Source organism: Mercenaria mercenaria, chromosome 7 (assembly GCF_021730395.1).
Source record: "Mercenaria mercenaria strain notata chromosome 7, MADL_Memer_1, whole genome shotgun sequence".
Lineage (NCBI taxonomy): Eukaryota > Metazoa > Mollusca > Bivalvia > Venerida > Veneridae > Mercenaria > Mercenaria mercenaria.
This window is the reverse complement of record NC_069367.1, coordinates 30,832,305-30,904,393: the sequence shown is the minus strand read 5'-3', so window position 1 is coordinate 30,904,393 and position 72,089 is coordinate 30,832,305. Positions and strand designations below refer to the sequence as shown.

Genomic DNA, 72,089 nt, shown 5'->3' with positions numbered 1-72,089 from the left:
AAGGAACAGATATCACACGTGTTCACATTGCGCATTTTGTTTTAAAAATCTGGCACATGAGTGATACTTACTGATGATGAAAATGACACCAGAAGCGTCAGATAGTATCAGTTTCATTGGAACTGTGTTTAGATTTGGACTTGGTGATAGACGTTATGTGACCATTTCTAATCATCAACATACTATATAACCCTAGAAATAATTTAGTAGCAAGTACAGTATCTAATTCCCCTTACAATTTACTAAGTTGTAAAAGAAGATATAAACTAATAAAGTTCTTACTTCAAATTCTCAGCTTTGAAAAAGTTGACTCTAGCCCGTATTGTTTGCATTGATCAGAAAGTATATGATGTGTAGTACACTAGTACTCTTTTTCGTGGCACTTTACGCTGATTTTATTTTCCTTCCTAGACTACACGTTTATGTTGTGTAAATGTCAAAGTTTAGTTTCTCAGTCTTCACTGTTTGTTGCATATTCCATACTTTAAACATGTAAAATGTTCATTCTGTCCGCTAGGTGTTCATGAATTACGAGATTTTTAAAAACGTAATGAACATATTTCTTTAGTATGGTAGCAAATTTTTTTTCAACGTATATCAAAATAGAGGATTCAATCTAATTTTAGGAATTTATTTCAGCTTTTGCGTACACTCAAATGTTGCACGTGATGTATTTTATGTCATGTGAACCAACACTAAAATACACAAACTGGTTGGAAATTAATTACGGGTTTGTTCTTTAATGCATAAACCTGAAAATAAATTATGCCATCTAACACATGTAACTGAGATATTAAAGTGGGGCATTTGTGTTTAAAAATATATAATGAGTTTTTAAATGAAAATGTTGGGAAAATATTTTCCATTGTAATCTGAAAGAAAAACACACAGTTTCTCGTCAAATGCCTCAGTTTTTTCGAGCGTTTTTCTAAGATTATTTTGTTTGAACAAATAACGGGTACAAATAACACAAGAAAGACAACTTTAATCACGAATATCAAAAGCTATAAACTAAAGCCAACGGAGTTAAATGCCCTAGATAAGAGAACATTAAATAGTTTAAGCTACAGTGAATGTAAATATTAACCGAATGTGTTTACTATGCATTTTTTATTCATTTCATTTAAATCCTGACAATTTTTCATAGTAAAGAAAACCTATTATGTAAGCATTAATGGTATTAAACTCGCAGAGGTATTTTTTTTTTATTTCTGAACATTGCGTTAAACTTATAACAATACATACATTCAGATCTGGTCGACCCTCTGTGTATTTCCTAGTCATTCTGTATGTTTTCAATGAAAGAAGTATAAATATTTTCTGATTGATTTCGAACAGGCTTTCAAGCTTGTTTTAATCAATAACATATCTGCGTAACGTAGTATGATATAGAATTACACAATGTAATTCGAAATGCTGATCGCAATGTTGAATAAAGGTGAAGTATGGATTTTAAAGAGTCAAAAACTGCGGAGCTTTGATTGTGTTACTAAATTTAGTTTTGAAACTTAAGGGGGATTTTTAAAATGTTACGTAATCATTGTACTTATGGTAATTTATACCTGTTTATAAGTTTTTTTTATGATTTGCATGTAACACTTTATGCGCAATAACCTAGAGTGTAAAATCTTTAAGTGCTCTCATATCATATTTATTTATAACATATCTAAAAATTAATAGCATTGTATTAACAACTATGTATATATTTCAATTTGAAATATTTAACTGCTTAATACGGAGTTCCTAACGCTTAGATTTATTCTTTGAGATATTCATCTATAATAGTTGACCGACCACAAGATGACCATTCTACTTCACATTATTTTGCTAAGAATTCATACAGTTTTTGACAGAATGGTTAAAGTCAAGAGTGTAAATAAAACTGACAAATTATGAAAAATGAAAACGATGCTCACTTTTTAAGCAGAGTGCGTAATACACATTTTACCTGACATCTACCTCTCAGTCATATAAGGGTAAAAACTATGAATTAAACACACATTGCTATGTAGCGGACGTGTAACTAAAGGTTACAAATTAATGATTTAAATGTTCAAAATGTGAATCAATTCATTACTTTACATAGCAGATTTCCATTTTTGTTTAACGCAACGATTTAACAAAATTTTAGGTCATTATAGCTGCTCGCCAACATTTAAGGTGAATGGTTTCTTCATAGGGTTAATTTCCACCAAATTTGGCATAGAATGTACTTTTGGCGGGGAAAAAAAGTAAAGTGGGTGAAAATAAGTGTAGAATGCAGATTTTCAGCATTGTAAACGGTTTGCTTTGGAAACATGTACTTCCAACTTTTCCCTTTAAACTTTTTACACTTTTCACTTCCATTTTCTTGACTTCTTACTTCGTCAAAACTTGGAAGTACGGAAGTAAAGCGTCCCTCAAAGAGGTTCCATAATTTACAGCAGAATGTATGTGCCAATATAACAGTTTGAGACTTAAGAAAAAATAAGAAAACGCAGTATTGTAAATGTTTATGTTTAATATTAAAATTTCCTATGCACATCTTTACTAATATTTTATTATGTTTAAACTTTATGTTAACTTTAAATGTAGAAAATAGTTTTAATTTGATATCTGACTTGAATAAACAAAATGTGTTTTCGTTTTATTTGACTTGGTTGAAAATATTATTTTTTATGTTTGGTTAACGTCCCCATAACACAATTATAGGCCAAAAAAGATGACTTTCCATCTTTGATGGTGGAGAAAGACAAAAGTTACCCCGTCCAATTATTTCATCAGGAGTGGACACTGAGATGTCGGATTTCTTTAATCGAACCACCATATTAGGGAAAAAAAATGCCATGTTTAAAACTGAGAAAAAAGAGCATTTTATTACAACTTAGATCAAAAATAAAAGAAAAGAAACGACACTATTGGGTTGCTTTTGCCTGTCCCCAACTAGAAGTTTGTGTTGTGATAGAAAATTAAAAGGGTTTTAGAAACTCTTTACGCTATATTCAGATATTACTTTAATTGTATTAAATTTGTCGTTTATATGCAGATTATTTTAGAACTGGTAATTAATAATATTTTAATTAATTCCCATTCTTAAGTTTAATGCAACGCTTTCCAGCTCAGTCCTTTTATCTTTAGACAGTTCTAATATACATTTCATTCCTGGTATTTTTGATTTAAAAATATTATTTTCCAATGCCAACAAAGTTATTTAAGTGTTAAATAAAACCATAAAAATATTTCCTTTACGAACAAGAATTTAGAAAAAAATAAAAGCTGATTCAGAAAGGGAAATTTTGAAAACTGATCAATTTTCCGTTTCTGGCCTTAAAACATGCTATAAACTGTCAGATTTTCAGTACTGAAGAATGTAAAAATTATTTTATAAAATGGAATCCTGTCTAGTTTAAATACGTTCTTTTCATTTTGAACAAAAGGTGAAACATTCAATAGTAAATTCTTTTAAGTTTATAAAATGTAAGTACCAGTACAACCCTTTGTACAATTACAAGAGATCCTTTGAAAAATTAAAACACATAATGAATGTTATGAGAAACACGCTTAATCTATGAATTAAGTGCCATGTTCGAAACTAACATTTTTGTGCATGAAAAAGTTACCGTAATACGTTTCTGATTTTTTTTTTGTGTAAAATATAATTGCTCTACCATCTACTTAATTTACTTTAAAATTTAGAAAAATAAGCAACATAACCATTTTTATGTAAAGTATATATATTTTCGTAAATACTAAAATGTATACATTTTTTTGAATTTGCAATTATCTTGGAAAATACAGATCCTATGGTCATAAAAAGTTGCTCTGTGGGGCAAAAAATTACATTTGAATATCGTTTTTAAAACATGTACCATTTATGCAAGAAAAAACTATACCTACTTTTAATCTGGTTCAGAAAACAGCAAAACAGTGAAAACCGTTATTATGCAATCTTTAGTTTATTTTAGGATTATTAAACAGTATTATTTAAGATTGTATCTTCTTTTTTCTTTCACCATATATTGCTCAAATTGAAATGGTATGTGCTTAATGCGATTTGTAAAAAAAATCGTTGGTTTGCTGGAAGAATTTTTTTTTAATTTGTTTAATCCCTTACGAAGTGGAAGGACGTTCAGAAACATTATTTTAGATTAATCCTTTAAAAAGCAAATGGAAATATGCTAAATATTTAACAATTATCTATTTATCATTAACTAATAAATTTCGCAAGCCAAATTTCGTATGGGCACTACACAGTAAAAACCAGAAAACAATGGCTTTGTTAGCCTTTCCTGGAAACAAAAATTTGTGTTTTAATTTCATGAAAGATAAGTTAGTTTTGTTGTTTTTTTTTTAAAAATGTTGATTAATATCCCTACTTATATTCCCGAGCTGCGGAGGCCTAATGGATAAGGCACCTGCCCGAAATCGGGAGGCAGAACGTGCATGCCCTGCCCAGGGGCGGGTCTTGTTGGTTGTTGAGCCGCAAGCTAGTAAAATGATGGTTACCAGTGCCTACCAAATTGCCGGGGTGTCTGGCAAAAAGAAATAGGAATCGGGAAGTAATGCTTTTTTAATGTAGGTGTCTCATCAGCCAACTTGGCTGGCCCTTTCAGTAGTGGTGACACTATAATAAACAAACACTTTACTTTACTTTACTTTACTTTACTTCACTTTATATTAATTAGACTTTACTGCAATGTCTTCTCGTGTCAACTATCCTTTTATCCAAACGGAAAAGCTATATGAAACTTCGTTCTCATTTCCATTCATGCTCTCTTAAATGACGTTTTTAAATGCTTTTATAAATTAAAGTTAATCGTGTAGTGAAGATATGGATCGCGAAATCTTAAGTAATTGCTTAACGTTTTTTGGGTTAAAAAAATATGTGCTTAAATTGATATGTCAAGATCATAAAAGAAATCAATGATTATTCAGAAACATGTCACTGACCTTTTCTAAAACTCATAAGCAGAAATTTTTAAAAATGTATTGTGTGTTTTGAATAATAATATTTAATCAAAAATATATTTTCCCAATTAAAATGATTTATATATTTAATATAACCCCTCACAAAGCGATAATTTTAATATTCTTTATATTAAGTATTAGCTTGTTATATAAACCCGTCTTACCTTCTTAATGACAACACGAAACTCTAACTTCCTACTAGACTAGTACATTTTAGGTTAGATTTATTTATTGTTGTTTTTATACGTGTGTTTCATAACAATGCGTGTATTGCCATTAGAGTAAAGGTTTCCCAAAGATTACATCTTCCCAGTATTAATCGAGATCGGATAATTAAGAAAATAGATATTATATTAAACTAAGCCTTTATTTCAGAATGGAAAAAAAAAAAACACGTGAGAGGCGGGCATTAATTAGTACTGATGTGAAACAAAGAAGACAAATTTTATCCAGATATATATTGTCAAAAAAAGCTAAAACGGCTTTAAACTGCACCAATCTACGTGCTTTAATTAAAAGGGAAAACCTATCTTTATTTTGTATTGCCTCTATATGTTACTTTGGGTCTGCTGATGCGTAAAGTGTGGGTGTGCCGTGTTTTTGGGGGTTGCTTTTTCACCTTCCGCTTTTAGCCTCCCCCGCTAGCTAGCCTTCTGGTGAACAAGGAACCGAGTGCGTAAGTTTCCCTGCCATTTACATAGCCTCTCTGCAGACAAGCCGCCCTTTTGCAGTGCCTCCCAGTTGGGGCGCCACACGGTAAAGAGCACTTGCGGCCTCAGGCAGAACTGCAGGAGACTCGGGAAGGTCTACCCCCAGACATGTGGCATGCCAGGCCACCCGGTAGGGTGGACACGCCCGGCTGCCTTGAAACAGATCCCCAGCTATGGAAAAATTTAGCCCCTGTGTTTCCAGGGTAGGGTATGAACTCCGACAGAAACCATAGCACCATGCAATATCGCTATGACTACACGGCCATCCGGTATTCAACAATGTGGTCCCTCCAGGGGGATTCAGTGCCGGGCTCTGAGCCTCGACAGAGTCCACCCCACAGCTACTGGGGGGTCCCTCCTTCATCCAAAACATGCAAAGAGAAGAAGGGGGAAAACATACCAGGAGTAGAACCATTCTGCCTCAGCCTTTCAGGTTGATCCCATTGGAATGCGGAGGTGTCTTCAACAAGAAAGCTGACCTTGAGCAATCCTCCATGGGGAAAGACATCAATGTATGTTGCATTTAGGAAATTCCACTACACCCAGAGAAATCCTTCAAAGTCGAGGATACCATGATATCACTGTTTTCGCTGAGACAGAATTGGCAGACGAAAAGGGCTCAGACGTTGGTCGGGAAATTTAACATCAGTGCTGTCCAGGCCAACACGCATACGGAGGGCTCCGAGTTCCAAGTTCTGAGCCTAAGAAAAACTAGTTAAAACTTGAAACTTGTGAATATATACTCTCCAAGTGACAAAGCTCTGTCCCTTCACAAAGTTACAACTGATGAAATCAGGTTATCATTGTTGGAGACTTTAACAGTCACTCAAAAAAGCTGGGGATATACCACATGGATAAACGAGGGGAGGAAGTGGAGACCTGGCAAGATGATAAAAGTTGGACCTCATCAACAAGCCAGATGATCCCCAATTTTTTACTCCAGAAGCTGGCGAAACATCAACCCCTGATCTTGCTTTTTGTACTGATGACATACAGGGACATGTCAAACGGGAAGTCGATGAACAACTAGGTGGTAGCGACCATCGCCCAGTCCATCTTACTATGGACCGTATAGCCTCTACTTCACCTACCATCCCCAGATGGAACTACAAGAAGGTCAGATGGACCTTTTACAAAAGTCTGAGTGATGAGCTCTGTAAAGACACCAGAGTGGAAAGTAGAGACAGCAGCCGGGTTGACTTCAACGCCAGATACCTAAGGCTGCTTACAGTGCCATTCCAAGGGGAGCAAGAAAGGACTATAAGCCCTACTGGAGTGATGAGCTGGAGAATCTACAGTTTGTTTGTTTGTTTTGGGTTTAACGCCGTTTTTCAACAGTATTTCAGGCAGTTAACCTAACCAGTGTTCCTGGATTCTGTACCAGTACAAACATGTTCTCCGCAAGTAACTGCCAACTTCCCCACATGAATTATCAGAGGTGGAGGACGAATGATTTCAGACACAATGTCTTTTATCAAATCGTCTCGGAGATAATACGCCCCGCCCGGGGATCGAACTCGCGACCCCGTGATTTGTAGACCAACGCTCTCCCTACTGAGCTAAGCGGGCGGGTGGAGAATCTACAGGCAAGGTTATCTGAAGCCAGAAAGAAAGCAGAATCAATCCCTCACAAGAAAATAACCTCTCTCTACAGCGAGCCCAAGGGGCCAAATTCCTTAGGGACGAACAGGAACCACAGAGGAAGAGCTGGAGAAACAAAACCGCCTCGCTCAACCCAGAGAGAGATGGTCAAAAAGTTGTGAAGATTGACGAGAACAGCTGAACGATGAAAGACACAGGAAGAGACTCATAACTTTGGAAGAATGGTGAACTGTTGGCGGGTAAACAAGCCGCAAACACTTTTGCCTCTAACTGCAAAGATGTTTCAAACATCTCCATCAACAGGGAACGGCAAAGAGCCCGAAGAGAAAAAAGGGAAAGGCAGCAAGCCAAGTGACACTAGAATGCATGAAGCAGGTCTTAAACTGCATGAGTAAAGACAGCTCTTAGACAGTTGAAGACAAAGAAGTCTCCGGACAAGATGGAGTCAAAATGAAATGCTGACCCATCTAGACACTGCAGCAATTTGCACACTCCTGGAAACTTACAACTACAGCTGGACACAAGGTTTTTTCCACAGATATAGAAAGAAGCAGTCATGATCCCCATCCCCAAGAAAGAGAAGGATCAAAGAAGGCTGCAAGCTATCGCCCAATCCGCCTAACCCTGTGTTGGAAAGACCATGGAGAGGATTTGTGAATGCACGCCTGAAGTGGTACATGGAGACTAACGGGCCCATTCGCAAAGCAACAAGCTGGCTTCAGACAATTCCGCACCCCTGAGGACCAGACCCCTATGTATCGCAAGAGATGGAGGACGCCTTCCAAGAGCAGATAGCCGTGCTTACAGCGTGGATGGATCTGCAGAGAGCGTTTGACAAAGTCTGGACTGATGGACCCCTCGTCAAACTGATGAGGAGTGGAGTAGAAATTTCCATGCTGAGGTGGATTAAATCATACCTCTACAACAGGAGAGCAAGAGTCATTTTAGAACATGCCAGCAGTAGTTCCTGTTGCGTCATGGTGTCCCACAAGGCAAGAAGCCATCAACAAGCTTTCAGCTTGGTCTAAGGAGTGGTGTGTATCGATCAATAAAGAGAAATCGTCCACCACACTATTCTACATGTCGCCAAAGCAGAGGGCGGGTAAAATCAAGATGGGAAATACTTCGTGATTGAAGCAGACGAGGCACAATACCTTGGAGTGACCTTTGACAACGGCCCAACCTGGAAACTCCACATTAGTCAAGCAGAAGGGAAGGCCCGTAGGAAGCTTGCCATGGTGCGCAAACGTGCTTTGGGAAAAACGTTTGGGAGCAAATGAGCAAATACTCAAGACAGTATATCAAGGAACATTTAACCCCTTTAGATTTTAGCTCAAAATGCCCGGTCCACTACTGCCAAAATAACCAAAAGGCTCTAGACAAGGTTCAGAAACCAAGCATTGCGAATCATGAAGGTGCTACAAAGTCTACACCAATCTCCTTCAAGAGAAGCTAACAGGCACACAGCCGTTACAAGACAGGAAAATACAAAGTCCGCTTCAAGCAGAGAAGTTTAGGTCTTTTCAAGACCATCCTATGAAAACAAGCTCGACGGCTATAAAATGCCTCAAACGTAAGCAGCTTCGGTTTTGAGGCAAAAAAAACTCAACCGAGAGTTCAAATTTGAGCTGAACATACCAACGACTCCCCTAGGTAGTGAATACATTATAAACCACTAGCGAATGATCTGTCCTCAGTGACTGTGAGACTTGCTGTTCTCGTCTTGACCGTGGGAAACAAAAGGATGAAAGAGCCTCAACTTGCTAGATCAATGAAAACTATCCTCCGGAATCATGGCTCAAGTCTATACAGACGGGTCAGCCACATGCGCCGTCAAAGATGGAGGAGCATGAGTTTTCATTCAATACCCATCTGGAAAGAGAGAAACCTACATGCCCGCCACAGGAAAAACACTGCAGCAATTACAAGGCAGAGGACTGAAGCACCAAGAAGGCCGTCTCAATGGTTGAAGACTCGGCAGAAGAAAGCTTCTTGTCGTCTTTCTACAGATGCACTGTCTGTCAGGAAGCTTGATCAACATAAAGCTCCGCAGCTAGCCGGGAGAATGCAGAGCCTGAGCATAACCTGCAAAGTAGCACTTCAGTGGATTCCATGCCATTGTGGACTTGCAGGCAATGAAGAGGCAGACAAAATGGCTAAGCTAGGAGCTCAGTCAGAAGAAACCAAAGAACCTGTGAGTTACAAGGAGAAAGTCACCATCATCAAGGCACAACGAGACCCAAAGGGTGGAGGAATATGTTTTTTCATCTCCTGATCGGTCTGAAAATGATGATGGTCAGGCTCCGCTCAAGGCACAACAAGCTCAATGCTCACATGTACAAGAAATACAGAAACTTGACCATGTGGTGAGGAAGATCAGACTGCGGAGCATATACTTCAGAGATATAAAAGGCATGACCAGGAGCGAGCTGCGACTTGGTCGAAAGATACCTCAATCCACCAGAAACTGTATGGAGACATTGAGGATCTGCGGCAAACTACGAGTTTCATCGAGGCTACTGGTCTGACAGTGTAGTCGCGAACGAGAAGAAGAAGAATTATTGTCTCTTATCATTATTGTTGTGTCCGTGTAGTGTACCAAATAACTGGTCATCCTATCTTCAAAGTTAAACAATTATGATAAATGATGCTTACTGCATGGTAGAATAGCAACAAATCGCAGTTCAACTGATAGTATCAATTCGCACATTGTCAGAAAAAGAAAAAATGCATGCATGCATTCAGGGGAAACTGGGAAAATTCTTTGATATATGGGCGAAGGCTACATACTAAATCTTTATTTTGTCAGGGACTTAAATTTATTCCTTAGCGTCATCATTGAATATATCGTTGATATGAATTACACAATGGGCCGTAATATTTATAGATAAGATGTCGTGCGCATAAGATAAGCGCTCGAGATAAGATGTCGTGCACTCGAGATAAGATGTCATGCGCACGAGATAATATGTCCAGCGTTCCAGATAAGATTCCGTGCACACGAGATAAGATGTCGAACGCAGGAGATAATATGTTGTGCGCTCGAGCTAATTAATCTTATAAAAACGAGTGAATGAAGTATTGCCATGCAATAGGAATTCCCCTACTGGAAGGCACCTTATTTTCTCTACAGCAGAAAAACATTATGAACCGATTTCGTCAATGATGTATAAACAATATTGTTTTATATAAACAACATGTTATAACCCAAAAAACTTTGGATTAAAATTTGCCCTAATTATACAAAACCTCAAGGGTTTGTTGTTTTATAACATCTATAATATAAAACAAGCGTGCTAGAATGTCCCCAATATATGCCAGTTGTAGCAAATTTCTTTACACTAACACCTGTACTTTCATATGGATTGTTTTGCCAGTTATAAGTTGTAATATAAGTTATTTATAGGGGAAGTTTATCCTAAAAAAATGTTCTATATAATATAAGTCCACCAAAAATTCGTTGTCCGGTAGAGATAGTTAAAAATACACCTAAAATTTGATGTAACATGCATTTTGTGCCACAGAAAAATGGTCTCGATTTTTCCTTGCGGCCAGTAATATAAGCTATTATAGTAACAACAAAGGGAGCTAATTTTAAAAACAGTGGGTGGGGGGGGGCGGCTGGGGGCTAATGGTGGTGAACAGTTGTGGCAAGTTAAATTAAAATGCTCCGGACAAAGTCATTTTTTAATTTGACCTTTGGCCTCTACGTGTACCCTTGGCCTATCTGCTAAGGACCCGAATTTTTTGCATGGCACGTTGTCTCATGCAGGGAAATATTTATGACAAGTAATATTGTAATCCCTTGATGGATGACAGAGTTCTGGATCTGGAAAAACTGTTGACATTTGACCTCCAATTGTGACCTTGACCTTTGAACTAGGGGTCCGAGTTTTTCGCAATACACGTCGTCTCATCATGGGAAACATTTGTGTCAAGTAATATTAAATGCCTTGATGAATGACAGAGTTATGGACTGGACACGAAACAATCCCGTTTATGCGATGTTAACATTTGATTGTCAATTGTGACCTTGACCTTTCAGCTAGGGGTCGGAAAGTTGCGCTTGACATATTGCCTTGTTATGAGATACAGTTGGGCCAATACTAAAATCCCTTCATGAGTGGCAGAGTTATAGACCGGATAAAAAAGCCCTGTTGACATTTGAAAGACTTGACCTTTGCGCCAGGGGTGCCGAATTTGCGCATGACACCTCGTCTTATCATGGGGAAAATTTGTGCCAAGTTATATTAGATTCCCTGAAAAAAATGAAAGAGCTATGGGCCAGACACGAAATTATGGACGGACGGACGGACGCCCTTCATCTTCTTAAGGTTTGTTGGCTAAAGCCAAAGAGTCATTTTAAAGGGCCCAACAATGGCCTCAAATAATCTGCTGAACAGCCAAAAAGGCCCCTTAAGGCCCTCTCCATCCCCCCTCCCCAGTTTCGGACACATTGTGTAATGAGCCATTTCTTGGAAACAAAATTTTTACCTCCCCTGAGGCCATGTGATTCATTTACAGCAGTAAACAAGGAGCCATGGCCCCTTATTGTAGACTCGTCCTCTCGTCACATGTGGGGCACGAAAATGGCCCGCAAACCAAGTTTAGAGGCCCGAACGGACGGAATGACGGACGGACGGAAAAGCGCATTCTTTTAGTTCCTAAAACTGGTTTTCAACCAGTAGGGGACTAATAAATGCATGTTCTTAACATACCACCGTACAGGAAACAAATAACATTAAATTAAGCATAAAAACATGTTTTATTTTGTGTTGCCTCTAAATATTGCTGTTTACATCCAATGAACCAATTGTAATTGGATAAATAAGATAAAGCCCGAAGCAAGGTTGTTTTTATAAAAAAAAAGGAGCACTTGTGCATGACGCATAGAATTAAACAATACTAATATACCCTGCTGACTGCGACAAAATTTATAAACTGGGACCGTAACTATCAACGTTTAAATATTCAACTTGCAATAAGGAGTAGAAGGTCATTTGATATTCTGCGGGAGGTAGGGGATGGGGTGCTTTTTAAGAAATCCTGCCTTTGGTTTTGCTTAAGAAATATTCTGGCTTCAATATATTGAGGAAAAAACAATTCTGACACCAAAATCATTGAAAACCAATCAGGCTCCAAGTCAGAACCTTAAAAATAATATTTCCGTTATGCTGCGTTTACACTTATGCTGCGTTTACACTCAGCCACGATATCCACGATGTCCACGATTTAACAAAAGCACGGAGCTCCACGATTTATTGCATGAATATTGTATTACTACGCTTTCCTACGCTTTCTTACGCTCTCAGTACCTGTTACTACCTGTAGCGTTTTAATACGAAACCAACACGATTCTGGTCAAGTACTGCCACGATTTTCATCACGTTCTCTCAAGTTCTTTTACGATTACCACGATATACTATCACGTTTTGTCACGTTCTGTTTACATCCATCACGTTATCAAGTTCTGTTAACCTCTCCTACGATTTATGGCCACGATTTGATCAAGATTGTCACGTTTCGAGCACAATTGTGCAATAGGAGGCATATGTCATCCTCTCATTCTCTTCAGAGATTCCAAAGAGGAAAGAGCTATGCATCAAAGAGATAAACAAGATGCTGAATTGGCAATATTCGTGTATGCATATGTAGATACACGTCGGCAGCAGCAACAAGGGACGGAACAGGGCAGGATAGAAGAGAGAGGATGGAGAAGAAGAAATAGAAGGCATAGGACCTGCTGGGTGAGACCATCGTTAAGTTGGAACCGAAGGCACCGATGTGGGCAATATACTCAACTTTTCAACAGAGAGCTAGGCGTGAAGATGTTGGCTCCTACGTCAACTATGTAAGGATGCCTCCAGATCTAGTGGAACTTAGAATCGTGTTTCCAAGTTCACCAAGATCCCCCATACGATGGAGCATCAAGGGCTGATGCGTTACGTTAAGATCTGTTAATCTGCATTAGCTCTTCTACGATTTCCACGTTCTGTCACGCTCTCTCAAGAATTAACGATAAATCGGGATAATCATGGAAACATTGTGACAGTCAAAAATTTTGTCACGATCCGTACGATCATCACGATTCCACAAGTTCCCTCAAGATCACCATGATTCGATCCCACGACCCCCACGCTCATCACGCTTCTCTCAAATCATGGACATCGTGGACATCGTGGCTAAGTGTAAACGCAGCATAAATACTCTGAAAGCTCTATTCTTTGTTTCGAAACTGCTTTTAGATTTTAGAATTTTATAATTACATAATAAGATTTTTTTATATACCATAACATAGTATTATGGAAGAGCAGGATTTTTATCAACGTTTAGATATTTGACACTGCTGAAGAAGAGTGCCAGACTGATTTTGTGTAGTGTAATTTTGACTGCAATATGTTATACTGATAATGTCCGTACAGATTTACGAAAAGTAATCTATACTGTTTACATTTTGAGTTTAATTATCCTTCTTATTTATGAAACTATACTTAAGAAATAATTTATAGCACAAGTATTTTTAACACTCTTTATGCACGATGGGCGGTTATACGTCGGGCGTAATAATTTCACGTGGGCATAGCCGTACGACGTATTACCGCCCGAGTGTATAAAAGTGTTAAAACACGCTTTTGCTATAAATCATTTCGATTCAAATATGCTTTTAATCTAAAACAGTAGATAAAAATAGTATTTAGCGTTCTTTCTTGGTCGCAAAAAAAACACTGACGTCATCGCACGTTAACGTGAGGTCATTTTAGCGTAAGCGTGTTTTAACAGTAACAGAAACAAGCATATTAGAATGATAAGTACATCCTAAAATCTTATTTGGGTCATTTAAAACCGTCTGCAGTAATACTTCCTACATGGATCTAGCACCCTAATAAAGATTTCTACTTAGAATAGACATACACGTTTTTCAAGTTTTGTTGACAGTATGAAATGTAAACCAAAAGTAATCGACAACCATAATCGGTACTGAAATACCCTTAGAAATCAGAAATTAGCATGCAAAATTTTACGTGTGTGTGTGTGTGTGTGTGTGTGTGTGTGTGTTCGGGGCGGGGGGTTTGTAGGACCGTCGTACCCACTCATACAGAAATAATACAACCCTTTCTCAAAAAATAAACAATTTATTAAGAATAGTTCTTAAAAACACATTTTTATTTTATTTTGTTGGGTTTAACTTCGCACCGACACAGTTATAATTCATATGGCAACTTCCCAGTTTTGAAGGTGTAGTAAGTCCCCAGGTGCCCCTCCGTGCATTATTTCATCACGAGCAGGCACCTGGGTAGAACCACCGACCTTCTGTCAGCCACCTGCATGGCTTCTTCACATGGAGAATTCAACGCCCCGAGTGAGGCTCGAACCCATATCGATAAGGGCTGGTGATTTGACGTCAGCGACCTTAACCACTCGGACACGGAGGCCCCTATCTCAGAAACACAAAGACTAAAATTGTGAATAACAATATCTATAATGTTAACTCTTTATAATAAAAAAAAAATCATTTAAAATACAAACCTTTCTTCAGTGAAACAATAATCTTGTGAACTTCAGTTAATGACAGAAATGAACTGTTTCTTTAAAACACAGTAGTATGCAGGATGTTTAAAATACAAAAATATTGCAGGATTGGGTTCCCCCTCGAGAAGTCTCCCCCACCCTCCTACACCTAAGTATACTTACACACATATATATTATTGTGCATACACCATCTGAGTCAGGGGTGCACTTAATGTACCATTGTTCCTAAAATCACTATTAAAACTATAATATGATGTATGATCGTTACCAAATTAGCCGGAATTTTACGAAAGTTAGTGGACAAAGCATCTAAATTAGAGTTCTACGTTATTGTCTGAAGTATGTTATTTTTTAACAACCATCGTCTATGACAACTTTAAAAGCGTTAATATTTTCATCAATAAGAGAAATGAACGTATTCATTTTATCGGTACAATAGGTACAATACTAAGGCAATCTTGTACAAAGAAATATGAAATGCAATACATTTTCGTCAGTAATAAAAAGAAGTCCGCACCTATTCAACTAAAGCTACATGTAAGCGATAATGACGGCATGTTACTACTGTACATTATTGTAGGCTTTATATTATATCAGTCCTGGTTTCCGTGAATAATAACTTATGTTGATTTTAATTTTTCCTTTTACTAATAGGTTTTCTCTAGCAAAAGGAACACCTTCCACTTTCGATCCATGTTTTGGTTTAGAAATTGAGTTGCATGTCCGTTAGAATTCGTAAACTTCCGGCTAATTTGGTAACGATCATACACTGTATACAAAATTTAGCTGTATTTAAATATAGAGAAAGTAGTATGTCAGGAAGTAAAATTCATATTACCTTCCCATAGGGGTGTTTTCTTCATAAGCAAACTAGTATTATATAAAAGATCAATAACCTGGTGTTAAACCTGTACCAAATGTAATTCTTAATGACCAGAATCATGATTACATACTATTCTTATGTTCTTACATTATTCATTAATCCTTATTATGACAATTACACAACTCCTGAATAACCCATACCAGTGATCGCTTGAATAATTCAAATCTTTCAGCTATAAACGTTTGAGATAGCTAGGTTTAAAAACTAATTGGTTAGGAACTACTGGGGCTACACTTCGTGGAAACTCAGTATGACGGTATACATTTACTTTTTATTTTTAGTTTCGAAGTAAATTAACATCTTAAAAGAGAAAACTATAACTTCTTTATTACCATTGCGTTCTTTTGTGTTAGTGCATACATGTGCTCAGTGTACATGTATATAAAGTTTCACATACTCATATTACCATGTGGACTGCTGTTTGTGCGGCTGCGTTCTTTTAATGTGTGTGTGTGTGTTTTTTTTTGTTTTTTTTTTGTTGTTGTTTTTTTTTTTTTTTTTTTGTTTTGTTTTTTTCAAATGGACTTTTGTCCTTATTTTTATGTATTTAATAAGGCATGTGCCTATTAACTTAGGAAAACTATAAAGACGGACCAAAAACAAAGGTTTAATGATATGTCGTTTTACAATCATGTAAGGACATTTGATAATAATCATTATTCGAAATAGTATCAGAATTATTTGCGAAATTCTATACTTATTTTGAGGTTAAAATAAACATATCTGAACGAACCCGGTCTGTCTTTTGTTCAGATATCATCTTCTGCTGATGAAAAACTCAGAAAAGTTTGACGGGAGGTTACCTGCATCTTTTTTAAATAAGAAATTAATAATAAGACCCTTGTTGGCAAGGACACATGAGCTTAACTTAAAAGTATTTACCTGTTCAAAACCTGAAAATTTAAATTTTCTGATACACCAAGACGGGGAACCGAAAGGAGTAATTACTTAAATGCAAATAACATCCTCTCCAGAGTTTAACAGTTGGAATAATTATGTAAAAATGTATTCTCAGGCTCGTATATGGGTGTCTCGTGTTAGAAAAAATGCATATTAAATGAGTTCGTTTTCAGAATGAATGACACTCAGCTAAATATTTTCCCTACATCATATGAAATGTATTAGTTTTTAGCTCAACTATTCGAGGAATAGTTTAGCTATTCTACTCACCCTGGCTTCGACGTCGGCGTCACAACTTGGTTAAAGTTTTGCGTGCAAGTACATATGGCTTTCATTTAAAGGCATATAGCTTTGGAACTTGTTTTAATTTCTAGGTCAATTACCAACCTCAGTAGGTCAAGTTCCATAACTCTGGCATGATTTTGGGCAAATTATGTCCCCTTTTGGAATTAAAAGTTCTTGTTAAAGTATTGCGCGCAAGCTATTATCTGCAAAACAAATGCAGATATTAAATTAAAACTTCACATGTGCCTTCGCGGTTATAAAACTAGTTGATTGCATCAAACATAACTCTGACATGCATTTTTGACAAATTGTGTCCCCTTTTGAACTTAAAACTTCTGATTAAAGTTTTGCATGCAAGTTACTATCTCCAAAACTAATGCAGATACTGGACTGAAACTCTATAGATATCTTAACATTTAGGGTAATATTTTCCTGCTCCTGGGACAATATTTCGAAAAGTCGAGCATTGGCTGTCTTACGGACGGCTCTTGTTTAATCAGTAATTATCTGGAGGGATTCAAAACATTTTTCTTACATATTTTTTTTCTGGCAGCATTCCAAGGATGTATAGATTCAAAATTATTATCCAGTTACCGCTTTGAACTTTCTTGAGACAGGGATGTTTCGCTGGTCTGGATTTGCATAATGTTTTCCTTTTGGTTTGAATTAATCAGTGTGTTGCCAAATTTACCTCTAATACTATCCGATTGAACATAAATGAACCATGGGCGGGGGTATGTTCTCCGTGACGATTTGGTAAAAGACATTGTGTCTGACATTATTCGTCCTCCACCTCAGGTAATTCATGTGGAGAAGTTGGCAGTTACTAACAGAGAACAGGTTTGTACTGGTACAGAATTCAGGAACACTGGTTAAGTTAACTGCCCGGCGTTACATGACTGAAATATTGTTGAAAAACGGCGTTAAACCCAAAACAAAACAAAACAAAAATAATCTTTCCATTTAAGGAGGTTCCCTTAAACTACAAAGACGAAGTTGACAGCACTTGACTGAAAACATTGTCAGAAGATTGGACTTAAAACTAGTGTTCATGGACTTTTTTTACATTGTACAAGCTTACTGGTGTATAAAAATAGCGAGAAGCTCGCCATTAGGCTGTGGAGATATAATGAACCAATTAAAAATCAGGAATAAATTTGATGTACACATAAATTAAGGCCCATTTCAATGAATATTTTACGTTTCTTTTTAGTTACAGTTACATATTTACGTACTTCGCGTATTGATTTGTTTAACAACAATCAATATAACAATACTTCCGGCATTGGTCATGTACTGGCGTACACTCAGGGCAGTCAAAGTTGAACCGACCTTCTGTTACTCTGAAGATGATTTGAGCTCAGCTAACGGCAATCCTGATTTGCTGAAACAGCTAATTGTACTGAATGACAAGAATACAGATCGAAACAAACACTGCGGCAAACTTAGTGACGTACTTAACAAATTCGTAACACAGGTATACCTTACACAGATTAATACTATTTTGTATAAATTTGTTTGTTTAGTTGTTTTCATTCAAATACACGACAGAAGTAAATATTTGCATAATGATAAAGGGAAATTCTTTTGTTGGTCCAACCAATTCAGTTGAGTGGTTCAACTCATAAATCACTATGACTTCGTTTTATAAATAGTAGCAGTGGAATAATAAGAAAGTAAACTTACATTGTGAAATACAATGTACCTGAATTACTTTGTATGCTTGTATGAATCATGTTTTACATATCATATTCTTATAAATCGGTTGTTTCTATTAATTTCAGATAACTGCCAATAAATACAATAGTAATGCATTCCCAGGTATTTAGTATTTTGAATATCTTTGTTTATACCGTTAATATCAGACTTAATGTTTTATTTATATTCTAAAGATACAATAGTTCATATTCTTTACAATTAAATAACACAAAGATATCGTATTGCACCCGATCACAAATGTGATAATCGTTTGTGATGTTAGTTATATTAATATATGGATAAAGCAATATTTTGTTAATTGAAAAGAGATCATTTAGAAATTCAATTGTCTGTCCTTGAAATACTTAATTAAATAATAAATAAACGTATGGTTGTGAATCAAGTATCAAGCTAAACAAAACTTAAAATTGTATCTGTTTTGTACATTTAAATCTATATATTTATTGTAAAGATCAAAGTTAGAAATTTTACATTTCAGAATACATTCCTCTCAATCTTGAGAAGTGCAACTGTAGCAAAACTCGCAGAGAAGAAGACAAGATACATCTCAAACAAGTTGCATCTTATGCAAAGCCTGGTAAATTTATATCATTCATAAAAATATCACATATCAAATTACTAGATATAAGAGGTAAAAAAAGATGATATTTTGATTTTTCGGGAGAAAAAGCCAAAATGTGATTTAAAGAATATTACATTTGTGCCTTTCCACATTGAATCTATTAAACTCGTTGAATAAACTTTGTATGAAAAGCCACTCATGTAATATCCTCTATTAATAAAAAGTTTCAAGTGATGCATATTTGCTAAATGCAAGTTAACTTAAAAAGTACTTTCTGAATCGTTGATGATTTCATTGTTGAATCAGTCGCTCTCACATTTCCTGGCATGAACCATAAACGTCTTGAGCCATCCTACCTCATTTAGACCTGCTTCGAAATACGAATGCTGTATTACTCTTTGATAAGTCTGATTTCATATTTCGAAAGTAAGAGATTGATACTATGTCTAATTCAGATTCTTTCCTCTCGCAGTTCGAGGGCAGACAACAAAAGTATTCTGGGAGTTAAGTTCAAACTCAGGAAATATAGTTAGACATGTACAAGAAGACGGTTCAATTTATGTACAGAAAACGGGCAAGTATTACATATCATCCCAGCTGACAATAAAAGTCGAAAATAGCACCATGCCTTTTGACCAGAATGACCAAACAGTTAGGCATGTTGTACACATGATCTCGTTTAAAGAAGGCACCGAGAAAATTCTTCTTGAACATGTCAGATCTATGTGTGAAATGGCCGATGAACATGCAGAAATGACAAGTAATGTGGAAGCAATCTTTCACCTTGAGGAAAATGATCGAATTTATGTGACAACATCACATCCATACTACATTGTCTCTGGTTCGGGAAGTAGTCATTTCAGTGTCCACAAGGTATAGAATAAGAGAGTGCTCTTTATAGTGAGGCAATCGTGACTGCTCTCTGTAGTGAGGCAATCGTGACTGCTGTCTATAGTGAGGCAATTGTGACTAAATGTTAATTATAACGATTTTTTCTACCATAAATGAAGGGTTCCCCTGATGTCTATAAAACTAGAAATTATGACATTTTACGTGTAATTCCAAAACATCGTGCAACACAGTGTACAAGGTTAAATAATGTTTTATGTATGTGTACTGTAGACAGTATGTGTATTTAAATGAAAACATTGACGAAAAGGATTCCACACTACAAAGTCCATACAACTTATATACATATCAGCAGTCTTGTTGCGAATGTCTTCTATATATTGGGAGAGAAACTTTGTTTCGTGACATATTATAAAAGAACATAGTTGTAAGCGTTGAAAAGAAATGGGCCTGTCAACTAAAGTTTGTAAATTTGTGTAAGATGATGTTTCATTTAAACACAGTCTCAATCAAAACCTTTAAAGTACCAGTTTTAATTAATGTATGATGACGATTGAAAGAAGTTACTATTTCTAGAAGTTTATCTGAATAGTTTAAATCAAAACAAACGAAAAACAGACACTTTGATCATATTTGAATTACTCTATATGAATGTTTTAAGTTCTGGCAAAATGCACATAGAAGTACCACCATCGATCAATCGTTTTTTATCATCAGTTGGGATTTAAATATAGGGTGTTGTATTAATCTGTGAAATTCACGTTGTATTTCAGACCGAAATATCGTAAGTGTATAACGATTAATCTTTTATGTTTCTATTTTGGTGTGTTTCATTGTTTCATTGTTACAGATGTATTAACAGTTATTTTACTAATTCATTTTTTCTCAACGACAGTTTCGATCACAAAGTGTGTGTCTATGTTTGAAGGTTCCCTCTTTTTCAGTTCTAAACTTTTATTTGTATCTCCAGATAATATACCGATCAAAACAGCTGATCCGTCTTTTGATAAACGGGCAATATCGTAAGCATTACTAAAAGCATTATCTTGAACTTCCGCATACCCTCAGAACTATTGGTTGTAGATATAAAAAATCAACAAAATGAAACTCTGACAGTATATAAACTTACTCATTTCAAGACCTCGACTCATTATTAAAAACTCAAGTGATAATTAAAATATAATAACTTTGTTGAAGAAGATTGTTTGATATTTGTGTAATATCTAGCTTTTTCTAGTAAAAAAATCAAAATTTCTTCTTAAAAGTGGTAATCGTCCTTTTGTTCTAAACTACAATTTTTATATGTATTCTTGTGACTTTTGGAAATATAAAATGGGTCTAGTTACTTTGGCATGAGCAGCATGCTTGTTTTTAAACTAGTAGGCCAGTTTCCAATTACAACACCTTCATTCTCCCCAGTAAACACCTGACGTCGTAACGACGTTATATCTTGATGTGATTTTGGTCGCGACGTCGGCGATCTAAATCCTGCATTTAACCGACGTCATATCCACAACGTTTAACAGTTGACAGAATTAGACGCCAAGCGGACGTTCAAATTAGTTTGCATATGAATTCTGTTGAAAGCCTTTTTTGTTATAGAACTAACTGGTATAATTTAGAAAACTAGTATAGTCTAAAGATATTTACTTGTTTTTCTTAAAGTCACCTGAACTTGTGCTTATAAATAATATTTATTTCGACTATTAAAAGTATTAATAATAATATTAAAATGCATAAGATCTTCTGTGTTCAGACTCGGATATTATCTCATCAATGCTAAACTGTTCAGGGAAAAATAAATTCTGTGCATGTGAAAATACTCTTAAGATTCACTTAAATGCATTCTTCCACACTTCTTGTCTATTAGTCATACATTCGCAGATAGACAAGCATCGGTTAACACCGTCTTCCGGTGATTTGATTTAAGTTGGAGGTTAGATTGGGCAAGATTATAAGTACTTTACACAAAGGATTCCGCAATGTGAGTAACAGATTTTTAGAAATTACACTTACTTTAATGATGATACCAAAAACATGTTACACTTTCTTTGCTTAGTTTTATTTCACTAATTGACCCATGATGTTTGTAAATGTAAAAAAAGCAATTAATTGCGTTAAACAAAACTTCATTACGTTTGACAAAGTTATGGAATATTTTGTACAGAATTTAAAACGTTACATGTTTGTTTTGCACGCAGTTCTTATGTTCTTTAGCAATAGCACTAGCTTATATGTATAAGTTTTCGATTTCTGGAAAATGTTGACACGGAAGAAACTCTCGAATTTTATACATTTCATGTCAAAGTTTTAGCAGAGATGAAGAATCGTGCAAGAATGACCAGACTCGACAGTTTCATTTATTTGATCACTACAATATGAAATAAAGATGAGAAAAATTCATGTGTTATTACTGGGTTGGATTTACGTTGAAAAATCAGATCCCGACGTCAAGCCAACGTCTGGATCTGACGTCTTAACGTTATTCAAATTCCGGCGTTATTCCGACGTCTATAAAATATCTAGCCGTCGTTAAATGTTTACTAAGTATATAATAAATTAATTGATGTGAGAGTTATTTAGAAAATACCATATTTTCTAAATCCTAGAGGGAGATACTTTTGTTAAAATAAAGGGAAATGTGGGCTTTGATGTGGAAATTTAAAAATGAATTTAAGCTGTTTTGAAAAGTGTGGGTCCACTGATCTTTAAATACTGAAAGATGTGTAAAATTTGAAAGGTTGTCGAACCGGGTATGTCTTGTATTTCTAGTAACCTGTTTGTAAGTTCCAGCACAATGCATTCATCAATTCAGAGATATTTAAGGACATAGTCCAAAAAGTGAGTAATTGTCAAAATGAAAGTAGATTTAGAGAAAGTGAAATGCACACTTGCCTTACGGTCCTTGATGTGTCTGTGAAGTTTCGATCGATTGCATGAATAAGTTTCAGAAATATTGAAGGCATATTCAATTCTTAGACATTTTTCAGATGCAAAAATAGGGATCATATGTCATAGTTATGAGACCTAGCTGGTATGTGAACTTGTCTGATGATCCTAATATTGAAATATCATACCGTTACCATTATAAGTTTAAATTTTTTTTTTGGAAAACAGTGATTTTGCCATTTTTTCCCAAAGGAGTGATATAGGCATATTGAAGGCAGATTTAGAGAACTTGTTGAATAAACTTTTTCAAACGTTTCTGTCATGTCGTCTTAACGAAGCAAAAACACGACAACGTCAAAACACGAAAACTCAACAAACACCAAATGTGCCGACTTTTTATGACTTCATGTTTTCGTGTTTGCGGGGCAAAAACACGAAAACATGACACATTCTACATGAAAAGTCAATATTTTGAGGGCGCCGACATGACAAATTTACCTGTCGAGTTTTCCCGCCGACACGAAATCACGACCAATTTCGCACTGCCGACACGATAAATTACTTGTCCTGGTTTCGCCTTTTGTGATGGCGGTGCGAAAACACGAAAACTCAACAAATCCCTTTAGTGTTGATTTTTCACGTTTTTGCACAGCCGACACGATAAATTGTTTGTCGTGAATCGCGTTTTGTGGCGGCGAGGCGAAAACACAAAAACTCAACAAATGCCTTAATTTTTTGAGTCGGCTAAACGCTGAAAGCGTTTGACGAGTCCTTGCTATCGCCCGATTTCTCATTCTCATTAAATGGCCTCACAACACAGCGAATAGATGTAGTTCCATTAGATTGTCTCTAATTTCAAAGAGTTGAGTTTGGATGAAGTTCAGTTATGTCAATCCCATTTGCTATGACCAATATACGATGTAATCTGTCAAATTTATGAAGTGTAAAAGTGCAATACTTGAATAAAGCCACGTATTTTCTTCCGCGGTAACTCATTAAGCATAAACACGCATAACGATTCTGCGGGATTTGGTAATACATTTGCGGATATGATTATGGTGACTAATTTTATGCCCTTCTGTCACAAATAGCAATTATGATATTCACAAATTCAAATAAAAACTGCATATTAACTTATTAGCCAAATTATTCATTTGTTACCCTGTCCGTTTCAAAAAATAATCTTTAAAATCATTGCGCAAATAACAAATTTATTGCGCTGTGCATTTCATGAATTGCACAGGCTTACCAAGCTTGGGTAACATCCAGCGAAATACAAAATATAGTTCCAGAACATACTGCTAGTATTTTATTGAGTCGGGTACCTCTGAAAGCATTGGAATGTCCCTTATCAAAGAGTTTACCACATCGGTGAAATTGAATTATGACAGCTTCATTTTAAATGGCCCGAATAAGATATGTGCAGTACGTTAATTGTTCCTCAAGACTTCGCGGATGAATCCTAATTACATTCTGGGCACTTGTCGGCGAACACACGTGACCTGTTTATAACAACGCTTCTACGAATTTGCGCTTGAAAATACGGACTTCGGTTCACCGTAAAAATACTACGAAGATCGATCAGATCAAAATGATGCAAAATCGCGAGTGGCGAAAAATGCAAACGCCTACATACATTTTTTTGTACAACTTCGTTCTAAATCGTAACCTTTCTGGAATTTTGACTGGTTCGGATAATTTGCTTACGATTCAGGTCGCCAAAAAAATGAAACCATCACCCATTCTGCGTTTCATGATGACACATGGGTTGAATTTTGCAGTCAGTAAGCGGATAAATTATCAGGAAAAGACGCTCTTACTGGTTTGTTTAATTACTGCTGATTTTAAAAATGATTTTATTTCTTATTTTTCGAGAAATAAACAAATCGGAGAAACATTAAATTGTATTTTCTTGTAGTTTTTGAAATCGAAAGTAGAGCGTCTATGTTAGACTGCTTTGACGAAACGAAACAATTTTTTTTTATGAAATGATATAAATAAGAGGTAATATCACCGTAAACTTCAATGTCGGATACTGCCAATTGCTGCTAACTGTCTTCTCGTCATCACAATTTGTAAAACATTGTTGACACTGGAGATTTTGGCGGTATAAAGAGAAGTGTAATCGTATCCGGATATAATATTTTTGGTAAATATCGAGCTGTGTTATGAAATTTTAACATTCAAGTAACAGACATGATAGATATTATTGTAACAGAAATGATTCTAGAATTTATTTTTATAACACATACATAGAATCTATATCAGACTATTCTAGTCCTGAGGCATGACCTGAAAGTAAATATATGAAGTGACAGTCATTCATACTTTGGATATTGTAATACTAAAAAGAATCTAGGTTATATTTAGAAAGTGAAACATAAAAGTTTCAGTTAGAAATCGCACCAAAGGCTGTATCAAGGGTCTATATTTTCAAAATTTTCTTGTGGTGATACCCCAAACCCTACTTGCAGGAGGGGGTATCCTCCCACACCCTCCCCCCATATTGCCACTTTACAGTTTGATACATTTGCCCTTTTACCGCCTGCCACAATGCCCATTTCATAATCTGACTGCAGTTCAAAGCGGGAAGCAACACCCCTCCCCACACCCATCCTGCTACCGATTACGTAAAAATGGCTCAAACATTTTTCAGCCCAGTCTGGGCCTGTCTGTCTACATGAATCAAAATGGAGACTACTGACATGGTTTTGAAGGGGTTAACAGGTCTGAAATAGAATAAATGATGGTTCTAACTAAAAAAGAACTGCATTTATTAATATTGATTATCTTTTCCTAAATTTGTAGCTAGTCCGAGTAACTTTCCTTAGTTTCGAATGCGCAATTTTCCTGTCAGTGTAAACATTCATGACACTATATATTGACACTCAGCAAAATTTACATATCTTTAAACGCAAAAGTAAGTCTATTTTAAATTCACATCAGTCACTTATAATATAATTGAACAGTACCTAGCATGTGGCACGGTTATCGCCAGGCCAGTTATCTGTAAAATATCTGAACAGTTCTTTCGTCCATCCGTTACAGATTGTATGTGACAATCCGCGCTATAACTTATGAATTTCAATATATAAATTGTCATATTCAAATTTTATCATGTGCGAATATATACCAGCCGATAATTGCCTCTTTTGGTAATGCCGGAGGCAAATGTTTACTGGAAAAATATATATAGTCATGGGCAGTATCTTAGTGTCAGCTGTAAAATTGTAGTTTGTACTTGCAACATTTTTACTTTTTGCGAACCACTCTTCAATTTTAGAGAAATATACTGGGTTTAAATACTTGTATAATGTCAATCAAAGTTTTACTAGTCATCGATTGAATGTCAATTTCATCTATTGTAACAAAATGTCTGTTCAGTTGGGGAAAAAAACTAAAATCAAACTGAAACTGGTAGACTATACTACCAGTACATCAATCATTAGCCGACTCTCAGGCCCTTCAGGCCTTTGATTATTTTTCTCGTTTCCGCACTGCCGACATGAAGAATTACTTGTCGTGATACTGCGTTTTGCGGCGGCTGGGTGAAAACACGAAAACTCAACAAACGCCATAATTGTTGGTTTTTCACAATTTCGCAATGCCGACATGATAAATTATTTTGTCGTGATTTCGCGTTTTGTTGCGGCGAGGCGAAAACACAAAAACTCAATAAATGCCTTTATTATTCTCGCACTGCCGTCACGCTAATTTATTTGTCAAGATTTCGCGTTTTTTGGCAGCGGGGCGAAAACACGAAAACTCAACAAATGAGGCTTTTGTTGTGTTCGTGTAAAATATGTCGAGTTTTCTTGTTGTTGCCTCACGCCACCAAGACATGAAAGAATAATCAGCTGCCATAATTTTTTATCAAAGACAATGCAAAAACAAAACTAAAAACAAACATACAGTTTTATCGAAACAAAACAAAAGGACCATAGGACCTAGAAAATAAACTCCCCATACTTGGATTCAGTGTTGTTATATTTTCTGGTCACTTGGGGTCATGGAGTCCATTCAATATATATGTAATAGAGTTCCGCTAGTGGGCGTGAGAGGTGTTGCACATTTCATTACTTCTCATGAACAGACTCAATCAAACTGAGTTTGCTATTTTTCTGCTTAGTTGCATTCTATGTTCCAAATGATCTTTTACAGATTGTATTGTAACAGTTATGAATTATGATTCTAAAGGTCTGTTTTAAGTTTCTAAACGATGTATGCATGTGTTGCAAACGTAATTCGGGGCTGATAAGATGGCACTGGACAAGGTTAACAGTAATTTTAACCTCGGACAGCCATTTAAAGTATGGATACGTTGCTATAAAATATGTATACTTCTTATCAGGCAGCTACCTATAAAAGAAAATGTGTGGGGTGTGGGGGCGGTAAACGTCTTTTTCAACAATTTTTCAGTCATATAAACGACGGTGTCTACTTGCAGCAGCGAGCACAATGCCTTATTCTATTGTGCTGCCTCACTGGAAAATCACGCTGTAGACACGCGGCATGATACACTAGCCAGTCACATTACAAGAATCGGGCTACCCAGTCCTAGCATTATCCTCATAACTCTGAGCTCCAAGCCAGTACCATTTTTTACGTTTTTGGTATGTCGCGGCCAGGGGTCGAATCCCCGACTTCCCCCGAGTGCTCTATCACTAGGCTACCGAGGCGGTTGAAACAATTAATAGACTCATTTAAGTGGTAGAAATTTGCATGAATAAAATTGGAACATTCTTAATCGGATAGAGTGATGTTTTTTCTAAACAGAACATTGTAGAATAATTAAAAAAATCTAAACTCTCTTCAAACTGCCACAATTTTTTATTTTTTTTTTATTTCAGGAAAGATACTTTTAAGTTTGTATGGTAACATACATTCTTTTTATGTAAAATGTATTTGCTGCATTACTATATACAGTACAACACTTAACTTTGATTGTAACATAATTTGGTAGATTTGTCAATTCGATTTATTTGGGCATTTTAATTACCGCCAATTGTATTCAGATTTGGCTGTACAATATTATAATTGTAATAAATGTACATTGTACCAAACTAAAATTTTCTGCAATGATCGCCATTCCAGTCAATCAAAATTACTTTTCTAAACGTCATATGATAGTAACAAAATACTTCACATTCATCTTTTCACATAACGCGCGCTGAATTGGTTATAGTGTACAAGTTTGTACTGATTGCAAGCTTCGCGAAGCAGACCGATTGCAAGCTGCACAAAGCAGACTGATTGCAAGTTTCACGAAGCAAACCGATTGCAAGCTGCACAAAGCAGACTGATTGCAAGTTTCACGAAGCAGACCAATTGCAGACTTCAAGCAGCAGACTAATGACAAGGTTCTCTAAACAGAGCGACTGCAAAATTTACAAGCTTCACGAAGCAGACTGATGGTAGAATTCATAAAGGAAACTAAAGGCAAGCTTCACGACACAGACAGATGGCAAGCTTCATGAAGAAGCAGACCAATGGTAAGACTCACGAAGCGGACTGATGTCAAGATCCACTAAGCAGAATGATTATGAGTTTCACAAAGCAGACTGATTGCAAGCTTAACAAAGCATTACGATGACAAGCTTCATGTAGCAGACTAATGACAAGCTTCACGAAACAGACTGATGACAAGCTTCTCGAATCTTCTCGAAGAACACTGACGGCAAGCTTCAAGAAGCAGACTGATGGCAAGCTTCATAAAGCAAACCACTGATAAGCTTCGCAAAACAGAGCAATTGCAAATTTCACAAAGAAGACTGACGACAAGCTTCACGAAGCAGTCTAACGGCAGGCTTCATGAAGCAAACTAATGATAAGTTTCACGAAACAGACAGATGGCAAGCTTAATGAAGAAGTATACCGAATGAAAATACTAATTATATTTACCGTATTGTACTCTTGCTCAATGTATTTTGTTTTTTGCTTTAATACAAACATAAAACGTTACAAATTAAAATGATAACAGAGGCTACCCACGAGCGGACACGAAACGAGATATTACCTGAAATAGATAATTATTATATTCTTCTGACATTAAATTTCTTTTCTTTCTTTTTTTCAAGTTTTATAATGCTTTATTTTTGTTATTTTGTTTTTGTTTTCACTCTATTGTAACTTTTCTGTTTCGTAGGATAATAAAATGTATGCAAAAGTGCATGTACTTATTTTTGTATGTCTCGAAATAGACATCATCGTGATAATCATACTATTAAAAATAAAGAAATTTGTGAAAGTTTTTGTCTTTTTCAATTTTTCAGAGATAAGGTAATTTTAGTTAAGAGATTTTCTAAAGGAAAACTTGTCAGGTTATGCTATTTGAATTCACAATACAAAGTATGTTTGAGCTGAAATATATAAAGGATAGTTTTTCCAGGTCGTCAATAACAGAGCTCAACGAGCTCATACCATTTGCAATAATTTCAAAACTGGTATAAACACGAGCGAAATGTATTCTAATACATTTTTGTTAAATATTTAGCCTTTGTCCAGACATGTGTATATTTTTAGATATTTTTATGTAAAGATATATTTTCTTCGTAAAATGGTTTTTAAAACATGCTGAATTTAGCAGTGAGACAATTTCATAACGAAATACGTCAAATTTATGAAAAAATTAATTAAAACGTACTTTCAAAATATGAGTAAATCGTACAAGTTTTAATGCGCGTACTTTAAACCCTTATATCCGGAGATTATCAAAATATTGGTTAACCGAAAACGACACGTAACATAGTACTTTCAGTTTTGTAATGTAAACTTTCCAATAATTGTATCTATTTTTACCTATTTACTGGTAAATTAAATCATGTGTTTTCCTAGAAGAAAAGTTAGGTCAACATGCAAATTTATTATAAAACTTATTCAAGGTCGATCTACACCTTATGACAGAACTGCAGAAGTTTGACGGAAAAGTATGAAATCTGACTCAGTTATTGATCAAACTGTTTGTTTTCAGAATATGCATATATATATTCTTCGACTTGACGCTTGTGCATTCACCTGGTGACCCCCGAACTTGCATGTAAATTGCTCGGTTTTTATTTTATTTTATTTCATTTTATCACATATTTGACGTCGCGGGAGTGTAATAAAGCCATTATTTAAAAATGATAATACACTAGTGTAATAAAGCTTTGACGTCGACGTCATTTATAGTACTGGAGACGTTGGTGAAATTGACTTGTTTATATAGTAATAGAAAGTAGAATTGTTTATGTTTCTACAGGAAAAGCTGACGTGTGATAAAAAGAATATTACATTTGTGACTTTCCACACTGAATTTATTAAACTCGAATAAAATTGATAAAATGCTCGGCAGAGCCTCGCAATTTATTGTTTTATTCAACTCGTTTAATAAATTCAGTATGAAAAGACACTCATGTAATATCCTCTATTTTTTTGTGGTCATAAATTGGCAATTTTCGACTGCGCATTGAGTTGTCTGTTCTAATGTAAATGTATTTTGTGCATTATTAGACAACCATTTCTATGAAAACAAACTGGCTCACGCCAAAAACCTTATGACATGTGTACATGCAAAGTACAGGCATTTTGTCCGATAACTTTTTTCTATAACTCAGCCAAATTAAATTAAATCCCAACGAAAAAGTAAATTCTAATACACTTTATGTTCAAAGGTCAAAATCCTCGTTTTACCAAAAACTTCAAATGAACTTTCGAGGAATTGATATAATATGTGCTTGTTCAGGTGCTAAAACCAAACATCCGGTTGTAATCAAAGATAAAACATGAACATAATTATGTATGAGCATACATATTATGTACGTGTACTTCGATTAACTCGATACGTTATCAGAAGTAAGGGTACTAACAAGATGATTTTGGGCATTTTGACTGTGTTTTTGTAAACTCTGTTTACAAGCGGTATTTTCATTTTCAATCTGCTTTTTGTCCATCTGTATTTTTTGTCATTTTTTGTATGTCCGTTGCATTTCAGGTGTACTTCTTTATTTTTATGTTGTCGCATATTAAGGAACTCCTCAGGTCAAATGTGATTGTGGCTGGATTTGAGGTGTGTGATACTGGCTGCGCTATAAATCCGGGGATTTGATTATGACTACGAACAAGAAAATAATCGTTGCTTGTGATACCAATGTCGAACAAGTTACCTAATTAGTGTATCTTGTCTAGTTATCATTCACTTTTTCACATACAGATAACTCAACCTGTTAAATCACTTTATCACTTAAAATATAGTTAGGCCTAATATACTTCTTGTTTCGTTTTCATTAAATTACGTATTTATTGGGAAAGTTCTTTTTCGAAATTCGTATGCAGCATTAAGGTAATGACATTAATTCTTTTCATTTGGTGTTAAAGACTTAGATATTTTTTTACCATTGTAAAAGACAGGAGGAGAAGTAAAATCTGTATTGTTCGATGTCGATCAATCTGTCTGTCTGTCGTTCTGTTTGTCTGTCTGTTGGTCTGTCGGTGGACTGTTCTGTTTCAGATTAATTAATGGCGAACGTTAAGGTCTACATAAATAAATCTTGATAGGATGCATGTGATCAGGAATTGCGCCTATAGTTTTAAAGGTCAGTAGGTTATAGCCGAATTCCAAAGATGGCCTCACTGACTAAAGGGTTTCCACGCAATAAGTAAAAACGCTTTTGGCGAAATTGCTCCGATCTTATTGTCTGTAGTAGGCGGAATATCCTTTTTCATTTATAAGTAATTATGTCAAAGGTTAAGGCCGTACTTACACCGAGACTGAGCACATTATTTGTCATTGTATAGAGGTTCATTCAGAATTACCTTTGTCCGTCTGTCTACCTGTTCTTACGTACGAATATTAAATGGGTATTTCTTTTGTTACACAGTACAAAATAAGTGACAGAAAGTTCCCAAATGTAGTACGAAAATGAATAGAAGTTATCGCTACCTTTTTGCCTCGGTACCCAACACATGTCTTTTCGTTTGCTCGTTCTGATGCCCGTTCGTTCGGGGTTGTGTCATGCATATCTAAGACAAAATTGATCTAGATTTACGAAATAATATCGGATAGTAATGTAGTATGTATAATTGTGTTCCTAAGGTTGTTTTGGAATTCGAGTCAGTTAGGCTAGAGGTATTCTGCTTGTCAGTCAAACATGTGTCGGTCCGAATTTGTGTCGCATCTAAAAAGGGATTTGACCCAAAGTCATGAATCATTTGTTTTTCAGTATGTGAAGTTTATTACCTGGAATTTTGTTTCTGATTTAAATCAGTTACACCAGAAATATGGTCCTGAAGAGCCTGAACATTTGTGTCGTGTATATTGTAAAAGCTATTTGACCTCAAGTCATGAAAAATAGGACTGTTGTACACCTGCTGTAGGCTTTGTTTAGAATTTTATTCAGGAAGATCAGAGTTATGTCCATTGAGTTTGTTATTAATGTATCTAAAATGTATTTGACCTAGAGTTATAGAGACACAGAAGGATTGTTATATAGCAAATGACGTTCGTTTGGGATTTCAGCCAGTCAAATTTGATTTATGGCCCTAGACAGTCAAAATAAGCATTCAGGGTTCATATATTTCAAAACGTACCTCACATAAAGTCAAAATTCTTTTATAGGATTTGAATTTAGCATTGAAAGTTGCCATAATTTTCAGAAAAAAAGCATTTATTCTCGTCCTAAGCAGTGTGAAAATACATTAAAAATCGGTAATATATTTTAGATATAAATGTTAATACCCAATAACACATACAGGCACATGAAAATGTCAAAACTATAGGTATCGCTCTCCAAGTTCAAGTACCAGTTAATTACGGAAGTTGAGATGAATAGCGTTACAATGATAATTTTGTACAGTTAAATCTTTTCGAACTAGCAAATACATGTATCAAAGTAAAGAATTATGCATTTTTATAACAACAGTTGACAGAGGAAAAGTAACAGAAGCTTCTTTACATGGCAGAGGATGTTACACTATAATTACTCATCAAAATACAATCATACCTTATTGATCCTGGTCTACATTTAAAACATAATGGATTTTTCTGTTAAGGTAATTTTTCACATTTCTTCTTTACATGACAGAACAGAAATTTTATATCTATTTTACCCCCAATAGATGAAACGGGCTAAGGTTGAGGGTCACCGGAGAGGTTCTATATTTGAATCATTAACTCCGGTCCAGAAACATGTCAGAAACTCAACTTTGTAATCATCTCTCATATTTTTTTACGTATAGTTCTCCTATAGTTACCTTTAACTTCTACATATCTCTCTGTCCGTCCACCCATATTTAGCTTTTTCATACTTAATATATTACCAGGTGACCACGGGCAACATGTCCAGCACACAGGCTGTCAAAAGGACTTACATTTATGAAAATTCGAAACGTCATTGTGACAACAGGCGCTGAGCTCGACAAATCCGGATTGGATTTTAATGAAAGTTTGCAGGAGTTATTTGTATGAAGCCTTGCATAATATCAAAATGTCCAGAATTATTCATTGCGGCAGTTTGGCCCCTTAGGGTAGTTCTGTGTGTAGAATTTGACAAAATCCTGATTTTTGAAAACGTCAGAATTATGCTTAGAAATTTAGGCAAATAAAAACGATAGGGCACTTCACAGTCATGAATAAATATGGTCTATGATATGATGCTTGTTTCTGAACTATATATATGCCCATGATTAAAGAAACTTATTACCGCTGATTTTGTAGAGATTCTACTAATGATCCGATTTCAATTAAACTTCAGTTTAATGAATGATACAACGCATAGTTACGCATGGCAACGGTATTTCTCGCTCAAATTATTTTTGCGAAGTTTTAGCACACTTAACTTTATTTTTAGCTCACCTGTCACAAAGTGACAAGGTGAGCTTTAGTGATCGCACGTCGTCCGTACGTCCGTCCGTGCGTGCGTGCGTAAACTTTTGCTTGTGACCACTCTAGAGGTCACATTTTTTATGGGATCTTTATGAAAGCTGGTCAGAATGTTTATCTTGATGATATCTAGGTCAAGTTCGAAACTGGGTTACGTGCGGTCTAAAACTAGGTCAGTAGGTCTAAAAGTAGAGAAACATTGTGACCTCTCTAGAGGCAATATTTTTCAATGGATCTTTATGAAAATTGGTCAGAATGTTCACCTTGATGATATCTAGGTCAAGTTTGAAACTGGGTTACGTTCGATGAAAAACTAGGTCAGTAGGTCTAAACTTAGAAAAGCTTGTGACCTCTCTAGAGGCCATATTTTCAAGGGATCTGTATGAAAATTGGTCTGAATGTTTACCTTGATAATATCTAGGTCAGGTTTGAAATTTGGTCAACTGTGGTCAAAAACTAGGTCAGTAGGTCTAAAAATAGAAAAACCTTTTGACCACCCTAGAGGCCATATTTTTCAATGGATCTTTATGAAAATTAGTCAGAATGTTTACCTTGATAATATCTAGGTCAAGTTAAAAAAATAGGTCACATGCGGTCAAAACCTAAGTCAGTAGGTCTAAAAATAGATAAATCTTGTGATCTCCCTAGAGGCCATATTTTTCATGAGATCTTCATGAAAATTGGTGAGAATGTAAACCTTGATGATATCTAGTCAAGTTTAAAACTGGCTCACGTGCCTTTAAAAATTAGGTCATTAGGTCAAATAATAGAAAAACCTTGTGAACTCTCTAGAGGCCATATTTTCCAATGTATCTTCATGAAAATTGGTCAGAATGTTCACCTTGGTGATATATTTTTCATTGGATCTGTATGAAAATTGGTCTGAATAGTAACCTGGAAACTTGGTCATGTGCGGTCCAAAGTAGGTCTAAAAATAGGAAAACCTTATGACCTCCCTAGAGGCCATATTTTTCAATGAATCGTCATGAAAATTTGTCAGAATATCTAGGTATCTAGATAGCTAGGTCAAGTTCGAAACTGGGTCAACTGCAATACAAAACTAGGTCAGTATGTCTAAAAGTAGGAAAACCTTGTGACCTCCCTAGAGGCCATATCTTTCAATGGATCTTCATGAAAATTGGTCAGAATATTCCCCTTGATGATATCTAGGTCAAGTTTCCGAGAGGTTACTCTTTATTAGCCAACCATCTACAGATGATGGATTAATCAAATCGCCTTTTGTCCATGGTCTGTCCTTCCGTCTATTAACAATTTTTGTTATGGCATCTACTCTGAAACTACTTTGTGGTTTTTAATGAAACTTAGCCACAATGAACTGGGATGCGTGTGGACAGGTGAGCGATTTTATGAATGCAATTATCGGGATTGTTCCTCCTATACTAATGGTTTGATCTGAACAAAACTCATGGGACAGTTCACTAGTAAGCTTTTCATACATGTTTTGCGTATCATCATACATTGTGGATAGCCTGTTAACTTTTATACACAAATGTACGTGGATCCACTCGTGATTATAAGACTAAATATTTTTCCGTAATCTTTCATTTACTTTCACATTTTATTTCCTAAATCGTTCCCACATCAAAATTAAAATTATTGGAAGACAAATGCAAAACTATATGGTGTAGTTAGCATTAAGTGCTGGTCACCTGCCTGCTTAACATAAAATCATTTTATAGCAGTTCAAACAACTCTGTGATAAATGGCATGTAATCAATTCCCAATGGAATACAATAGACAGAAATAATATAAAGAATATGATAAGACAGAAACATTGCCAAATTTTCAGATATATAGGAGAATGTCTAACAAAGAACGTGTGATTCGTATGCACATTTAATGCAATCTTTTTTATTTCTGTTTACAGTCTAAACCCAACTTTATTGATTTGCAAAGTCTAGCTACTATAATATGAAAAGAGTTTGTTCGACAATTCAGTTATTTTGTTCTAACTAATAAATGACTTACAAATGGTTATTCTATGACACAGTTTAAATGTTTAACATGTATTAACCTTTCTTCCCGAGAAACTGACGTTACTCATACTGGTTGTTGCAACATGTATAGAACTAGCACTCCTGCTTTCTATGGTCATATACTGGCGTCTGTCAAGGGAAGAACTTCCAGAAGATAAAAAACAGCAGCAGCAGCTATGCTATCGCTCTGATCGATTTCCTACCCATTCTGATCACATAAGTATCTGCCCTAGAGGCTTAGAGATGAATATGAAAAATGATACAAAAACATGTTGCGGAAACTCGGATTTAATCCTGGATAACTTAGTTACAAAGGTAATCCCTATCTTCATTCAATATATTAGTGTAACTAGGAGAATTTAGGTAGAAGCTAAATATATATAAAACAATTTTATATTAGTCACGTTTTCAAGTTTTACCCGCTTAAAACTCCTGTTCAAATGTTGGAAACAAAGTGGAAATTGGTACAGTGTAACTGAATGTATTGCCAGAGTGAGTAAATCAGAGACAGGTCTGTACAATATGAAAAGTCGTCTTCAGGCACTATTGTTGGTGTATTCTCGACTTATAATGTACGAACATTTTGCATAAAAGAACGTGAGAACTACACGAAACCATATTAAGACAATGTTACTGTACTAAGTTAATTCTCTGGCGAATATAGTATTTAGTCTTATTTTCAACTATATGTTTGCCAAAAGTGTTTGTATGATGTAAAATTGTTTAATAATATTTCATTTGTGCTATTTGAATACATTATAATGACATTCTGAATGCTACTGAAACAATGTGGTGAAATACTTCTAATTTAAGGCACTCTCTGAAAAATATAACAGCGATGTCAATCCTGGTAAGCATGACTTATTCTGTGTCAAATAGATAAGTACATGTATTCTTTTTAACCAAAAAAATTGAATTTATGTTAATGTTTAATGTTCGTATTTTTCATTGATATATATGTTCTTAGATACCTGACTGTTATTACACGGAGTGTTTTTAAGATCATTCGAATGAAATGTTAAATGTGTACATATTCAACTGAAAAAAGCATATTGTTTTTTAATCATATCAATGTATGTTCTTTCTTTTTCTTTCCCCTATTTCTGATAGAATTACCTTCGTTAGATCTTGAATTGGACCAGTGCAATGTCACCAGAATAAAACCGCCAATGGTAAAACTCATTGGACTCGCAGGAGACATAAATCCAGGTAATACTCTGCGATACGTTCAATTTGTCTTTCTTAGATGAAACGTTAAACATGATACTTAATAGTATCTCCAGCTAAAATCACTGACTTAGCGTCACTTGGCACTAGCACTGTGGTTTTAGAGTCATGCTCGTGGTTTCATTGCAGAATATCATTTGATTTATGATTTCTGTCCGAAATAATGTTTGAAAGGCACATAGGGTATTCGTCTGACATTGATAGCTTAGAATCTGTTCTCATATTACAAGGGGCCTCCGTGGCCGAGTGGTTAAGGTCGCTGACTTCAAATATATATGCACTAATAAATGAATGAATACTTATTTGAAAGACTTAATAAACTGATTAAATGAACAGTATCTACCAGTTATTTTTAGCGAAACATTAGTCCATTTTACGAAAACAGGTAAATACTCTTTTTTTTCAACGCAATACCGAACAGTTTAGCCCTTTTATTTACTTTTTGCGAAATAATGACAAAATATTGTCTAATGGTACATTTTAATCGTTCAATATGGTGGAAAAAAAGATACTTTGCTGACAATCTAATTAAAACTTTCATCCAAGTTACTACTTTCTCCTATTGTTTCTAAATGAAATCATCAAAACTGCGCCACCGTAAATGATCATCTCTTAATCAACCACCTTTCGAATGAGCTTTCATTCATTAGTACATACGAACGAGACAGGTTCGACAACCAGCATTATGTAAAATGACCGCTCCTCGCCACAGCAAAAAAAGTCCAATTCCATTAGAGGCCGGCACCAATAAAGTTTTGATCTGTTATGAAAAAAAAGATCAGTATTTTCACCCTTTAACCAAAGAATTGTTAGCTCAACGTTTGTGAACTGAAAGAAATTGTAACACAACTAATATGATATATTGATATCAAATAAGTTAGCATTGTTTCATATTATTCTTTATTCTAAAGTAGAGTTGAAAAAATACAAAATTTGTATTTTTTTACAGTCAAACAGAGTAACTCTTCAAAAATATTCTGGAATTCGAATATTCAGACGTATGCAACATCCGGTCTGACATACAAATCCGATGAAGGTACAATTTGTGTAGGAAAGGCAGGATACTACTTCATCCACTCGCAATTAAAAGTCAAAGTTATCAGCACAAACGATACAGATGATGATGTCCGTGATATCTTCACTCACAACGTTCGTCTGATTAAAAAGGACACTAGCTCTATTATTCTAGAAGATAGAAAATCCCAATGTGAAATGGCATCCAAAGAGTCAGAAATCACGAGCGCTGTTGGTGGCGTCTTCTGGCTTGAACAGAAAGACAGATTGTACGTTGCAACATCACACCCCAAACGTATAGTACAGCGAGATAATTGTATTGTCTTCAGCATGCACAGTCTGTAATTGATTTTGTTACAAAGATGTTTAGAATATTTTTAAATAAAACCTGGTAAATTGACTGTCTACTGGATAATACACACAAAATTCTTAAATGAAATGAAATTAAGGAATTTCGCTCCAACAAAATGGTCTTGTCAAACTTTATGAAATGTAATGCCATAAATCCAGAGATTTCTTTTTTTCAAGACATAATACAAACATGAGAGTATATTGAATCCAAAAATTACTAAAATTGTTGTCATAACAGCAGAATGTGAATATTATTGTAGATCTACATGTACATTTAATTTTGCTCTTTTAAAATTCTTTCGGTTTTAATTAATTGACAATTAATAAACGTCAATATCGTAATAATGAAGTAAATCATACAAATGAAAGGGACGTAAACCATTAAAAACAACACCCACAAAAATGATAAACCATAAACGTGCAAACACAATCATTAGAATGTAATATAATGGGATAAAATCAAATAACTGTGTTTCGTCTATACCCGTATTTTCTGGCAACATAATTATTTCATCATATAAAGACCTCTGTGGAATTTTAAGTTGACTATTGTTTACTCCTTGAAGTATATCTCAAACATTTAATCAGATTTGATAAACAGCTGCATAAGTACAGGCATGCCTTTGCATATATAACATATCTAATACATTTAACTCATTAATCAACAGATTTTTCGTTTTATTTAAGGTTTTTCTGCACGTTTGATAAACCAGAATTTATGGCATAACGTTAGTTATCCGGAAAAAAAACGTAGAATATATAAAGCCTTGTTTCGGCGTCGGAAACGAAGACTATTTTTCTGAATAAATGGTAACATCTGTGTAAATTTACTACAATGGCACTGTAATTACCTTTCAAAAAGTAAATTAAAATATCTGACACGTTATATGATTCCAAATAATGTCTTAAAATTAGCGTGAAATGTGCAATTCTCTTTAATCAAGGTCATATATCTTAAAAAAACCTATATGTTTTATTTCACCACATTATAGGTCATATGTTTATTAACAACTGTGAGGAGTTTTATTAAAAGTTATATTGTAGAAAAGTTTCTATACACGAAAATGTTTTTTTACATAGACTCCCATTATAGAAAATTGCGTGAGTTCCATTTTTTAAGTCAGTCTAGCAAAAATCAAGCACACGATCCTATCTTTTTTATTTGCTGAATTTTATAAGTATATTCTGAAGTTTTGAAAAATCAGAGATTCATCAAATTCTATATTCTAGAAAGAAAAGTCGATTCAAACGTGTAGAACTACCTTAAAGCTATTGTTTCTCCATTTAATAGAGAAAATGCCCAGTTGGGACAAAATGCATTTGTTATTCTGTTATTCTAGACAGAATTGCAGAAAACGTTTGTCTTTTATAGTAATTGAGTAAACTTTTTTTTTTCTTTAGATTTTGATGATCTGTAATTAATTTTGATATTTTACTTACATGTATATAATGCAAGATAACGTTTGTTGATGAAAAATGAAGTCAGATAAATGTCACATTATCATATAAATAAGGCTGAGCAGTATCATATATGTGTATATAAACTTAATTTAAGAAATGATATATATCAAAACCATAATTCGGTATAATTAGAAACGAAAAAGAGGCTATACGTCTGCGGAATAATTTCACAAAGGCGCCACTGTATGGCATCAAATGCCAAATAATGTGTAAATGTGACATCAAAGTTGTGTTGTATTGCAAATGTACATATTTTTCATTTTTCTTTACAGTTTAAAGTAAAGATCAGTTCTAACAATGCCCCGTCACTTTATTCATGACGTGCCTGGCGCTTAAGAGACCTTTCCTAGATATTATTAGCATTTTATGTATGTTTATACAAAGTCTACAGATGAGCGTCCATATTCATGGTTATTACATAGCTTGTAGACCATCTCATAGAAGTAATGACAACTGGATATTGCTGCATAATACATACGGTGTTGTGTGTTTACAGTTAACTAATGATGAGCTAACTGTATGATTTGAATTCTTAATACCGATATATGTATGTTATCTACGATGATGGATATCTTTTTTGAGTCAATATGGTACATTATGGATGTGATCAAAATTACGCAGTTTAAACAATTAAATAGTTAATTTCTTTTAATGACTATTTATATGCTGAGATAAAAGGATCAAACATGTTGTAAAAGTTCTCTCAGTACTGTTTGAGCAGGGGTTGAATAAAAATGTTTGCTTTTTTATATTCAATTTATAAGACATATCAGTTAGTGATGATTATAGAAATGCATGTCTTGTACTATTGTAAGCTGTCTTGTTTGTCAATGTCAAGAGAGTGCTATAAATAGGCATATCATTTCGGAATGTCATGTTTTCGCCGAAATTAGAAAAAAAAAATCTGCTAAAAGTTTCTGAAAACTTTGGACCATCAGTCTATCAGCACATTTGCTGTTGAAGCTTAGAGCAACCCTTGCGATGTCTAATAGATCCCGATATTCTGAATTTTCTAGGTTCTGATGCTAGCAAGTCCCGGTTCTATATAAACATGACGTATAACTTCATTTGCACTGTACAGAGGACATACAAATTATTTTATTAATTCAAAATAAGACGTAAATCTGCCCCAAGAGAATACATGTATGTATTTGCTGAAGACATTTTCATGAGTTGTTTTTTTTAATTTAGATATCTTGTATTTCGTTTTGACAAGATACCTAGGGAGAAAAGACCATTTTAAGGTATTAGGCCCATAATAGAGTATCTCCTTTTTGAAGAGTATTCAGTTTCTACAATACACCTACTTTGGCTGCAATTTTCAGGGGGGCGTAGGTTCAAGCCCCACTGGGACCCAAATTGTTTTTTCTTATTTTTCTTTTTTTCTAGTAAGTTTTAACTTCTTTCAAGACTTGTTATTGATTTATTGTACAGAAGTGGAAAATATTCATTTGATAAGCGATTTCTTGCTGTTTAAAGTGAATTTACCTCTGAAATAGAAGGGGTAGAGTTAGACATCTTTAAAAATACTGAGTTACGTGCGGTAAAAGTTCTCTATTTTGCCTGCATTCTTTAGATTACATATTGTGGAAGAAATGTAGGTAGGTTTTACTTCTGCCCCACAGTTATTTTTGAATGAAGTGAGCAAAATTCAAAACAGACCCGCAGGGTTCGACCTTAATTTTTCAATGCTGGAGATAGAATTCTGTCTCATTAAATCCGTTTACTTGAGGCACCCTAGAAAAAAATGATACTGACACTTCTATTTTTTAGTTTTATAATTGTTTACAAATAGTTTGATGATTCTTATATAAAAAAATAATGGTATAATGAATTATCTGCAAACGTTTTGGATAAAGGTCGCCACTATGAAATTTGTCTCTACTTGAGCTTGAGGAAATACCATAAATTACACAAAATTTATAAAAAACGGCACGGTAAAAGTTTTTAAAAATTTGCAACAAATTGCTAAGCACGGTCAGCTGTAAGAATATACCAAGCAAATGCCATTTTTCAAACATTACTATTAGGGGCCTAATACCTTAAGTACACGAAGCGATCATTACAATTATATAACTTAATTAAACGCGAGTTTCAAATTCCATTAAATTGTAAAAAGTCGCAACAATTCGCTTTATTACGTAGTTTAAGTAATATTTGCTCTGTCTACTTGATGATTTATATATAGAAATAGACTTAAGATTTCATCTTTCTGATATATGGGTTAATTGTATCCCATTGCAGCTTGACATGTATATGATTTTGCTGTGTAAATATCTATAGAATATTGTAATAATGAACTTTATTCACACATGTTTGATAACCATGTGTTCATTGTTTATACTAACGTTGTTTCATGTTTTCTCATATACATGTACGTATATAATTGTTATTATATGTTATAATCACTGAAAAGTAGAAATAAAGAGTATATATAATTGTCTCCTAATGTAAGAGTTATGTGATAAACCACTGGTTATAAAACAAAAGGATACATGTAGAATTTAAAGAAATGGTGACACGAATCTTTAAATTCTGTACTAGCACACTAAAACAATGTGAACTCATTTGATCCACGTAATCCGTAACAGGGTTTTCGTATATTCCGGCTTTAATTTACAAGATCAAGATCAGTCTGGATTGTTTTATATATTAAGTTTATGGCAAAAAATTATTTTTTCATTATTAAAATCGTTTGAAAAGTAATCTTTTTGGAAAGGTAACAAACATGTTACATTAAAATGTTGCTTTTGTGATAAAATCTGTATAAAATAAGATTTACTCAGTCTGAAAGTATTATAACTAATGAAGTAAAATTGAATTTTAAAAATATTTTGGTGTTAAACGTGACTGAAATTTACAGTGGAAAAAAGTCAACAGAATATTTTTAGATACAAAATGCAAAACTTCTTAAGATATATTCAGATTCAATGAGTTCCTATTAGTACCATCGGTGTTCTGAATATTAAATCAAAATCGGCGTAAAATGACCTTTAAAATATTTAAGAAAAATAGTGGCCATTCGAACAAAAAACAAAAGGGTTGATCTATTAAATTTCTAGATACATATCTGAACTGTATTTACTTATTTCTGTAAAATGATTCATCTATTTTGTCCACTTATAATAAAAGAAATTATCATGTTTTACATCTAACACATTTAAAAATGTCATATGTACCAATATTGTAGGAATTTAGTGCTTTATTTTATCACATTACTAATTTTGTCAGCTGTTAGTTATATAAGAAACCGATATGCCTATGTGATCTTATTCAAGTGCCCCATAGGGTCAGACGATTATTGTCGAGTCATGTGTCCATGAGTAAAGAGTAATTTCCGTGTAAAATACAGCACATACAACAACTTCTTGAATTTGTAATAGTTGATATGAGTTAATTATACCTCCTTCGAAGAAGGAGAGGTATATTGTTTTGCAGATGTCGGTCAGTCTGTTGGTCTGTCGGTCTGTCGGACGGTCTGTAGACCAATCCGTTTACGGATGATAACTCAAAAACGCTTAGGCCTAGGATCATGAAAGATTATAGAATGGTTGAATATAGAACCAGCAGATAACCATTATTGATTTTGAGATCAGTAGGTCAAGGGTCAAGGTCTAATTGACCCAGAATAGTTAAACGGTTTCCGGATGACAATTCAAGAACGCTTAGGCCTAGGCTCATAAAAGTTAATAGAGTGGTTGATCATGACTAGTAGATGACTCCTATCGATTCTGAGGTTATTAGACCAAAGGTCAAGGTCACAGAGACCCAGAACATTTAAACGGTTTCCGGATGATAACTGAAGAAGGCTAGGGCCTAGGACCATGAAAGTTGATAGTGAGGTTAGTCATGACCAGCAGATGACCCCTTTTCATTTTGAGTCAGTAGGTCAAAGGTTGAGGTCAAAGTGACGGTTTCCGGATGATAACACTAGAACACTTTGGCCTAGGATTACGAAATTGGATAGGGAGGTTGGTCATGACCAGCAGACAAGACATTTTGATTTTGAGGTCAATAGGTCAAAGGTCAAGGAGACAGTGACCCAGAACAGTAAAACCGTTTCCAGATGATAACTTGGGAACGCTTTGGCCTATGATCACAAAACTCAATAGGAAGGTTGATCTTTACCAGCAGATGACCTCTATTGGTTTTGAGATCATTATGTCAAAGGTCAAGGTCACAGTAACCTGGAACAGTTAAAATTTGCCGGACGATTATTTGAGAATGCTTGGACCTAGGATCACGAAACTAAATAGGGAGGTTTATCATGATCTGCATATGACTCCTATTGATTTTTAGGTTAACAGGTCAAAGGTCACAGATACTTTGACCAAGAACTGTAGAATTTTTGTGCACAGTGTCCAAATAATGTCTGTTCCTGTGCAATTACTGAATGCACCAAGGGGGTCATTTCGTGTTCTACGAGCTCTTGTTATCAATTGCATCGGTGGCTTTTGTCTTTGTTTTATCATTTGAAACTTGCTCAGAATGATCATCTCTATGAAATCTAGGCCAATATTTCAAATATCGGTGATGTTGTGTCGAACTTTTGTCTCCGACAGAAAAATATCTGAAAAAAATACAAACTTCAGTACGGATTGTTTCGTTGAAAACTTTCCGAAAGAAACCACTTTTATATCGGTAATTAACGTATAGGATATCGACAGAATACGAGGTCTTTCTCTGTAGGAAAGACCTGCGCACGGGCTTCTTGTGAGCATCGAGAGCGCGAAGCGCTCGGGGTGTTTCGAGAAGCCCGTGCGCACGTTTTTTTCTACAGAGAAAGGCTGATTGCACGAGGTCGATATCCGACTTACATACCGTCATTCCTTCCCAAAATTTCCAGGCATTAGATCTTTATGATGAACTTGAAGACAGAAAGATTTTCCTGAAACAGAATACGTACATGTAAGGAATTAATATTACTTTTAGAAAATTACGTTTATTCGTAAAGTTAGGCGTGACAATCTCTCTCGTAATTCAACTCAGATGACTAATTAATCGATTTTATCAAATAAACAATACAAACAAAACTTAATATATCATAAACTGTTTAGTGTGTTAACCCAAACAATACTAGTTACAGATTAAAAAGGTGGACCTTATCAAATTTTGAGTAGTATATATAGGATATTATAAATTTATTATTTGGCAATTTCTGCTTCATAACATATTTTAGTAACTTCAGAGTTATTGCCCTTTGCCTTTTTAAAAATGCACATATTTGTACATATCAAACTAACCAATTGGTAAAATTTGATTATATTTAGTATCAACATGTGAAGCTGTGTATCCGGTCACCTTATTGCCCTGGTCACACCTATTCCGCCCTCCCCACCTATTTTTTTTTAACCTTTAACGTATCATGAATATTTATCAACATGCAAAGTTGTACCCTTTCCCCACCTCGCTCCTCCACCCAGTCACCCCCGCCATCCCAATCATGCACCCCACCCATTTTTTTTTCATTTTATTTCCATAAGTATTTATTATCAACATGTGAATTTTGTACCCTTACCCGGACCCGAATACATGTAAGGTGCATTTAATTACAAGAAATGTTAGAAAAGACTATGCACGCTTTTCTTGAAAATCCATCTTTTCCACTGACTATTTTATTAGGTAATCATGAGCATAAAATCACCATAAAACATGTTATTGAAGCATAATTATGTGTTTAATAGATGCTTTTTCGTCACTTTGATCTTAAAAAGGAATTCATTACAAACTTTAAAGAAGATTAGTGCAACATTTTGAATGTCTGAAATATTGTTACGTTGCATTTACTGAGATTATTTCGTTGCAAATAATGTTTCTGTTATGCACCTATAATGTGTTGCAATAAGAATTAGGTCAGCACTTCGCTAGTATGTTTAAACCTAAAATTTATATTATGTCCTAAAGCTTATCTATGACTTTCACTAAATGACTCATACTCGGAAAAGCTGACGAAACCAGTTATATGTCACATAATGCTTTAATTGGTACTTTCAGTTTTTCTTTTGTGAATAATAAAAAATACAAGCAGGCATTTAATGCAAGAAATTTCAAATTGTTTAGTTGTTTTCAGTATTTTTTTGCTATTCAAAAATAAAAAACGTCTGTATTGGAGATAAATTACCTTATTTACAAACCTTTATATGTGTTTGTCCTAAAACAGTCATATTTAACTTTTGGGAAATAGTCAAAATAATATGATAGAAATTTATACTGTTTTGGAATTCTATACAGGTAATCTGTACCTCATACTCTGACCTCTAGGTGGTCGAGTCGAAACCTTAATTTACCTAAAGTTAATTCCGTTTTTAGAGTGCTTTCACATTTTTTGCATTTTTAGAGCATTTTCTCATTCTATAATGACAGTAATTATTACCAAACAGTTTAAGACAAACTAATTGTTTTCATCTATAACGACTGTAATTATTACGAAACATTATAGCACAAGGTAGTTGTTTTTGTAAGTATAACAAAACCCTCTCAGTCATAGTTATATATAACACCGACAAGATGTAAATAGATAAGATCAAATTCGCAATAAACGTAAAATAAAACTCATTTATTTATAAATTGAATTAAGATAAGATATAGAGATACGATGACTTCAAAGTTAATAGATTTTTAAAAGAATAATCAGAAAACTAAAATAGCCATTATTCAAGTTATGCTAATGAGAAGAAATTATGCTGTTAAAAAATGCAATTATAACATCAAGCAATATCAAAGGTAAGACTTATTTATTTTCGAAATCCAGATAATTAAAGCACAAGCCCAGTTAAAAAGTGTTAAGTAGCATATTTCCATTGAATAATCAACGAAATGGTAAAAAATAAAATTGTTAAGAATTCCACTTTTAAAATAGTACATTTGTCTATTGATATTATTTGAATTGCGTTCAACTTAGTTGCTAATAAGCCTAAAAATCAGGTTGTTCTTTTTAAGAACTTTTCAACAGCTGAGATTTTTTATATATAATTAGAGCTTTATTTTAATATTTTAAGCTGGTTAATCAAGCGTTTTGAAATTTTATTTGCTAAAAAAACCTAGTACGATTTATATGTTTTTATTACATTTAGACTTTTATCATTTTGGAATGGATTTTTTAAATCTTAGAACAATTGAACTAAAGGGGCCATGTAGCTCATCACTGCAAAAGAGGTACAGGTCACGAAAGTGACAATGGCTGGTTTTGTTTGATCTGTTTATACATGTTATTATTATATATATATAAATTTATTAATTCTATTTTCATTTTTTTGCGAGCGGGTTTCTGTTTATAGAAAAATGTTAAACACAGATGTATTAAAATGAACGTATGGAAGGCAGTTGTGTCATGCTACTTTCCAAAAGTTTTAATTTAATTAAATGCTAAAATGTCGTGCGCTCAACGTGTGCTCGATGTAAGATGTCGTGCACAAAAGATGACGTGCGCTCGAGTTAAAATGTCGTATACACGAGATAAGATGTCATGCGCTCGAGATAAAATGTCTTGACCACGAGATAAGATGTCATACGTACCAAAGCAGATGTCATTACCATGAGATAAGATGCCGTGATCAGGAGATAGATGTCGTGTGCACTAGATAAGATGTCGAAACCACGAGATATGATGTCGAGCGCATTTGTTAAAAACTAAATGTACTTCCTAAACATACCATCTAGTCGTGTAAATTCCAGACTAGGTGACTTTTCATAACAGAGAAAGGCGTAATCTTAACGTAATTCCAGCAATTGGGTACTTTGGAAATATTATATCGTAACATTTAAAATCCTTGTTGATAGTTATCAAGGCACACAAATTAGAATTAAATGATATAAGAAGTTTTCAGTACAGAAAATAGCTTGTTTGAATTAATCAGGCCAGTTATAATACACACTTTCTGCAGAACATTTTCTTACTAATGGCATGCTATGTTTTTATCGAGGTTTTAATATAGAAGGCGTAGTTGCATTTTAAACCTGTTTTAAAAGCTAACAGCCTCCATTTATTTCTTAATAACCGAGACAGTTAAGCTTAATATAAATGCAGTCACATACAAAACGAATGATCAGCTCAAAAACATGTTGCAAGCAATTTTCGTGTGGACCACGTGTTCAAGTGTCTTATTCATCGGAACATACCTTCTATGAGAGCACTTTGATACAAATTGAAAACAAATAAATTGTCAAATTGAATCAGAAGCACCCCCGGAAAAGAAGAACCGGTATACATAATATTAATGACGATTTGCTGTCTCACAGATGTGAAGATGGTACGTTTGAAAATGTGTATGCTGTAAATCACGTTCGTTACCCCGCAGATATAACCTTTTATTTCTGAAGAAAAAATATGCTTTCCATGACTCATTCTCAGTCCAGAGCTTCTCTTAGTGTAAAACAATAATTGTCTTTTTTTTTGTTAAATTGTTTTGTTTTGTTTTGTTTTGTTTTTAGGTGTTTTTATATAGGAGGAAGTCTGAACTGAATGTTTTCATTAAAATATATTGAAAAAATGCTGCTCTTTAGAAATCCAACCCCAATGATAAAACGTTCAGCAGGACCTCCGTAAATAAAAAAGGCAAATTTTTACTTCCTTTTTATTTTAGTATTTAACTTTTATATCTCTGTAAAATTTATAGTATTCGTCTCCATATAACTGTGCACAAAAGGTTTTATGTACCACTCTATACTAGCGCAATAATCTAACAATATAGACAAGCGAGTGCTGATTATTATTTTGTTCAAACAAAGCAAAATGATATAAACAAACCAAGTCTCCTATATAGATTAATATTAAAGTTTACAACAATAATTCAAGAAGTGATATGCTGATCTTTGAAGTACGGCGAATATCACTCTAAATGTTTATAGCCGATTACGTACAGAGTCGTATTTCCGCCAGATAGACACGCGAGAACTTGATATTGAGCATTGAATTTTAACTTAGGTTATAAATAGGCCATGTTGCACTGATCGGCGACGCCATTTTGAAAAGTATCGTGCTTTCCCTAGTAATACTAATATACCTCCTAGCTAAACTTTCCTAAAACAAGCAAGTCATTGATATAATGGATATAGCATTTTATTATTGAAAGTTTGTATGACACCAATTTATAATATTTCTTAAGTAATGAAATGCACATTTGGCTAAAAGTAAACTGTTTTGATCTGTGATCTCCTTTTGAAAATCAGCACATATCTGTAAATTACATATATTTACCAATACATTTTGGTACAGAAGTTCATATATTTTTTTTATATATTCTGTATTGTGTATCAAAGCGGAAATTAAAAATATGGCCTAGTTTAAGGCTACATGGTGTCAAACCTCAGCCGGCACAGGCAGGACTGCGAACCGCCGGATTTGTAGAAAAGCGAGATTTAAATGTCTCATAGAAATAACACAACGTTAGAATTAATACGACTGGATATTTAAGAGGCTTGAGCCAATAACGCCAATAAAAACATGTCTTGTACCCGCAGCTTTAACATGTTTAAGTTACCGCAAACTTCCTCGTTACATAAAAAATACCTTATCCATGTAATCAATTTTGACTGGACAGGTTCTGTGCCGTTAGCGCGAGCTGTTTTGAATTTCTACATTTAAATTTCTAGCCGAAATGTTGAATTTTTTTAAACAATTTTCGTGTCAAAAACTTCAGTTTTTCTACTTTTCTCAGTAAGTTTACATAACGACAAGATGAAATATAACGCATTATTTCAAGTTGTTGCGTGTCTATCTGATCGAAATATCGATGGCGAAATGAATCCGTAACAATGACTTTTAAAGATTTTGTTTAATTTCACAATATATTTTATGACATGAAATACTGAAGTATTTGTTTTGATCTTAAACTATGTGAAAATGTATTGATTGCAATAGACTAATAGCGAGATCAGTAGGATGTATCAGATATCAGATCTAAATATAGATCTTTTCGGAAAATATACAATTGTCTATGACCTTGTTTATTTTTCATTTGAAAAAGTGACAACACTTTCGGAGATATGTACAGATATGTGTTGTCGTATTGAACCGGTGTTTGCGTTATTAGGTACGGTTAACAGATGCATGTACACCAGAAAAGGGCAACTGAGTGCTTAAAATTCCAAATAAATTTACTTCAGCTCTAGATGTTCCCCAAAAATAAGTATATCGTCACACATTACATGGAAAATGCGTATAGATAGAACATAACGGGCAATTGGTAAACTAAAGTGTAAAAGTATGAAATTGATTGAATAAATATTTGTTCATTTTTGAATTACTAAGACATGTGGTATATTCTTTACAAACATTTGTATTTTTTTAAGTTGGAAAGTAGTTCGGTACACATTTTAGGCCTAGAAAAACTTTGTTTCCGGTAACATGCTAAAAAAAATAGGGTAGGTAGGTCGGAATTTTTTTTTTTTTTTTTTTTTTTTGAATTTTTTTTAATTAAGTGAGACTACTCGGAAATTATTCCAATATAAAAAAAAATGAATACAAATAAGGGGGTTATGCCTTTAGAGCATCAGTAAGTTGATTTCTAACATCATTGACCATGTTTAAAGCATAAAAGGTGCAGTTTTGCAACTTATTGTTAAAAAATTGAAAAAAATATACTCCAAGGCCATAAAACATTTAGAGTCGGGCCAAAAATTTAGAGTAGCCATATCGGATCTCACGAGGAATGCAAGTGCCGAGTGTCATCCGACCTTGCAAAATCCACAAGAGCCGAATACATATCCCAGGTCTAGCTACTGTTCTACTGACGCTTTTATTATATACCTCCACCTTTGGTGTTTTGTTATTAAACAAAATCTTCAATATTTATTGACGTTAAAATGGAACGTACTGAAGTTTTATGTGCGCTTTTTATAGAGCTGTGTTAGGTTTGCATATCAATGAAAGTAGTCCGGTAACACACAATATAAAAGGCACAATACGGAATTCTTTCTGCCTGTTCATATCAACTTGTGAAATACAAGCCGATATTTTTACAGAAATTATATAGTTATATAATAAAATAGCAGACTTTGTCTGAAAGATTCTCATCATAAGAGGTTATAAATGCGCATCAACTTCTTTTTCCTCACCTCTAGCTTATGGAAAATTATGCTGGTATATTGAATGGACTCAATGATGCAAAACGGCCAAAATATTTAAGAACACTGAGTCTAAGTACGGAGAGACGTTCTAAGTCAGCCGCACGAGACTTAAATACTGTCTTTTATAGCTACCAAGTTATAAAAGAAGGTTCTTTGGATAAATAGAACGCAAAAGCAGACTCCGCTTTATTGAGAGGTCATGACATGTGCAACATCCCTCATTCCTTCTAGCACCGATATAAACGACATTCCTAAATACAGGTACATTAAATGACTTTACAAAGGCCGAAAAAGTCTTGCCAAAATCAAACAAATCCATAATAAAACGATTGTGTTATTTTTCTTGCATGAATTAAATAACTTTAAATTAAAATTAAACGAAAAAGTTTACATACATTTTTATTTATAATAATTTGTTAATGAGAAGCTACACTATATTCCGACCAAATGAATTTAGTAAACTTCTACATTCTATATCGTTGAAGTGTTTATTTCTATTTTTGGGTTGAGATCGATTTAGTTTTCTAAACTACGGGTATAGATTTGCAATATTGATTTAGATATATGCAGTAGTCAGGGAAGTACCCGAGGGTGTGAACGAAATCAGTTAAAGTAACATGGTGTTTTCTCTGGGACTATCTTAACTGCATCAGTATGGTATGATATTTGTGTATTTTTATGTATGTTAATATTTTATGGAAACATTGACTAACCTGTTTATAAACATATGTATAACTGTTTATCAGGATCTTCTAAATGTATAAATACATGTTTAAACGAGTTTAACAATGACCTATTGCTTTAATTTCTCGAAATTCAATAAATCTATAATGTCTGATACAGTCAACAAACGGCTAATTTATAGTTATTTTCAGTATTACGAGTTATAATTAACTTGACTGCATGATTCTTTTATTGAAATGCTATGAAATATAAAACCGATATTTCATTTTAACCACTTGATGTAAACAGCCGTCAATGTTGAACGCACACCGGTTGAATTATACGTAATAATCTATATCTAAACCATTTTAGGTTAAATTTTATCTCTCGTTATCAAAATAAACTTTTTAGTGCAGTACTGCCTTAATATTAAAAGACAGTGTCTTAAAATTACACACAGGATTCGAATATATATATGTTTGAATCCGGGTCGAGCACTATTCGTTGAGAGTTCAGTTTCATTAAATACTTAACAGTTATAAATAAGGAAGTTCAGAATAGCATTTTAAAAATTTGGGTTATTGTCGCATCGACTTGCGACGGAGTCTTCCATATAATAAACCATATGGAGACAGAATATGCCCTACTTGTCAGATATAAGAAGATGAGATATCATTTTGTCATTGAATGCCAGGACATTGTTTAATTAAGAATACAGTATATTAGAAAGTTTGTCTGGAATCATCCAAGTTATTTAAAACTTTTGCAATTATTCATCTATGAAAATAGTAAAGATTCTTGATATCCCTCAACCTATGTCCTTAAAACTTTTGAAAAAAAGAAAAAAATGGCCTGACTGCCATTATATTTATGCTTAAATGATTAGTAAACATGTTTAATTGTCTCTCCCAAAACTAAGTTACAAGTGACATCTAACTGAAAAGAAATGTTAAACTTGTCTGAACGAGTACTGCTGCAATATCCATTTATGGATCTTCATTGATTTAATGCATAAAACATCTTCTTCTTCTTCGTCGTTTATATCCTTATACTGATTGTTAGACCATTATTGCAGAGTAAATTACCATGTCTAAATTACTTTCAAAATATAACAAACAAACAGAATGAATTGAACATTTCAAAATGATTGTATATTACGAGGCAAATGGTTTACTTGTTATATTTAAGACACTAGTACTATGTTTTCGCTCTTACATATAGGCCCGTAAAGAAGTATTAACAGGGTTGGTCGGCACCGCATCTTCTTTTGTGTTGATACTTCTTTTCCTAGTTGTGTACTGGCGTGCACTTAGGTTAGCCCCAGCTGAACCGAGATTCTGTTATTCTGATGAGGACGTTTCCAATGCCAAGGAAAATCCAGATTTGCTGAAGCAGTTAATAGTGAAAAATGACAAGAACACAAAGCGAAAACAGTATTGTCACAATGCCAGCAATGTATTGCACGAACTGATTGCAAAGGTATATTATTATATATAGTTTATCCTCCATTTTCTTAAAAAAAAACATATCCAAACCAGAAAATTACTTCTTATGAGAAATACAACAAAAAATATGACAAACATATCAATCATATTTAAACAATGTAAATTTGAATATGTAAATTTGAATACAGGCGGATTACACAATGAACTTTATTTAGTCTACAATAGTTTTTTGTTTGTTTGTTTGTTTGTTTGATTTTATAACAAGTCCATTTTACTCATATTTTCTGACCTTTAATATTTTAGATGACAGCTGAAAAATACAACAATAATGCTAATCCAGGTATCTCTTCTTAAGATACTATTTTACACTTTCTGAAAATCGCAATATTTCGCTTAAATTAATAATTATGAGCCACACCATAAGAAAACCAGCGACCAGCATGCATCCAGACCAGTCTGCGCATCCGTTCACTCTGGTCAGGATCCATGCTGTTCGCTTTCAAAGCCTATTGCAATTAGAGAAACCATTAGCAAACAGCATGGATCCTGACCAGACTGCGCGGATCCATGCTGGTCACAAATGCACTATGTTGGTTTTCTCATGGTGTGGCTCAATTATAATTACTTTCATTATGCTTAATATGCTTACAAATAGTATTTTCTTAATACCTTTGAGGTTTTTCATATTAGGTTGTTTCTATCATTTGTATACAAACATGGTGCATATTTAACTCCATTTAGTACTGGCATGTATTGTGTGCCATTAAAGTTTATTGTTAACGAGAAATCATATGACGATTTAAATTGACAAAGACAGTATGTTTACTGTCATGTATTTTGTTTATTTCCAGCTAGTGATAATGAAATCTCAATGACAAAATTGTAATATGCAAAATTAACATGTATTCTAACATTCAAAGTAACACCCTTATTTCCTTTTTGAAATTTCAGAATATCTTTCATTCAATCCAGCAGACATTAACTGCATAATTTCTGTAAAAGAAGAACATATAATGCAGCTTAAACATATTGGTTCACATGTGAAGCCAGGTAAATCTCAAGTTATTCTTAATGTATAAGAGTTGTTATATTTCTTGTTCCTATGGGATCATGGAGAGCATTCAAATTTACTGATATATAATTCCGTTTATGAGTTACAATGTTTCTATAATAAAGAATTGTTTCATAGTAAGCTTGAAGATCATTTGTTTTTAAAGCATATAAGAGAAGAGAAGGCACAGGTCACCGCACTGGTTTTTATTTTATAGGGCGTTTTCTACACCTAATGTTTAAGCCTTAAACTTGAAAAAAAATGGTCGTTTTTTATAAAATATTTAATATTTAGTGCTACAAGGATTCATGCCTTACGTATTTTTATGAAATGTTCTAAATGTTAACATAATTACCCCACCCATTTTGTAATGCATTTAAACCTATTCAATATGGAAAGGAAGAAAGTCTGGGTCACCGTGCATATATGAAATGATTTTTAGATAAAACTGTAAAAATTGACGAATCGTGACACGTTTAGTTCTTTTTGTTTTGTTTCATAATTCCTAACCAAAAAACAAATATCAATTGATATGTTGAAAACTTTCTTTTTCATTTGTTTATATATGTCACAGTGATAAGACCAAACCTGTTTTTTTTAAATAGATATTAGAAACTACCAATCCCTACCCCACTGTGTATCTTACATGAGATTAAGACAAAATCAGGCAAAAATTAAAGGTAAAAGTATTATTTTCGAAACAAGTACAATCTGTTTAATTTGATGGTATATTATTAGCCATATTTTAATGATGGCATTTATTTTCTGAATAAACAATGTGGGAAAGATATATTTAAAAAAACAAGATTTTTTAATTGACGAATATCCTAAAATGAAACGCCCATACGTCCTTAAGCCGGTGCTAGGGGCGTGAGGGGTGTTGCATATTTCATTGCCTCCCATTAACAGACTCAGTCAAACCGAGATTGCTATTAGTTTGCTCCGTTGCGTTCTATGCTCTCAACGGATTTTTTACAGATTTTGTTAGATTTATTATTAGCGAAAGTTAGGAAATTAGACATTTTTTCACCCAGTCAATTTCTACATATAGCTCATTTATAAGCAAGATCCATAGTTTCGAAAATCAGATCCGCCTTTCATGGAAAGCCTGAAGTCTGTCCCAAGTCGTAAGACCAAAACTAGCACGAAATAGTTTTCCACTTAGGACCGTTTCAGTAAGAAGTATTATCTTCAGTCATAGACATATAGTCCTATCAATAACTTAGGATCAGTCTGATCTTTTGAAATAAAATAAAAAATATAGCTCACGCGATAATTCCCGTATATTGCCAGTCGTCTGTGCCAAAATATAAAGGCACCCAAAGTGTCATCAATGCCAATGGAATTCAAATCGAAGGCCAATTGGTCTGAGGGTGAGTTGTTAACTCTTGCTTAGGCCGTACAAACTCCCTTCAAATTAATAAAGGGAAAACATTAAAATTTTGCCCTTTATTACAAACAGAACTAAACAAAGTGCCTGAGAGTTGATGACTGAGCGGTAATTTATTGGAAATTCAGTGTCGTATTTGTTTGTACACGGAGAACCCAAATGTTTGAAAGAATTTGGATTCTAATTTGACATTTTCGAGTGAAGCTCATATTTATTGAGAGTTATATGTATAATATGTCAAGCAAGTAATATGTGTCTAAGTGATCGCTTAGATTGACTTATCAGTAACATGAACGCGGTCATCTTAGATTTCGGTGTGTTTTTTGCTTTTGAAAAATCTTTACTTTAGACTTTATTTGAAACGCAAACCTCTCAGAATGTTGGTCTTAAGACTGTTTTAAGACTTATGACATTCTATGAAACACGCAAAATGTTGAGAGAAATTGCAGTACATTTAATAACTGTTTTCGTTTCAATATTAATCAGACTGAAGCAATGTTAAGAGATACCTTTATCATGTGATCCAAATATTGATATACATTTTGTATTTATCTTATCGAAATTTTCCGTAAAATAACACAATTTTATAAATAAAATTTATGAAATATATTACAACACATATAAAGGTAATATGCAAGATAGATCTATTTGAGAAAAAAAAAGTCGTAAGTTCATACCCTTTAAAAATTTGTAAGAATCTGATTTCTAATGAGCATTTGCCAGTTTCGCCATCCTTTTTCTCTGTTATACTGTTCAAAGTCCTTATCAAATTGTAAAAGGATAAAGATTTTCACTAACAAATTCAGCTGATCAATGATTTCACGTTCTCGGTTTATGATTATTTTCAATTACGTCCTTAAATCAAATAACGGTATTTAATTTGGTAAGTGTATAGCTTTACTTGCAATTTAGTTTAACTTTTGTTTTTACATTTTGCTTTGCTATAGTACCAGGCAAGCCAACAAAAATATTTTGGAATAAGATGATGAATTCAGCGGGTGGACTAAGATATCTACAAAAGGAAGGGGCTATTTATATACAGAAATCTGGTAGATACTACATAACCACACAGCTGACTACCAAAATGGAAAACGCAACTACCCAAAGTGATGAGCAAACAGTGAAACATCTTGTATATCGCATCTCAGCAAATGAAGGGGGAGAACACATTCTACTTGAAAACCCAATATCAGCATGCGAGATGACTGTCGAGCAATCAGAGCAGTCAAGCAACATAGGTGCAGTTTTTGAACTTAAAGAGAAGGATCGAATCTACGTCGCAACTTCCCATCCATATAATATCGTCTCCGGTCCTGGAAGAGATCATTTTAGCATTCATAAGATGTAAAATCTATGCTGTATCTACGCTGCACGGAACTTCGCGTGCAATATTACGCTTAAAAGAAAAGAAACATTTTATGGTTTGTTTTTAAGATTGTTATTACCTCCTGAAGCAAATCTGTGATAACTTTTTACGTTTATATGTTGTTGAATATTTACATGTTATGTATGTTAGGCAGATTTTTTTTTCATATACTTTTGTATTCATTATATTCCTTGTTTGCCAACAATCTATAAGTCATATAATCTCACTTGTACGATCATACCAGTATTTCGTTAGAATTCTGAAACAGGCGTTTGAAAAAAGCGCAGTTATTAGTAAATCAGAAAAATTTAAACTGGAATCAAGCTATTAACAATGATTTATTCAACATTACCAGTCTAAAATTTTGGAAAATATTTCACTATCAAAAACAACTAAACATAAATGAAATAAGTAGTATTTACACTTTAAGCTTTAAGCCAATCACAACTGTTAAATGGGGATCCTTATTTTAAATATTGAGTTTTTAGTTTTTATCAGATTACGCTCAGCTGTGTTTAAAGTTTTGCCGTTTCTTATATATTTCTCATTCTACTTTGGTTTTCTTCATAATTCTCCTATCTTAGATTTTATGGTTTTGGGTCTCCCGTCCTTTCAGATAAATTAACTTTTTAGTGTTGTTAGAATTGACACAAGTCCGTCTCGACGGATCGGGATTTGTTTTAAATCAACCATAACGACAGAAGCATTCTTATTAGCTCGACTATTCATAGAATAGTAGAGCTATTGGACTCGCCCATGCGTCGGAGTCGGCGTCGGCGTCCGCGTCCGCGTCGGCGTCCGCGTCCCGAGTTTGGTTAGGGTTTTGTATGTAAGCTGGTATCTCAGTAACCACTTGTGGGAATGGATTGAAACTTCACACACTTATTCACTGTGACAAACTGACTTACATTGCACAGGTTCCATAACTCTATTTTGCTTTTTTACAAAATTATGCCCCTTTTTCGACTTAGAAATTTTTGGTTAAGGTTTTGTATGTAAGCTGGTATCTCAGTAACCACTTGTGGGAATGGATTGAAACTTCACACACTTATTCACTGTGACAAACTGACTTACATTGCACAGGTTCCATAACTCTATTTTGCTTTTTTACAAAATTATGCCCCTTTTTCGACTTAGAAATTTTTGGTTAAGGTTTTGTATGTAAGCTGGTATCTCAGTAACCACTTGTGGGAATGGATTGAAACTTCACACACTTATTCACTGTGATGAACTGACCTACATTGCACAGGTTCCATAACTCTATTTTGCTTTTTTACAAAATTATGCCCCTTTTTCAACTTAGAAATTTTTGGTTAAGGTTTTGTATGTAAGCTGGTATCTCAGTACTTACTAATGGGAATGGATTGAAACTTCACATACTTGTTCACTGTCATGATCTGACATGCACTAAGCAAGTCCCATAACTCTACTCTTTTTTTTCTTCAAAATTATGCCCCTTTTTCGACTTAGCAGTTTTTGGTTAAATTTTTGTATGTAATCTGATATCTCAGTATCCACTAATTGGAATGGATTGAAACTTCACACACTTGTTCACTGTCATGATCTAACATGCACTGTGAAGGTCCAATAACTCTACTTGGCATTTTTACAAAATTATGCCCTTTGACTTAGCAGTTTTTGGTTAAGTTTTTGTATGTAAGCTGGTATCTCAGTATCCACAAATTGGAAAGGATTGAAACTTCACACACTTGTTCACTGTCATGATATGACATGCAGTACAGAGGTTCAATACCTCTACTTTGCATTTTACAAAATTATGCCCCTTTTTCAACTTTTGTATTCATTCAATTGACAAGGCTGTTGAATAGTCGTGCGTTGCCGTCCTCCGACAGCTCTTGTTTTTTGTTGAACTTGCTTTCAGTACATGTTGTCAAGAGGCCTTAAACAACATCAGTTAAATCAAATAAACTCAGCTCATAAGATGCCATAGAAGATTTGATTTTATTCATACGAATACAAATCTATTTATTTACTTTAAAATCATTTAATTTTGTGGGAATGAAATTTCGTGGTATTAGTCAAAACGGCAATTTTGCGGGGATTTATATTCGTGGATTTCAACTTTTGAACATTTAATGAATAGGAATTTTACTAGTTCGTTGGGATTAAATTTCGTGGATTGACTCAACCTCGATCCACGAAAATTAGTCCCCCATGAATATTAATGACTTCACAGTAATCTAACGTTGCATCTAACTACACAGGTAAAACACATTGTCGCTTTGTCGTTGTTATCAGAAAAGAAACATTTGTCTCGATTTCGTGTAAACGCATTTGTTTCATCAAGCATATCTGTGATAATTTTTTATATATTTGTTGCATAGCTTTTTCTTACGTTGATATACCTGTTGTTAATTTTGATTTATATTTTTAATTTATTCTTTACTTAATTATGATATGTTGTCAATAAGCAAGTCTTTGAAAGGTAATTAAACTGATTTTATCTAAAATTGGTCTTTATTTTTTTTGTAGTTATGATATTATAATTCTTAAAAACACATTTATAACGGTATCAGATAGCATCCGTTCGTATAAGTGGTATATCTAATTGTAGGCGTGCATGTATATTTATCGTTATCATTTCCTTCTACTGTTCATTGTGATAATTTTTGTCCTTGCTAACAAATAACCAGAGTAACACTATGTTCTCACACAGAGTTAGGTTCCGAATTATATTGCGCATGCGCAGTATGATTAATTTATTATAAGCACCACAATGTCTATATAGGCTGAACACCACTAAATCCAGCTGTTCTTTATTTCATATAAAATCCACTTACTTCATAACGTTTTTTTCGACATTTTCTAGCATATCAGATTTTCAGAGACTTATATTCCTATAAAGAACTAGATCGCTACTTTAGAAAAACAAAAAGAAAAGGAGGTGTTAACTTTTAAATAAGAAAACTACAGTTCGTGAAATACAACCCGCTGAATTTGCTACTTTTCGCATCTTTCAATCTCTCTTTTCGAGACATTAAGTTCTTACACCGCCATTTTTACCTAGCATGGGATAGGAACATGCCGATTTATTTCAATAGAATGCAAAGTGATACATACTGAAACGCGGTAGGGTAAAAGTAAGCACGTTTCTGTCGAGAAAATGTACTAGGAAAGAAAAAAGGATTAGTACTATTTATATTTAGACTACTTGTGACTAGACCTGCGGAGGCTTACATTCTATTTGGTAGTGATCAGCCTATATATAATAAGGGGGCAAGGGACAGTTAATTTGAAAATTCCACAAAACTGCGCTGATACCAGTGCGTAAAAAATCATGAAAAATCCAATTTTGATAAATTCAAGGCAAGTGTAGGTGTCAAAGCGAATGTATTGCATAGACTTAGCACTTCATTGTGTGACATTTTCAGCATGCCGATTATGTTGCTTCTGTGATAAAAACGAGTCAAACGCAGGTTTCAGGACACTAATTTTGAGGCAAAAATGGAATAAAATGCACACCATGCAATCTGCTGCTTAGTGATAACCGACCGCTGTTTTGACGACGTCCGCGTATAGTCAGGGAGAACGTTTCTTAGATGACGTCGCAGTTATTCCGTCTTGCTTACAGAATGGCCGGGAAGCTGATTTTAATGTTAAATGCTACATATTATATGCAATTCATAATATTATACAGTTTACAAATAGAAAGAAAATATAATGTAAATATAAGAAATGAAATGATTTTTCGGTGTTCATGCGAAATGAACGACAGAATACGATCGACGAATTAAACATAAATCGCTAACGCGATTCATGAATTTGCCGATCCTACATTCTGTCGTTCATTTCGCATGAACACCGAAAAAAATCATTTCATTTTTTAAATATACGAAACGTCCATTCGACGCATTAAAGTTTCCATCATAACAAGATTATGTCCTTTACGTACAGTTTAGGATATAATTCAAAACAACAGGTTAACCTGTATTTTTTTCCACTTATCTGTATAGGATTTTTTAAAATTTTAAACCTTGATTGATAATCTCGACTAAAGATAATGTCACACCTAGGGGAGATAAACGCTGCGGGCATGCTGCCAAACATTTATAGTTTAACCCTGGTAACGTTATCGCCTATGAATATTTATGATAGAGGCTGAGTAATACAATGTCATCAACAACACAATCAGAATGACGATTGTCATTCAAGATTGATGTTATAAGAATGTGTTGAAAACTAACTACCATTTAACATTATGTATAAGTAATTGATGATCTTTCAAAGCTTGCATATTAAACCATATATGTCCAACAGATTCGCTATACAAATTAAGACAAGACTGTATCTATACTTATTGATTTGCTCAGTTTTACAATGTTTCTAATTTGTTGCAGGTACTAATGTTAGTAGTATAACTGACAAGTTTAATTCACCGGTTTAAATTCATCTGACAGAGTCAATATATATTGTAAACTGAAATAGGACTTTAAATTGTTATACTGTTGTTATTGTATACACAATATGAAATAAGGCACTACCTCAATCGAGAATCGACCCGACTTTAACTCATCCCATAACTTTTGAGAAGAACTGCCTAATGACAGCCCAGACAGACACATTCTTCAATATCGATAGTAAATATCTTATTCGGTATATCGCATGTTACCGTAAAGGGATAAATCCCGATTTTCCTCGCTATGCGTAGGATCAATTCTCTATCAATTTAAAGGTAGAGTTTCGAATAAAAACATCACTGCCCACAATTATTGTATTGTATTTGAGGTAATTTCCTCCTCTTAAAGGCAAACAATCCGTAGATGTATATTTATCTATATGAACGATTTTTACTTATATGCGAAACGTTGCTATACGGACAAGTTATGTGGACGTATATTAGGATCAAGGAAAAGGTGTATTCTTTAAAAAAAAATCCGAAGTCAGAAGCTCTGTGCACGTGCCGGAAGCACATATTTTTTTGAATTCAATGTGATGCTTCATTCGGTATATCGCGTGTTACCGTAGAAAGATCAATCCCGATTTTCAATCGCGTTGAAAGTCGGTAGGATCAATTCCCTATAATTTACGGGCAATACAGACTAAGAGAGCTACACACTTCATAGCCTCTCATAAACAGTTTCAATCAAACCTGGCTTTTTTTTTGTTTTTTTTTTTTGCTCGATGCGTTCTATACTTTACATGATCTTTTTGTAAATCCGTTCAAATTGCTCTTTAGAAAGATTTACGATGTATCCACTTACCTCTGTTTTAAGCAAATGAATCATACCGAGTTGTGATTTTATCATATAGTCGTAGAACCATACCTCAATTTATGCCAAATAAAAACAACCGTTTTGTCTAAAATTTATTAAAATGTTTTATTGCTTCACATCTATTCTGTTTACATTTTAAAACTATTTGACACTTAGTTATAACATGCTGTGTTTCTTTAGATACCCATAAAGAAAATGTTCTAATTCCCCCTTGTTCATCCAGGTAAGGTTAAATGCTCTCTCTTACATGACTCAAATACTGTTGGAAAACGGCGTTAAACACAAAAAACAAACAAACCTTTTTTATCTTCGACTGTTTTTTATATAAAATTTGTAATAGGAAAAGCTTACACCGAATATGTAATGAAACAGATAAATACTTCTGAGCAGGTTCAAACAAATTATATTCGCTAGACAACAGTACCCGGAACTTCTGTTTAGTTCACGGGGTCTGAAAAGGTCATTTAGTTCTCAGTAGGAATCAATAAAAAACTTTTCTTGCACACCGGACTGGCGTTTCCATGATTTTACCCATGCCGGCAAAACCCATCTGCTTCCCCCCCCCCCCCCCCCCCCCCCCCCCCCCAGATGACTCTCGTGCTGTTAATGACAACTAGTGGTTCAAGCACTGATAATATATTGTTTATGTAAAAATACGAATAAATCAGGTACCTTGATAGTTTCTGTCCGTTCCTTATAGTATATTTCTCGATTCAAAATACGTTAGTTTACCGTTAGAACATAACGTTACGCTGCAAACGATAAAACTAAAGTGGAACTTTGTTATTGAGCGTAGCGCAAAACATCATGACGTCACTTCTGCTTAGAGTGCTACAAAGAAAGTATTTCTACCTGTTTTTTGTAAAATACGATATGCAAGAAAAATAATCTGCTAAAATAAAATGCTATCATGTATATGATATGCAAGAAAAAAAATCAGTCATGTGTTTACGAATCGGATAGAAATATCCGTCCCTCGACCATGGGCGGTAATTCGGCAAGCCTCATTACCGTCCAATGCGCAGCTGGTCTCGGGACGGATATTTCTATCCGATTCGTAAACACATGACATATATTATTGTTATTTCATTTCACACTCCCTACGAGAAAGGCTTACAAAACGTGTTATTCTGCTGAAATTAATTTCCATCTATTTGATTCGTATGAAAAATGAAAGGAACGGAAAGTCAATCTAGGTTCAACAGGAAGAGACTTGACTCCATTGAAATAACGTGGATTTTTAAATTTCCCAGTGACTAAACGTTCAGCTTTTCAGAGCCATCCATGTTTGATGCAGTCATTACTGTTATTCGTTCCTTGCCTTTTTTTACCACCATGGCATTTTAAACTGTGAAGTCTTGTCCGGTAATACGCGGTACAACAATCACGTTTCGTCTACATTAAATACAATTTCTGGCTTAATCAGGACAGTAACCGATTCGTAACTTTCAAAAATTGTTCTCTTATTTATGACAATAGTGCATAAGGTATTCCTATTTATGTCAAATTTCTCTGCGATTCTAGGTTTTGTTAAAATCCCAGCATCAACAGCTTTAATGACCTCAATTTTTGTGTCCAAAAAAATTGCTTTTCTTTTTATGCCAGACTTAGACTTAGTTACATGACTACATGACACTTATATGTACAATGAAAACATTTTAGTTCGTATAAAAAATGAAACATTATAACATTTTAGCTAATTGTGACTTCCAAAATGTGTTCGTATCTACCGATTATTCGTATGAAACAAGTTCACTATTACCGAAATAATTTTACAAAGGATATGGGACGGTGAAGCCGGATTTTGTTTGTTATAGCCGAAAATTCGTAGCCATGGAGTTCTTATTAAGTGGACTTGACTGTGTGACACTTTAGTGTGTGTTACTGCACCATGTGTCTTAAAGTCCTTCCTTAATCGGGAGCCATACCTCTCTATTCGCCAGTATATGATCAATGTTGTAAGAACAAGATCGCCTACTGTTCTTCCAACTAACACAATTACACATCTTCCTTTTGCAATGTAATTACTAATAGCCAATGTGTATTTAGCTGGATTTATTTTTATAAATATAATTATGAATTATCCGTAGTGTCTGACATGTTCATGAAGTATAGGTTCCGCGCAAATGCAAATACCATGCTTTCCTCTGCACGCACGAATATAGCTTCATATTCAACTTGCATAAGTTTACACTGTTGAAAATTTCTTCACATTAATATAAAGCAATAATTTACATCTTAAAGACGCATAGCAAGAGCAGTACAAAGTTAATTAAAATGTTTTCTTATTATAATGTCAAACCTGCCAACCAAGCTGGCTTAAAGGACACCTACATACATTGAACAACATTACTTCCCGACTCCTATCTTAAATACCAGGCAACAGGTAGGTAGGCAATCGGTTAATTACCATTATTTAACAAGCTGATGACTCACTAACCGGCCTCGCTTCAGTAACAAGAACCGCCTCTGACAGGGCTCAAACATTCGACCCTTCGATTGCGGGGCAGGTGCCTTATCCATTAGGCCACCGAAGCTCGATATATTTCCTTATCTATCCTACCCAACTACTAACCCCAATAAGGAGAGCGCAGATCTACGAATTACTGAGTGCATGTTCTGTACGACAATATGATAAAAGACAATGTGTCTAAACTCATTCTTCCTCCACCGCTGGTTCAAGTGGAGACGTTGGCGGTTACGTACAGAGAACAGGTTACCACATCCACTGGATAGGTTATCTCCCTTAAGTTACATGAATACTTTTACAAACACGGCGCTACCTCTGTCGATACTATCTCATATTCATAACAACATCAACAAGTATCTCGATCACAATAGAGAACGAAAAGGTTGATTTCATTTTGGGTTGGTATTCAATGACAAACTGACTAAAAATACAAAGTGAGAATATTTAAATAAAGTAAATCAAAATATCGAACTGTAAATTTCAAATTTATGAGCCTCTAAGTAGTCTTAACATCTCCAGTATTCTTAAGCTCTGGACAAATAAAATACGTCATAAGGTGTTGTAAAACCTTGTCAGGATACTGGTTATATGACCCAGGGAAGTGCCTACGCCTTTAGTATCTTGTACAATGGTTTGGGTCCAATCGCTAAGGTGACTATGTCTTAGACTAGCTGACAAACGATGTAGAATGTCCTTTGTTAAAATATAGAGCTGGTGAGACCAATTATCTCGTATATAGAATTTTCCTCTGGCTACCTTGCCTAAATGATTCGTGTACCAATGATTCGTAAATGATTTTAATTATGAGCTAGACAATTTCAGGGATCAGGCAAATCAATAAATGTCTCAAACTAACAATTTCCATTTAACTCAAACTCCTATAGGCTGGAGACTCTATACTTGACTGGTCTTTTTGTTGAAGTTCTCGTCAGACAATGTCTTTGAATCAACAACATACGAGTCCTATCGCATAGATGCTCGGCCTCTGTCAACTCTATATGAATGCCCTGACTCCTGGATGCTCAGCGCCTATATGCTATCATATGTAGCATTCAACTACCATATAGGTATATCCCCGATGCCTTGGCTGTACTTCGCCAATAATGCTGAACCGCCTATAAGCTGGAACTCTCCTACTATCTCAGTAGATTACCAAACTCTGGGTCTCTGTCTCAGCTTTCCGATGCTCAGCCTATATTTGCTATAGTCTATAGCATTAAACTACCCTTAAAGGAAAACTCCTATGCGCTGGCCCTATAGCTCGAAACCTTGTTGAAATTCTGCAACTCTTCTTTAGTCTATGAACTTCCAAAGTCTTCTTTTTAATAATTTATCCGCCCTAAAATAGTTGAAAAGTACATAGTTTGTAAATGCTCAGTATGGATCACTCTATATTTAGCAACACTGATAACACTGATAAAGTTATAACTACGTGATCAATGACAATAATCTAATGGCATCTACAAGGTTTGATGAATACGAAAAGCAATTCACAAAATGCCTGAATACGAGGGGCGTTCAAAAAGTAATGTTACTCCGTATGTAGTTCCGTAACAGGTGTATATTTTTAAATGCGGGTTTGGGCACATTATTGAGCAATTTATTTGAACCAAAATGCCAAAAGAATGATAAAAATCGGTAGATTCAAAGTAAAAAATATAAACATTTGAGCGAGGTGTACTCGGGTATACTGGACCATTTTATATCTAAACTGTTGAGGCTGTAATCACTACGGGGAATCACGTGATCAAAATAATCTCTAAACCAAAGTAAATATATGAATAATATGGGATAATTATGAAACAGCTTTTGCTGTAAATCTAAAATACAGCCTATCATATGGCAACACATATGTATCATGACTCTACATATATTTCAATCACAATCACCTTCTGAGTATCTGGAACACTTCAAGAAACTGATACTTCTTATTTTTCTTAGTGTTTGTATTTACAGGAAATCTGTCATTTTTGTCAACTACATGATAATTTAACAAATTTAACAATTTTCGTTAGTCATATGATAGGCTATGTTTAAATTTCGTATCTTATCATGATAGGAAATTCATTCATATTCTTCAAAATATAACTTTGGTTTAGAGATTATTTTGATCATGTGATTCCCCACAGTGGTAATATGCAATTCCTTGATTCTACTATTCAACAACTAGAACTGCAGTTCAATTTTTCAACAGTTGAAAGAAAGCATCATCTTAACATACACATTTGAAAACCAAAATTTAAAAAAATGATAACCATATTAAATGGTGAGTGTATATTTTCACTCGAAAAATTATAAGTTGAGTACAATAAGCCTTTTCAATTTTGTCAGGCATGATGTTCATCGTTGAAAACATTCTGTATTTTAAATTGATACTAATTTCTAAATTCTACATTGAGGAACAAGTTCGTTCTTACAACTTTGATTAATCACCCTCGAGACTCATTCCAGATGGAACCAACCTCCAGTTTAGACATTTTAGCTGTTTTGTAAAATGAAAAATACAATAAGTAGTTAAAAAAACAAACTCAAACTCATCACAGTTTGCTATTATATCTCGTAGAAAAAAAAAGGATAAGATTTTGTGATTTTACAAGCTTTTCTATTTTTCTGAGACCCTGGATGCTCATGACAAAGCTGAGTTATGATTATTTTTACTATGGTCCAGTATGCCCGAGTATACCTCACTCAAATAGTTATATCTTTACTCTGAATCCACCGATTTTTATATATTTACTTTGAATCTGCCGTGTGTGTGTTTTGTTTGTTTGTTTGTTTGTTTTCTTGTTTGTTTTGTTTTTGTTTTGTTTTTCATTCATACGGCATTTTGTTCCAATAAATTGCTTTATAATATGCTGAAAACCGCATTCAAAAGTAAACACTGGTTACGGAACTACACACGGAGTAACATTGTTTATTGAACGCCCCTCGTATTTGAGAAAATGCCAACGAAACTGATATTCACGCATACAATTTGTATTCAGTTTTGCTTATAACTAGTAATGATCAGCTTATTTGTATATTTCATGATAAATCTTTGTAACAGTAATTTCAGCACACCGCTGATAAATGAATATTATGCGATAATAGTACAATTAAAATCTTTATTGAAGATTACATTAGAGGCAGAAACACAAATTAAAACGTAAGTAAAATTGATAAAATACTTTATATAATAAGTTTCGCTGAAGCTTTTGGTGACATGCAAACGGATGTAATTCTAAGAAAATATCAAAATAGAACAGTAAATGAGAAAGTATTCTTTAATGAGAATCAAGAGATAAAATCTGTCATATTTGTTTTGATGTAAGTGAAAATGAATCAATAAGTTTTAAAATGTTACTTGCGTTTTGACTTTATAAGTACTCCTCTCGATATAGCAAACAGTTTAGATGAACAATACACATGGCTATGTTCCCTCCAAATGTGCATTTGTGATATGTGTGTCTTTTATTAGGCATATGGCTATACCATTTAACGAAACACCAGTCCAACGTGTTGACCATATTGTCATCTACTTTGTACATACACAAGAACTAACTGGAGCTATTCTTCAAACTAGAAAAGGTACGCCATTGTGTTTATTTATTAGTATATTTATGCTTAAGGTTGATTGGATACTTCTACTTCAATTTAGACGCATTTTACGAGAAAATCCTTTGGTTACAGTTCGTCCTTTCTTTTGGACTCAGCATTTGACATAGTTATATGTTTTAATGGATATAAACTTTAGCATATTTCCGATTCAATGCATGCTGTAGCAAGTCGACATTTTCGTTTAAATGATGTTAGGCCGGCAACTATGACAAAGATTTTTTTTAGTATAAAGACACAGACGATAACGACTTACATCATAATGAGAACTTATTAAATATAGTTTCGATCATGCTTTAATAAAAATCGCCTTTGGATTTCCTGTATTATAATATGATGATTTTCTACGGTGTGTATGGCTATGACATGCATTTATGTTTTTAGAAAAAAATTATCTCGTGCGCACGACATTTTATCCCATCTCGAGCTTACGACATCTTACCTCGAGCGCACGACATCTATCTCGTGCGTTCGACATCTGATCTCGAGTGCATGACATATCATCTCGAATGCTCGACACCTTATCTCGAGCGTACGACATCTATGAATATTAAGGCCCTTTGTGTGTATTGAGATCAGCTGTAAAAACGTACGACTGCCACCGTTTCTGCTTTTGGTTAGTTTATACTTATACCCGTTTCACGCGTGTGTAGGGAAGTAATTAAAATATACGATTAACTGATAAAAGGCTGCAAAAAATCAGTGATGAAGCAATGGGGTGAATTTAAGTCCCTGTCAAAGTCGTTGACAAAATAAAGATTATAAGGTAGGCTTCGCCCATATATCAAAGAATTTCCTCATTTTCCCGTTTCTTCATTGTTCATTCATGCATTTTTATATCTTTTCTGACAATGTGCAAATTAAATCTATCAGTCGAACTGCGATTTGTTACTATATATACATGCAGTTAGCATCGTTGAATAGATTAGTTATGTAATTTCAATTTTCAATGACCGAGATAAGATGTCAAGCGCTCAAGATAAGATGTCGTTCGCAGGAAATAAGATTTTGAGCGCTCGAAGTAAAATGCCGTACGCACGAGATAAAATAATACATGCATGCTCTAAACATTGTACTTTTCTGTTCTTTTACCGATTCAATGTATCAGTGAATAAGTTTATCGTAAAATGACACTGCCTAGATGTAGGATTTGATTAGTAAAGTCAATCCTGTATTAAAAGCAAAACAATCTAGCTGTCTACTTATGACAAGATTAAACTAAAACAAAAAGTCAAATTCAGAAGTTAGTTCAGGGTCTCCGCTTAGGCAGGTTCAGTTGTATATTCAAATGTAGATATTTTGTAACATAAACGCAATCAAAATAAATTTGTCAATGAAATTCTTAAACTTAGCAATAAATCGAGGGCTCAACGCGAAACTAGCCTTAGACTATGTGCTTCTATTTATATACACTTAGACTAGTTTCGCGTTGAACCCTCGAAATAAATATGTAATTACAGTTGTTCAATGAATGTTAAACCCTGATACATGAAAATACCGCACGACCAAAAATTTTAGATATGTGTAATGAAAAAAAATGCACACACTCCTAACTTTCTTACCGGTTAAATTTGCTTCGAACAAAGATGCGATTAAATGAAATTCTACCTTGTAGAACAATACATGTCTTAAACGCTATAACTACTTTAAGTTAATAACATTGTTTACATTTCAGTTATTCTTATCATCCTTATCCTACAGACTTTCCTCCTACTCATTATCACTGCGTACACTGTGTTTAGTCGTTAGAGGATTTCAATAGAAGCTAAGTATATAGATAAACTCATAAGACTATCAGTGTATGGAAAAAAAAAAAAAAAAAGCAGACATGGTTTGGTTTTAGCGGAATAATTTTATTTTCCTTAATAGTTACGTAGCTGATTGAAAATGTTACTTTCTTTATATATAAAGATATTGGATTAAAGAGCGATATTAATTTATTGATTAGAATTATTTGTTGATGTCAAAAGTAACATGGCTCACTAAAACATGGTGCCCAAACATTATGCTGATCTGTAGAATTTTCTATTAAATCTTGCAAAGCAAAGATACAGATAATAAAACAGGATGAAACTGTATTTCTAGTCTGTTTGTAATATCAGCTGCTGTAATCAATGCATCCTATTTCAACAGTTGATGAATGTAAAAACGATAGAACTAGTCATCATGAGATGTGTATATACATGTATGTTTGTCCACCTGCACCGAACGATGTATGATATTATTGTTCCACACAAAGAGCAATCGAGTCACCAATCGGGGATTTTTGTTACTGCAAATGAAACAAAATTATCAGTGAAAACAAAGAAGAATTCAACGGTTGCCTTTGACAGTTTAATATCTAAGGTATTGCTTATTCTATGATTTATCAACTTTTTTTAATGAAAATCATGTTCATTGATTTCGAGTTTGTTGTAACTCTGTGGAAGCGTTCTGGTGCCATCAGTGAGATTTGTATTATGTCCAACGTTTGACGTATTAACTCCTACATCCATGAATATTTACATCCGCCCTTTTCTTTTCCACTGAAGAAATGACGTTCATTTCGTATGAACAACAAAATGAAAGGCGCGAAAATAACGTCAACACTGCTTAGCGATTACGGGCCGCTGTTTTGACGACGTCCACATATAGTCAGGGAGAACGTTCTTTAGATGACGTCGTGGTTGTTTCGTGAAAAGAATTGCCAGAAAGATGTTTTTAATGTTAAATGCAACAAAATGTGTGCAATTTATAATATAATCTTGTTTACAAATGGAAAGGAAATATAATGTAAATATAAGAAATGAAATGTATTTTTTCGGTGTATGCGAAATGAACGATAGAATAGGATCGGCAAATTACATGAATCGCAAGTTTTTGTACGACTAATTGAAAAAAAAAGTTACATTATTTTAAGTTAAGAAGAAATCATGAATTGTAACGGGACACATCACGTGGGGCAACATATAGAAACGAAACAAAAGATCCCCTAGTGACCATTTTTATCAAGCATTGGTTCAAGTCCCTCATTTGCCGAGATTTCCTGTACGTAATTCAAATCAGAAAAGTAACATTTTGTCTCGATTTCGTGTAAACACAATTTTTTCATTAAGCATATCTGTGATAACTTAAACAGAAAGGGATCAGCATTTTGTTTACAATAACTATTTTCAACAACTGTCTTATCTTTCATTTCCTACATTAAGAACAATCACAATATATGATAAGTCCTTATTCGAGGCATTAAACGTTCCAGCATAATTAGATTTTGTCCTTTACATACAGTTAAGGATATAATTAAATACATGTAAGTTGATCGGTTAAATTGGTTGCACTTACTTGTATAGTTTTCTTTTATTTTAAACTTTGATTATCAATTCGACATAAGATATAGTCGCACCTGGAGGACGTAATCGCTGCGGGCATGCTGCCATACATTAAGATTAACCCCGTAAGCGTTATCTCCTATAAACTTTTAAAATCCCCCAAATTTTATCTATTTATTTACTTCCTGTTTCAGTTAATTTCTACAATAAAATTAATCTGTGTTCAGCTTACTGGGAAATAAAATGAATATAATTATATTGGTAAGATTTTTTTCAAATTAATGGTCATTTGTCTACAGATCAATGAGGTAAGTTATGTGTACCAGTACGACCTATTTACCAACTGATTAAACTCATTTTGTTTTTTTCCCTTGCATGTTATAAAATTTGTAAGAATAAATTGCGCTAGGAATAAAACTGAAAATATAATAAGAAATAGTCTTCGGAATATCAACTTCCGGGTAGGTTCTACTGAATTATGTCATATTCGCTAGACAACTGTAACCGGATCTTCGGGTTTTCGAGGTGTCATAAGGTCAATTGGTAGCGTTCTCAGTATGAATCAACCTGATCTATTTTAATAGAAAATGTATTTCATTTCACACTATCCCCGAGATGGAAAATCTTGAAAACATGTATGCATCAATTTGTTGTACCACCCGACAACAAAGTTGTAAGTGGGAGGGGGTATACTGGTTTCAGGTTGTCTGTCTGTCT

The 72,089-nt window shown here is 34.3% G+C and overlaps 4 protein-coding genes across 7 annotated transcripts in view; all 4 read left to right on the top strand.

Annotated features, from left to right (window-relative positions):
- The first annotated feature begins 15,802 nt into the window (after window positions 1-15,802).
- On the top strand, window positions 15,803-22,390 carry LOC123554624 (tumor necrosis factor ligand superfamily member 10-like). 3 transcript variants are annotated; one of them, XM_053547961.1, is made up of 5 exons: window positions 15,803-15,928; window positions 18,071-18,334; window positions 18,642-18,678; window positions 19,055-19,153; window positions 19,611-22,390. In XM_053547961.1, exons 1-5 carry the CDS (start codon window positions 15,923-15,925, stop codon window positions 20,015-20,017), a joined length of 813 nt encoding a protein of 270 aa, XP_053403936.1. In that variant the 5' UTR covers window positions 15,803-15,922; the 3' UTR covers window positions 20,018-22,390. The 3 variants fall into 3 exon arrangements, with proteins under 3 accessions (XP_053403936.1, XP_053403938.1, XP_053403937.1); XM_053547962.1 differs by having other exon boundaries at window positions 15,908-15,928; window positions 18,077-18,334; XM_053547963.1 differs by lacking the exon at window positions 19,055-19,153.
- Window positions 22,391-31,107: 8,717 nt separating this feature from the next.
- LOC123554635 (uncharacterized) lies at window positions 31,108-38,523 on the top strand. The gene is made up of 6 exons (XM_053547960.1): window positions 31,108-31,196; window positions 32,776-32,905; window positions 35,783-36,046; window positions 36,545-36,581; window positions 36,842-36,940; window positions 37,908-38,523. Exons 2-6 carry the CDS (start codon window positions 32,888-32,890, stop codon window positions 38,315-38,317), a joined length of 828 nt encoding a protein of 275 aa, XP_053403935.1. The 5' UTR covers window positions 31,108-31,196; window positions 32,776-32,887; the 3' UTR covers window positions 38,318-38,523.
- Window positions 38,524-51,387: 12,864 nt separating this feature from the next.
- On the top strand, window positions 51,388-59,229 carry LOC123554632 (uncharacterized). The gene is made up of 5 exons (XM_045344892.2): window positions 51,388-51,508; window positions 52,736-52,993; window positions 53,263-53,299; window positions 53,911-54,009; window positions 56,348-59,229. The coding sequence occupies exons 1-5, from the start codon at window positions 51,506-51,508 to the stop codon at window positions 56,746-56,748; spliced, it is 798 nt and encodes a 265-aa protein (XP_045200827.2). The 5' UTR covers window positions 51,388-51,505; the 3' UTR covers window positions 56,749-59,229.
- Window positions 59,230-71,265: 12,036 nt separating this feature from the next.
- LOC123555543 (uncharacterized) overlaps window positions 71,266-72,089 on the top strand; it is a 4,523-nt gene continuing 3,699 nt past the window's right edge. Inside the window, exon 1 of one of the 2 annotated variants that reach the window (XM_045346154.2) lies at window positions 71,266-71,633. In XM_045346154.2, coding sequence (XP_045202089.1) covers window positions 71,616-71,633 — 18 coding nt within the window. In that variant the 5' untranslated portion in view covers window positions 71,266-71,615. Of the gene's footprint in view, window positions 71,681-72,089 lie in introns of both variants that reach the window. The other variant, XM_045346153.2, reaches the window with a different exon arrangement.

What these genes read in the sequence shown, in the direction of transcription:
- LOC123554624 (XM_053547961.1), top strand. An exon ending in CAATAGTAATGCATTCCCAG is followed by an intron (nt 18,679 to 19,054) that starts GTATTTAGTATT and finishes TTTACATTTCAG; the next exon opens with AATACATTCCTCTCAATCTT. An exon ending in TGCATCTTATGCAAAGCCTG is followed by an intron (nt 19,154 to 19,610) that starts GTAAATTTATAT and finishes TTCCTCTCGCAG; the next exon opens with TTCGAGGGCAGACAACAAAA.
- LOC123554635 (XM_053547960.1), top strand. An exon ending in TGGATAACTTAGTTACAAAG is followed by an intron (nt 36,047 to 36,544) that starts GTAATCCCTATC and finishes TTCTAATTTAAG; the next exon opens with GCACTCTCTGAAAAATATAA. An exon ending in TAACAGCGATGTCAATCCTG is followed by an intron (nt 36,582 to 36,841) that starts GTAAGCATGACT and finishes TATTTCTGATAG; the next exon opens with AATTACCTTCGTTAGATCTT.
- LOC123554632 (XM_045344892.2), top strand. An exon ending in CAACAATAATGCTAATCCAG is followed by an intron (nt 53,300 to 53,910) that starts GTATCTCTTCTT and finishes TTGAAATTTCAG; the next exon opens with AATATCTTTCATTCAATCCA. An exon ending in TGGTTCACATGTGAAGCCAG is followed by an intron (nt 54,010 to 56,347) that starts GTAAATCTCAAG and finishes GCTTTGCTATAG; the next exon opens with TACCAGGCAAGCCAACAAAA.